General features: G+C 43.2%; 1 protein-coding gene across 1 annotated transcript; it reads right to left on the reverse strand.

Annotated features, from left to right (window-relative positions):
* Positions 1-2,595: 2,595 nt before the first annotated feature.
* LOC138672355 (transmembrane 4 L6 family member 1-like) lies at positions 2,596-54,017 on the reverse strand. Its single transcript, XM_069760297.1, has 6 exons — positions 53,952-54,017; positions 28,483-28,665; positions 23,785-23,850; positions 20,115-20,260; positions 3,936-4,128; positions 2,596-2,906 (listed from the first exon to the last, which is right to left on the reverse strand). The coding sequence occupies exons 2-6, from the start codon at positions 28,651-28,653 to the stop codon at positions 2,892-2,894; spliced, it is 591 nt and encodes a 196-aa protein (XP_069616398.1). The 5' UTR covers positions 28,654-28,665; positions 53,952-54,017; the 3' UTR covers positions 2,596-2,891.
* Positions 54,018-72,089: the final 18,072 nt, after the last annotated feature.

The following is a 72,089-nucleotide window of genomic DNA, read 5'->3' on the forward strand; positions in this document are numbered from 1 at the left end:
AGGAAGCGATGTCCCAATAAAATGATAAAGCCACTTTCGCTCCTCTAGAGTACAATCCTACCAGTAAATATAGGGAGAAATTAAGAACATTGTTAAATAAATATGTTGCAAAAGGTGTGCCACTAAAAAATAAAGCAGAAAAACTTTTACCAGAACATCCCATCACTCCAAACTGGTAGTCTACCTAAAATTCATAAGCATGCTACTAAGCCGCCTGGGCGCCCTATAATATCTGGGATTGGTTCGTTGACTGAACCCTTGTCCAAATTCCTTGATTGGTTGCTAAAACCACTGCTGCAAAAAATTCCGTCTTTTGTAAAAGACTCGGGGGATTTTTTATTGGCTTTACAAGCCCTAGACTGGCAACCTACTTTTTCTCTTGCTTCAATCGATATTGTCAGCCTATATACAAGAATTCCTCAAGATAAAGGCATTGAAGCCATTCGTACGATTCTGTTAAATACCAACAAAGATCAAGATTTCATTGACTTCATCACTGAGAGCCTAGAATTTGTGCTTTCGCACAATGCTTTTAAATTCCTCGATAAATGGTTCATTCAACACACAGGAACCGCGATGGGTACGCCCGTCGCGTGTGTATTCGCTAATTTGTTCCTTGCGGTTTTTGAGGAAAAATATATAACATTCTCTACCAACCCATTCTTGCAGCATATACGTGCGTACTTGAGATTCGCCGACGATATTTTTATTGTGTGGAACGGATCGAGGACTGACTTTGATAATTTCGTTTCCCATCTTAATACCATCAATAAGGAAAATATGCAGTTTACAGCTTGTTTTGGGGGTGATTCGCTCGATTTTCTGGACGTGAAAATTGATATAGCAGAGGGTAAAATTAACACATGTGTACACAAAAAACCCACTGCAACAAATAACTTGTTACATTTTAACAGCGCTCATCCTTTTCACACGAAAAATAGCATACCTTATAGCCAGATGGTCCGTTATAGAAAAATTAATAATAACGAAGCAGTATTTAAAGAGCAAATAACTAAACTGAAGACCAACTTTTTAAATAGAAATTATCCTCCCAAAATTCTGTCAAAGGCTGAAAGTAGAGTAAAAAAACTTACACAACAAAATCTACTAAAAAATCGTAGGAAATCTTCACATTCCCCTAAAGAGAAAGCGGATAATAATAGGAAATTCGTATTTACATTTACACATAGTCCTATGGACAAGGAAATCTATGCGGCCATTAATAAAAACTGGCATGTGCTGCAAAATGTTAGGGAATTATTTCCCTTATTAGTGCACCATCCAACTTTCGCATACAAACGTACAAAGAATCTAGGTGATTTCCTTGTTAAAAACCGCCTTGTTGTAACAGATAACAGCAATTGGTTAAGAAAATCACAGTTATAATAATTATAAATGCGGGAATTGTAAGTTTTGTCACTTGAGACTCCTAGACAATCCTATCCGTATAGGTTCCGTTTGCCACACAGTCCGTCAATTAGTCACATGTAAATCCCAGTATGTGGTTTATTTCATCACCTGTCCCTGCCATTTCTTTTATATTGGCAAGACCATACGTCCAATGTTTCATAGATTTAGAGAACATTACAACTCGGTCTCATCAGGTAAAGGATGCCCCCGTTTTATTGAGCATATGAGAGATGTACACAATGCGAATCCGAATGTTTTACGATTCGCCGGTTTAGAGATAGTAAAAAACCCAGTCAATGGAGGCGATCGTAATAAAGTTCTTTTACAATGTGAGGCTAGATGGATCATGGAAACTAATGCACAGGGACCCATCGGGTTAAATGATAAATTGGATATGACCATCTTTTTATGAAGATCTTGTTCATAATAAGAAATGTCTAATTTAACTTGTTTTATGTGCTTGTTAACGTTATTTGGTGTTTGTATCTGCATTGTTTTTATCATTCACCTGTTCACATTTAGTCGTCTAGCTCCCTATATAAGATATGACGTTCTTGATTCTTGCACCTGGACCCGTAGAAGCGCATAAGCGCGAAACGGCCGTCGTCCTTTTCTTCCCTCCCGCACCCTAAACCTCTACCAGCCGCCTCTCCACTTTATGTCTGTTCATTTTTTTGGCTGAATAAAGGACACTATTTTCCAGCAACACCAGGGTGAGTGCCACTTTCATTTTTTCTTCATGTGGATTGTTACAAATACCTTGCGGTTGAGCACCACCCATTAGTTGCTGCTTCGGTTTTGTGCCATATATGTCTTAAATAGAATCCTACGCTTAAGTGTGAATTGTCTGCCTTTAAGCCGCCTTAGTGCCTTCCTACTTTCAGCTCTTTCGCATTGCATAAAATATATGATATATGGTAAATACAATTACTAAATGTGGTTTGTCCTGGTCCAAATGTCGTTTTTGCACGATTGCACTTTCTGCTTGTTTTTTTGCACATGTTCCCCATGAACCCCATTTTTTCTGTCATGTATGCAATAAAAGACCTAATGTACATATATATTGGATCGTTTTTGTTGTATTTGTGGTTTCCACTTCCCCATTTGGTCTAATCTGGCATATTGTAGTTAAATGAGAATATTTTTATTCAATGACAGCAAACAGAGATACTGGTGAGGAAAGGAATAATAGCACAGAGGCGATTTTCATGATAAATTACGCCGTACATTTCAGCTTTATTTACATAAGACTTGACAACCCTTGGTGATAAGTCAGCGCAGACCCGCAGCACCGCAGACAACACATCATCATATCACAATGGGTGCTACTAAGTGACAGTCACTTTTACTGCATTTATAAAATTAGCTTTGTTACATCTGTACAAACACTATATTCTATCTTGAATTCTTTTTTCCTTTTTTAATTTGTGACTGGAGTTTTTCTAGTTGTGCCCTTCTCTACTTCTCCACAGTCTTCAGGTTCACGCCGTAGTTGTCTGAAACAAGAGAAAGCAACATATAAATGAGGACTATGCAGTATATACTGTGTAACACTACATATGTGTTATATATGCACGTAGTGGCAGTATGGTATATGAGACAGCGACATAAGGGCCAATAAAGATATATGGACTGTATGTGCTATGTGAGAAGTAGAGAGATATGACTATTCATGATGAATGGTGGTAGTAGTGATGATTTGACTTGTGCATGATGAATGATATATAAATGATCAAGATAAGGGAACTGAAGGTAAACTGATCATATTTGCAGATGATGCAAAGCTGGGAGGGATAGCTAACAATACAGGAAGACAGAGAAAGGATTCAAAAGGATCTAGATAAGCTTTAACAATGGGCAGCGACTAATAGAATGGTATTTAGCAGAGAAAAATGCAAGATTTTACATTTCGGCAAGTAAAAAATTGCATCTACAGAATGGGAGGAATAGAACTAAGCAACAGCACGTGTGAAAAAGACTTGGGTATACTAATAGATCACAGACTGCACATGAGTCAACAGTGTGATGCAGCAGCAAAAAAGGCAAACACACTTTTCGGCTGTATTAAGAGAAGCCTAGAGCCTAGATAGAGCCTCATATGAAGTAATTATCCCCCTCTGCTCCTCCTTGGTCAGGCCTCATCTGGAATACTGTGTCCAGTTTTGGGCACTGCATTTAAAAAAAGACATTGAAAAACTGGAGCAAGTTCTGAGAAGAGCGACCAGGATGGTGAGCGGACTGCAAAAGTACTGTATGTCCTACAAGGAAAGGTTAAAGGATCTGGGAATGTTTAGCTTGCAAAAAAGAAGGCTTTACGGAGACTTAATGGCTGTCTACAAATATCTGAAGGGATGTCACAGTGTAGCGGGATCATGACGAATGGTGGTACTTATGTTAGGGTGGCTATGATCATGTGTGTTGTACATGTGGGTGGTGATAGCTGTAGTATGTTAGATTTTAGAACTACATAGAGCGATATTACTATTATTATTTTTGCGGTATTAATGTATAAGCAGATGACGTACACTGATTTTTCTTTTTCTCATGCAAGTGCCGCAGATCACTCCGACGATGCCATTAATGACTTGAATGAGGCACAATATGGCCTCAATGAATCCGATCCCTAAGAGGATGGAGAATAAGACAATGTTCCACAGCACAACCTTCTCAGGTTCTTTACACAGGCTCCAAGAGTCATGATTGAAGAGATAATTGTCCCTGTAGGCAGAGAAATGTCATATGGTGAAATCACAAGCTGCAAACAACATGAAGGAGCCAGTCACTAGACATAGTGAACAGTGAAGCACCGCCATCTGGTGGCAATTAGTAGGTATTACGCATCTTTAGAAAATGAGTCACAAAGGCTTGAATACAGAATTCATCATGAACCTTCAGTATAATATATGTAACGTGAAGGGGAACTCCATAAATCTACTTTGTACTTTGCGCCATATTTAAGAAGTGAAAGACTTTCCAATAGCCTAAAGCTCTAATCCAGTGTTGCTATGACAACACCTTAGTGATATCTAGGAGACCAAACCAAAATGGCCACAATTACAGCGCCCAGGGCCCGTCTTCGGGTTTATGTTTTATGTGGGCCCTTGTGTGACAGAATCAGAGTGAACCCCTCTTCACTTTCGATTTTTACTGTAATTTTCTGTCAGTATAGAACTGTATTAGGGTTTTTGTTTTGGGGTAAAAGCTTTTTTATCTCTCCTTATGAAGCCTAAAGGGCATAAAAAAACAGCAATTCTGCCATTTTTATTTTTGCTTTGGAGTTTACTGTATGAGATCTATAATATAACGCTGGGAGCGTCACTCTGTCCGAAGCCTTTATAGACTGCGCAAGCGCCGGTGCAGTCTGGCCCCCACAGAGTGACGCTCCCAGGAGATCGCGGTATGCGTAAACACTGAACGCACACCGCGATCTCCAACAGAGAAGCAGGGACCGCCAAGAGGGTAAGTATCGGCTATATTCACCTGGCCCCGTTCCACCGCTGCGCGCCGCCATCTTCCCGGTCCTCGGCCTGTGACCTTCAGTTCAGAGGGCGCGATGATGCGCTTAATGCGCGCCGGCGCCGCCCTCTGACTGACCAGTCACAGCCAGAGGACCGGGAAGATGGCGGCGCGCAGCGGTAGAACGGGGCCAGGTGAATATAGTAAGTGCTGGGGGGCCTGAGCTGGCAGCGATACTGGCACCTGACCCCCACAGCGCGCCGGTGTCCCCACCTGCTCAGGCCCCCCAGCACTCGGCGCCCAGCGACCATAGGTGAGTATGGTATTTTTTTTTATATATATTGCAGCAGCATATGGGGCATATACTATGGAGCATCTTATGGGGCATACACACTGGAGCATCTTATGGGGCCATAAACCATAATGGAGCAGTGTACGGGGGCATATACTATGGAGCATCTTATGGGGGCCATAAATCATAATGGAGCAGTGTACGGGGCATATACTATGGAGCATCTTATGGGGGCCATAAACCATAATGGAGCAGTGTACGGGGGCATATACCATGGAGCATCTTATGGGGGCCATAAACCATAATGGAGCAGTGTACGGGGCATATACTATGGAGCATCTTATGGGGGCCATAAACCATAATGGAGCAGTGTATGGGGGCATATACCATGGAGCATCTTATGGGGGCCATAAACCATAATGGAGCAGTGTACGGGGCATACACTATGGAGCATCTTATGGGGGCCATAAACCATAATGGAGCAGTGTATTGTTATGAAAGGCAATTCAGAATCACAATGGACATGGAGGTCAGAGCACATACAGTGATCTGACAATAACCCAAAATAATAGAACGAGCTCTGAGACGTGGGAACTCTGCAGACCGCAATCCCTAATCCTATCAAACCACACTAAAGGTAGCCGTGGAGCGCTCCTGACCAGAACCTAGGCGCTTCGTCACAGCCTGAGAAACTAGCTAGTCCTGAAGATAGAAAAATAGCCTACCTTGCCTCAGAGAAATTCCCCAAAGGAAAAGGCAGCCCCCCACATATAATGACTGTGAGTAAGATGAAAACACAAACATAGAGATGAAACAGATTTAGCAAAGTGAGGCCCGACTAGCTGAACAGAACGAGGATAGGGAAGATAACTTTGCGGTCAGCACAAAAACCTATAAATAACCACGCAGAGGGGACAAAAAGACCCTCCGCACCGACTAACGGTACGGAGGTGGTCCCTCTGCGTCTCAGAGCTTCCAGCAGGCGAGAAAAACCAATAAAGCAAGCTGGACTGAAAAATAGCAACAAAATAACATAAGCAAAACTTAGCTTTGCAGAGCAGCAGGCCACAGGAATGATCCAGGGAAAAAACAAGTCCCACACTGGAACATTGACAGGAAGCATGGATCAAAGCATCAGGTGGAGTCAAGTAGAGAAGAAGCTAACGAGCTCACCAGATCACCTGAGGGAGGAAACTCAGAAGCTGCAGTACCACTTTCCTCCACAAACGGAAGATCCCAGAGAGAATCAGCCGAAGTACCACTTGTGACCACAGGAGTGAACTCTGCCACAGAATTCACAACAGTACCCCCCCCTTGAGGAGGGGTCACCGAACCCTCACCAGAGCCCCCAGGCCGACCAGGATGAGCCACATGAAAGGCACGAACAAGATCGGGAGCATGGACATCAGAGGCAAAAACCCAGGAATTATCTTCCTGAGCATAACCCTTCCATTTAACCAGATACTGGAGTTTCCGTCTTGAAACACGAGAATCCAAAATCTTCTCCACAATATACTCCAATTCCCCCTCCACCAAAACCGGGGCAGGAGGCTCAACAGATGGAACCATAGGTGCCACGTATCTCCGCAACAATGACCTATGGAATACGTTATGTATGGAAAAAGAATCTGGAAGGGTCAAACGAAAAGACACAGGATTAAGAACCTCAGAAATCCTATACGGACCAATAAAACGAGGTTTAAACTTAGGAGAGGAAACCTTCATAGGAATATGACGAGAAGATAACCAAACCAGATCCCCAACACGAAGTCGGGGACCCACACGGCGTCTGCGATTAGCGAAAAGTTGAGCCTTCTCCTGGGACAAGGTCAAATTGTCCACTACCTGAGTCCAAATCTGCTGCAACCTGTCCACCACAGTATCCACACCAGGACAGTCCGAAGACTCAACCTGTCCAGAAGAGAAACGAGGATGGAACCCAGAATTTCAGAAAAACGGTGAAACCAAGGTAGCCGAGCTGGCCCGATTATTAAGGGCGAACTCAGCCAAAGGCAAAAAGGACACCCAGTCATCCTGATCAGCAGAAACAAAGCACCTCAGATATGTTTCCAAGGTCTGATTGGTTCGCTCGGTCTGGCCATTAGTCTGAGGATGGAAAGCCGAGGAAAAAGACAAGTCAATGCCCATCCTACCACAAAAGGCTCGCCAAAACCTCGAAACAAACTGGGAACCTCTGTCAGAAACAATATTCTCTGGAATGCCATGCAAATGAACCACATGCTGGAAGAACAAAGGCACCAAATCAGAGGAGGAAGGCAATTTAGACAAGGGTACCAAATGGACCATCTTAGAAAAGCGATCACAGACCACCCAAATGACTGACATCTTTTGAGAAACGGGAAGGTCAGAAATAAAATCCATAGAGATATGTGTCCAAGGCCTCTTCGGGACCGGCAAGGGCAAAAGCAACCCACTGGCACGAGAACAGCAGGGCTTAGCCCGAGCACAAATCCCACAGGACTGCACAAAAGTACGCACATCCCGCGACAGAGACGGCCACCAAAAGGATCTAGCCACTAACTCTCTGGTACCAAAGATTCCAGGATGACCAGCCAACACCGAACAATGAAGTTCAGAGATAACTCTATTCGTCCACCTATCAGGGACAAACCGTTTCTCCGCTGGGCAACGATCAGGTTTATTAGCCTGAAATTTTTGCAGCACCCGCCGCAAATCAGGGGAGATGGCAGACACAATTACTCCCTCCTTGAGGATACCCGCCGGCTCAGACAAACCCGGAGAGTCGGGTACAAAACTCCTAGACAGAGCATCCGCCTTCACATTTTTAGAGCCCGGAAGGTACGAAATCACAAAGTCAAAACGGGCAAAAAATAACGACCAACGAGCTTGTCTAGGATTCAAGCGCTTGGCAGACTCGAGATAAGTCAAGTTCTTATGATCAGTCAATACCACCACGCGATGCTTAGCTCCTTCAAGCCAATGACGCCACTCCTCGAATGCCCACTTCATGGCCAGCAACTCTCGGTTGCCCACATCATAATTTCGCTCAGCAGGCGAAAACTTCCTGGAAAAGAAAGCGCATGGTTTCATCACTGAGCAACCAGAACCTCTCTGTGACAAAACAGCCCCTACTCCAATCTCAGAAGCATCAACTTCGACCTGGAATGGAAGAGAAACATCTGGTTGACACAACACAGGGGCAGAAGAAAAACGACGCTTCAACTCTTGAAAAGCTTCCACAGCAGCAGAAGACCAATTGACCACATCAGCACCCTTCTTGGTCAAATCGGTCAATGGTTTAGCAATACTAGAAAAATTGCAGATGAAGCGACGATAAAAATTAGCAAAGCCCAGGAACTTTTGCAGACTTTTCAGAGATGTCGGCTGAGTCCAATCATGGATGGCTTGGACCTTAACAGGATCCATCTCGATAGTAGAAGGGGAAAAGATGAACCCCAAAAATGAAACCTTCTGCACACCAAAGAGACACTTTGATCCCTTCACAAACAAAGAATTAGCACGCAGGACCTGAAAAACCGTTCTGACCTGCTTCACATGAGACTCCCAATCATGCGAGAAGATCAAAATGTCATCCAAGTACACAATCAGGAATTTATCCAGGTACTCTCGGAAGATGTCATGCATAAAGGACTGAAACACTGGTGAAGCATTGGCAAGTCCGAACGGCATCACGAGATACTCAAAATGACCCTCGGGCATATTAAATGCAGTTTTCCATTCATCGCCTTGCTTAATTCGCACCAGATTATACGCACTACGAAGATCTATCTTTGTGAACCAACTAGCCCCCTTAATCCGAGCAAACAGATCAGATAACAATGGCAAGGGGTACTGAAATTTAACCGTGATCTTATTAAGAAGGCGGTAATCTATACAAGGTCTCAGCGAACCATCCTTCTTGGCTACAAAAAAGAACCCTGCTCCTAATGGCGACGATGACGGGCGAATATGCCCCTTCTCCAGGGATTCCTTCACATAACTGCGCATAGCGGTGTGCTCAGGCACGGATAAATTAAACAATCGACCTTTTGGGAATTTACTACCAGGAATCAAATTGATAGCACAATCACAATCCCTATGCGGAGGTAGGGTATTGGACTTGGGCTCATCAAATACATCCCGGTAATCAGACAAGAACTCTGGGACCTCAGAAGGGGTGGATGACGAAATTGACAGAAATGGAACATCACCATGTACCCCCTGACAACCCCAGCTGGACACCGACATGGATTTCCAATCTAATACTGGATTATGGGCTTGTAGCCATGGCAACCCCAACACGACTACATCATGCAGATTATGCAACACCAGAAAGCGAATAACCTCCTGATGTGCAGGAGCCATGCACATGGTCAGCTGGGTCCAGTATTGAGGCTTATCCTTGGCCAAAGGCGTAGCATCAATTCCTCTCAATGGAATAGGACACTGCAAGGGCTCCAAGAAAAACCCACAACGCTTAGCATATTCCAAGTCCATCAAATTCAGGGCAGCGCCTGAATCCACAAATGCCATGACAGAATACGATGACAAAGAGCAGATCAAGGTAACGGACAGAAGAAATTTTGACTGTACAGTACCAATGGTGGCAGACCTAGCGAACCGCTTAGTGCGCTTAGGACAATCAGAGATAGCATGAGTGGAATCACCACAGTAGAAACACAGACCATTCAGACGTCTATGTTCTTGCCGTTCAACTCTGGTCAAGGTCCTATCACACTGCATAGGCTCAGGTTTAAGCTCAGGTAATACCGCCAAATGGTGCACAGATTTACGCACACGCAAGCGTCGACCGATCTGAATGGCCAAAGACATAGACTCATTCAAACCAGCAGGCATAGGAAATCCCACCATGACATCCTTAAAGGGACTCTGTCACCTGAAATTGGCGGGACTGGTTTTGGGTCATATGGGCGGAGTTTTTGGGTGTTTGATTCACCCTTTCCTTACCCGCTGTCTGCATGCTGGCTGCAATATTGGATTGAAGTTCATTCTCTGTCCTCCATAGTACACGCCTGCGCAAGGTAATCTTGCCTTGCACAGGCGTGTACTACGGAGGACAGAGAGTGAACTTCAATCCAATATTGCAGCCAGCATGCAGACAGCGGGTAAGGAAAGGGTGAATCAAACACCCAAAAACTCCGCCCATATGACCCAAAACCAGTCCCGCCAAATTCAGGTGACAGGTTCCCTTTAAGGGCTTCAGAGAGACCCTTTCTGAATATTGCTGCCAGCGCAGATTCATTCCATTGAGTGAGCACTGACCACTTTCTAAATTTCTGACAATATACCTCTATCTCATCCTGAGCCTGACAAAGAGCCAGCAAATTTTTTTCTGCCTGATCCACTGAATTAGGCTCATCGTACAGCAACCCAAGCGCCAGGAAAAACGCATCGATATTACTCAATGCAGGATCTCCTGACGCAAGAGAAAATGCCCAGTCCTGAGGGTCGCCGCGCAAAAAAGAAATGACGATCCTAACCTGTTGAATTGGGTCACCAGAAGAGCGAGGTTTCAAAGCCAGAAATAGTTTACAATTATTTTTGAAACTCAGAAATTTAGTTCTATCTCCAAAAAACAAATCTGGAATAGGAATTCTCGGTTCTAGCAAAGAATTCTGAACCACAAAATCTTGAATATTTTGAACTCTTGCCGTGAGCTGACCCACACATGAAGACAGACCTTTAATGTCCATTGCTACACCTGTGTCCTGAACCACCCAAATGTCTAGGGGAAAAAAAAAAGACAAATCACAGTGCAAAGAAAAAAAAATGGTCTCAGAACTTCTTTTTTCCTTCTATTGAGAATCATTAGCACTTTTGGGCTTCCTGTACTGTTATGAAAGGCAATTCAGAATCACAATGGACATGGAGGTCAGAGCACATACAGTGATCTGACAATAACCCAAAATAATAGAACGAGCTCTGAGACGTGGGAACTCTGCAGACCGCAATCCCTAATCCTATCAAACCACACTAAAGGTAGCCGTGGAGCGCTCCTGACCAGAACCTAGGCGCCTCGTCACAGCCTGAGAAACTAGCTAGTCCTGAAGATAGAAAAATAAGCCTACCTTGCCTCAGAGAAATTCCCCAAAGGAAAGGCAGCCCCCCACATATAATGACTGTGAGTAAGATGAAAACACAAACATAGAGATGAAACAGATTTAGCAAAGTGAGGCCCGACTAGCTGAACAGAACGAGGATAGGGAAGATAACTTTGCGGTCAGCACAAAAACCTATAAATAACCACGCAGAGGGGACAAAAAGACCCTCCGCACCGACTAACGGTACGGAGGTGGTCCCTCTGCGTCTCAGAGCTTCCAGCAGGCGAGAAAAACCAATAAAGCAAGCTGGACTGAAAAATAGCAACAAAATAACATAAGCAAAACTTAGCTTTGCAGAGCAGCAGGCCACAGGAATGATCCAGGGAAAAAACAAGTCCCACACTGGAACATTGACAGGAAGCATGGATCAAAGCATCAGGTGGAGTTAAGTAGAGAAGAAGCTAACGAGCTCACCAGATCACCTGAGGGAGGAAACTCAGAAGCTGCAGTACCACTTTCCTCCACAAACGGAAGATCCCAGAGAGAATCAGCCGAAGTACCACTTGTGACCACAGGAGTGAACTCTGCCACAGAATTCACAACAGTGTATGGGGGCATATACCATGGAGCATCTTAAGGGGGCCATAAACTTTTATGGAGCAGTGTACGAGGACATATACTATGGAGCATCTTATGGGGGCCATCAACCTTTATGGAGCAGTGTACGGGGCATATACTATGGAGCATTTTATGGGGGCCATAAACCTTTATGGAGCAGCGTATGGGGCATATGGATGGGAGCAGCAAATTAAAGAACGGTGGCGCAGGATGGGAGCAGCACATGACAGAACGGGGGCGCAGGATGGGAGCAGCACATGACAGAATAGGGCAGCACATAACAGAACGGGGGCGCAGGATGGGAGCAGCACATGTCAGAATGGGGGCGCAGGATGGGAGCAGCACATGACAGGATGGGGACGCAGGATGGGTGCAGCACATGTCAGAATGGAGGCGCAGGATGGGAGCAGCACATGTCAGAATGGGGGCGCAGGATGGGAGCAGCACATGACAGGATGGGGGCGCAGGATGGAGCAGCACATGACAGAATGGGGGCGCAGGATGGAGCAGCACATGACAGAATGGAGGCGCAGGATGGAGCAGCACATACCAGAATGGAGACCATATACCAATATAAATGCTCGCTACCCGGGCGTAGAACTGGTTCAATAGCTAGTATGGTAATTATTATATTTTAGTAGTGCGGACGGTTACGCATGCAGCGATATCAAATATGTGGGTTTTTTTAGATTTTATGTTCGAAAACAAAGGAGCCGAATTTAAACTTTTATACACTAAATACTTAAATATACAGGTTCTTCTCACAAAGTTAGAATACCATCAAAAAGTTTATTTCAGTTCTTCGATACAAAGTGAAACTCATATGTTATATAGAGTCATTACAAACAGAGTGATCTCTTTCAAGTGTTTATTTCTGTTAATGATGATGATTATGAGTTTCACTTTTTGTATTGAAGAACTGAAATAAATTAACTTTTTGATGGTATTCTAATTTTGTGAGAAACCCCTGTATGTATAAAATATATTTACATGTTTTATTAGTCTGTAATATTTTAAAATTGTTATCTCCTATGAAACCATAGGCTTGGCTTCAAAGATGTTAAAACAAGGCAGACACAGAAGTCTTCAGTAGGCCCCTGGCAGCCATGACAATACAATCGCTCCCCTGTCTTCAAACACTCTAAAAACCCTCAGTTCAGTGATTGCCTGCAGCTGGGATGTGCGCTGCCGAAGTGACGTTCCCGCCCCAGCCAAAATACCAAAGCCTGAGCAGTGGCACCGAGGACACAGGGCACTGAATACTGGGAGGCCGAGAACCTGCTCCGTTTCTTATTTTAAGAATTTTAGAGTGTTTGGGGTAAACTTTACTGAAAGCGAAAAACCTATTAAAGGCTGCTATCACAATTGACAGTGACATCTAGGAAGTTAAACTGCTGTGATCGTAGCAGTTAGACTCAGGTAATGGCTGTACAGCACCAGGGTCAGACTGGCCCACCTGAGAAGCGGCACTGACACCTGCTGGCATATAGGGCCAGCAGCTGCCTAGGGCCCCTGCTGCTCCAGGGGCCCCCAGCAAGTGGCGTCACACCATGCAGCTGTTATGGGGGCTACCGGTGCCAGCGGAGCAGCAGCGGGTGACAGGAGGCAAAAGCCGGCTGTTGCGGCTAAAGCCTGTCCCTGCCGCTAAAGAGAAATTAATATTCACTCTTCCCCACGCCCCCTGGGCGTGGAGAGGGGTGAATATTAATTTCACTTTAATAGCGGGCATTGTTAGCAGCGACAGCTGGCTAACGCTGCCCACTATTAGGACCCGCAGACCAGAGCCCCCGCTCCACCAGGGGTTCCCAGCCCACACGGCCGCTATGGAGCATTAAGTCAGGGGAGCCCGGCACCAGCGCCGCCTCCCAGTGCGTGCCACATTCAACTGTATCGTCATCATAGATAACGATACGGTTGAAAGCAATAATGGAGGAGAGAGTGTCAGATGACGCTCCCTCTCCCATCATTCCCCTCTGCTGCTGACATCACTTTATCGTGTGCCCGCAGCGCAGCTCCTGACACCAGAGCAGAGCCAGAATCAGCGTGGGAACGAGGAGGAGAGGTAAGTATTGTGGGTTTTTATATATACTGCTCAAAAAAATAAAGGGAACACTTAAACAATAGACTATAACTCCAAGTAAATCAAACTTCTGTGAAATCAAACTGTCCACTTAGGAAGCAACACTGATTGTCAATCAATTTCACATGCTGTTGTGCAAGTGGAATAGAAAACAAATGGAAATTATTGGCAATTATCAAGACACCCTCAATAAAGGAGTGGTTCTGCTGGTGGGGACCACAGACCACATCTCAGTACCAATGCTTTCTGGCTGATGTTTTGGTCACTTTTGAATGTTGGTTGTGCTTTCACACTTGTGGTAGCATGAGACGGACTCTACAACCTACACAAGTGGCTCAGGTAGTGCAGCTCATCCAGGATGGCACATCAATTCGAGCTGTGGCAGGGAGGTTTGCTGTGTCTGTCAGCGTAGTGTCCAGAGGCTGGAGGCGCTACCAGGAGACAGGCCAGTACACCAGGAGATGTGGAGGGGGCCGTTGGAGGGCAACAACCCAGCAGCAGAACCGCTACCTCAGCCTTTGTGCAAGGAGGAACAGGAGGAGCACTGCCAGAGCCCTGCAAATCTACCTCCAGCAGGCCACAAATGTGCATGTGTCTGCACAAATGGTTAGAAACCGACTCCATGAGGATGGTCTGAGTGCCTGATGTGCACAGATGAGGGTTGTGCTCACAACCCAACACCATGCAGGACGCTTGGCATTTGCCACAGAACACCAGGATTGGCAAATTCGCCACTGGTGCCCTGTGCTCTTCACAGATGAAAGCAGGTTCACACTGAGCACATGTGACAGATGTGACAGAGTCTGGGGACGCCATGGAGAGCGATCTGCTGCCTGCAACATCCTTAAGCATGACCAGATTGGCAGTGGGTCAATAATGGTGTGGGGTTACTTTTCTTTGGAGGGCTGCACAGCCCTCCATATGCACGCCAGAGGTAGCCTGACAGCCATTAGGTACCAAGATGAGATCCTCAGACCCCTTGTGAGACCATATGCTGGCGTGGTTGGCCCTGGGTTCCTCCTAATGCAGGACAATGCCAGACCTCATGTGTGTCACGGCGCCGCTCAGCGCCACCGCTCCTACCACCCCGCCTGCCACTCCGCCCCCCGCTCGCCGACATACTTACCCTCTCCGGTGCGCTCCTTCTGCAGGCACGCATTCTTCCTTCTCCTCCTGATTCTCCGCTGCTTACTTGTGTCCGTCGGGTGCGCATGCACACTCCATCTCCTTCTGCGCACGCGCACTTCCTCTTTGCTATGCTGGCGTGCCGCTTCTCTCTTTGACCCTGGAGGACCCTAACCCGGAAGTACTTGTGTCTCTCCTATTTAAGGTAACTCCTTCCTCTGCTCCATGCCTGATTGTCATTTGTCCTCATTTGACCCAGGTCCCTCTGTACCTTGCTCTGTCCTGTGCATTCGCCATACCTTGTCCTGTTCTGTGCGTTCGCCATACCTAGCTCTGTCCCGTGTTTCCGCCATACCCTGCCTGTCCTGTGTTTCCACCATACCCTGCCTGTCCAGTGTTTCCGTCATATCCAGTCCGTCCTGGGCGTCCACCATATCCAGCCTATTCTTAGTCTCAGTCATTGCCAGTCAGTCCTGTATCTCCATTATAGCCAGTTCTGCGTCTTTTCCGCTTGTACTTCCTGTCCCCGGGTATCAGCTTCTGTGGCAATAGTCTCCCTCGGGCCTGCCCCTAACACTCCCTGTATTGGGGGTGGTCCACTTGGCCAGCTCACCCTTGGGAGGTTCGTTGTTGTGGTTCTGCGGGTTCACTTTAGGAGTTCCAAAAGAACTGACAATGTGGCTGGAGTGTGTCAGCAGTTTCTGCAAGATAAAGGCATTAAAACTATGGACTGGCCTGCCCATTCCCCAGACCTGAATCCGACTGAACACACCTAGGACATCATGTCTCGCTCCATCCACCAATGTCACGTTGCACCACAGACTGTCCAGGAGTTGGCAGATGCTTTAGTCCAGATCTGGGAGGAGATCCCTCAGGAGACCATCCGCCACCTCATCAGGAGCATGCCCAGGCATTGTAGGGAGGTCAGACAGGCACGTGGAGGCCACACACACTACTGAGCATTATTTCCTTGTCTTTGGGCATTTCCACTGAAGTTGAATAAGCCTGTAATTTGATTTTCCACTTTGATTTTGAGCATCATTCCAACTCCAGACCTCCATGGGATATTAGTTGTGATTTGTGTTGATCATTTTTAGGTTTTACTGTTCTCAACGCATTCCACTATATAATGAATAAAGATTTACAACTGGAATATTTCATTCAGTGATATCTAGGATGTGGGATTTTAAAAACTACTAAACCTAACGCAATTGTGTAATAGAAGTAACTGAATCAGTGCGACAACCACCAGCAAAGGATCATGTGAAATGAATCACGGACAATCGGGAATGAACAAAGCAAAAAAAGGGAAAGAACCAACCAATCAAACAGTCCAAACAATCTTTTGCACACAAAAAAATATTGTTTTTTTCCTTGCACTTTGAAATACACTTAATTTACACATTTGTTTCACTTTCACGCATTTTAAATGCATTATTATTGGCAATTTTTCTATATATTTAATAATGTAATGGATGTGCTGCCTTACAATTCAGATTTTTATAACATGCATTGTCCTTTTTTGGCTTTTAATATTGTCAGTATCACTTAATAAAGTATTGATTTTTAATTTTGGTCCGTTTGATCGGATGGTTCTTTCCCCTTTTTTTTACTTTGTTCTGCTGTAGCCAATGACAGGTCGACGTGACCTTGTGTTTTGGATCGTTGTCATGTTGGAAGGTCCAAGTACGTCCCATGCGCAGCTTCCGGGCTAGTGATTGCAAATTTTCCTCCAATGTTTGCTGATAACGTGCTGCATGGATCTTTCCTTCACCTTTGACCAAGTTTCCTGTGCCTTTATAGCTCACACATCCCCAAAACATCAGTGATCCACCTCCATGCTTTACAGTAGGAATGGTGTTCCTTTCATCACAGGCCTTGTTGACCTCTATCCAAATGTAATGTTTCTGGTTGTGGCCCAAAAGTTAAATTTTGGTCTCATCACTCCAAATTACCTTGTTCCAGAGGTTTTGAGGCTTGTATCTGTGCTGTTTTGCATATTTTAGGCAAGATACTTTGTAGCATTTACGCCGTAATGGCTTTCTTCATTGTGACTCGACCATGCATCCCATTTTTCTTCAAGTGCCTGCTTATTGTGTATCTAGAAACAGCCACACCTCTAGTTTTCAGAGAGTCCAGTATTTCAGCTGATGTTATTTGTGGGTGTTTCTTTGCATCCTGAACAATTTTCCTGGCAGTTGTGGATGAAATTTTTGTTAGTCTACCTGACCGTGTTTTTTTTACAGCGCCCCTGATTTTGCATTTGTGAATCACAGTTTGAACGCTGCTGACTGGCATTATCAATTCCTTGGATATCTTTTTGTATCCCTTTCTTGTTTTATACAGTTCAACTACCTTTTCCTGTAGATCCATTGACAATTCTTTTGCTTTCCTCATGACTCACAATCCAGAAATGTCAGTGGCTGGATGAAAAATGCAAGAGTCTGTCTGGATCCCAGAAACTCACTCAGCTTTTCTGCACACACTGATTACAAGCAAACAGGTCACAGGTGAGGATGTTACCTTTAGTAGCCATTCAAACCCATTTGTGTCAACTTCTGTGCATGTTATCAGGCCAAAATCACCAGGGTATGTAAACTTTTTATCAGTGTCATTTGGATGTTTTGATTTGTCATGATTTACAAAGAGAAAACACAGTAGTTTGACAATAAATGGCTTCACCCAACCACTAACCATGAGTGGAGAAAAAGTTTTGGTGTTATCATACATATTCATTGAAAAAAGGCCAAGAAAGCAAAAATTCTGCCGGGGTATGTAAACTTTTGAGCACAACTGTATATCAGTGAGTTCTGATTGCATAATACTCTATGAGGGGGTGTTAGGCACTGGTATTCTCCCGCTTCACAGGGTAGATCCCAAGCCTTGTCTGCATTAGCGGTCTCCCATTCAGCTTTTGCCACTGCAGGTGCTGCCAAGCATAGACGTCAGTCTCAGCATCTTGCTTAGGCTCGTGCTGTTCATCTGGTTACTGCTGGCTCTTCAGCCAAGCCTATTGTAACCAGCGGTAGGCAGCGACGAGCGAACGCTCTGGAGACCCTACTGAGCATGCTCCTGATGTGGTAACGTCTCATTGGTTGTCGGTCGTCAGCTACTCTGGTGATGTGGCAGCTCTGGATTGGTCCGCAAGCAAGGTCCTGTCCGACTAGACATGAGCTGGACATATAAAAGGGTCTCAGAGGCGCACGCGGGCGCGCTAGTATCAATCTCTTTACGTGTGTATGGGACTTTGCAACAGTGTGGTCTTTATCATCATGTGCTCAGGGTCGGCGGTATACCCTGGTATTAGTGCGTTTTACCGCACAATTGGTGGCCTTGCATTTATTTCTATGTAGCTACATAGTGGGCCCCAAGAATGATTTTCTCTGGTGGGCCCAAGGTGCTCCAGTCCTACGCTGTACAGCACAGCTGGTAACCTCGCTGTTTGGAGTGAATTCTGCTCCTGAGCACGTTCGATTATTGGTGGACATTTGCCAGAAGAAATCTGGGATGAGAGATTTGGTTCCTAGAGATGAAAAGTCTAATAAAGACGTGTCCTTCCTTACTTTTCATCTTGACTCAACATAGCCCAAGATGATGAGTTTAAAAACAAACATAATACTCAGTCAGGAGATGTTTTTGCTATAGGTGTCTGTAAGTGACCACCCATTTGTTATCTAACATTTTACAATCACGGAGAGGAATTTACCAAACTAAAGGCTGTAGAATTTGGTCATAAAACACTCTTTTACAAGTTTTACCACATTTATGAGAAGCTGAATTCATCACGAAAGTCGCTATCTATAAATCTGTCCGAAACTTTATTTGCATTACCAACCACGCCACATTTTCCCCTACTTTTGGACTTAGTTCACACATTGTTTATATAATGCCAGTTATATGCGTGTATTTCTAATCCACAATTTGCAGCATTTTTGCATCTAAAATTTGCGCATATTATCCACATTTACTAAAGTGTGTTTATGCACGTTTTATTTAATTTTTTTTTCCGGAAACTTCCCAAAAGAAAGCAACAAAGCAATGCTAAGGTAGTAGTTTATGCTGCGGATTTAAATGGAATATGTCAGTATGATGAATCCCCCCCTCATCCCCAAACTACATTTATGGGCATACATGTATTTTAATGCTAAATGTATCGACAACTTTATATCTTCTATCTGTGGCTGCATTCTTGAGAAATCAGTGTTTTAAATCTTTAGAACAAGGCATTAAGTGCTCTGGGTGTGTGCTCTGGTTTGTTTCCTGAAGTTGATGCCCCTCACAGCACCAACCTCTTCAGCTTGATTCATAAGTCTCTTGTCTTTGTAATCTCAGGCATGGAAATCAGACAATGAGCTATCAATTAAACTAAAGAGATTGGTGCTATGTGGGGCAACAACCTCACTGATTTCATGGAAATGCAGCAACAGATAGAAGACATAAAGGTGCTGAAGAATTTAGCTTTCAAAGACCTGCATACCCATATATGCAGTATGGGGTTTGATCTTACTGACAGATTACCTTTAAAGGTCTCCATTAAAATGGTAAAAGCCCACAAAGGTTTGTTTCTGCAACAGAAATTTCAGGCTACAGATTTAAAAAGAAAAAAAACAAAAGCCAATTACATAATAGACTGACAAAGTGTCGAAAATGGTACAGAAAAAAGGCAAAAAATTGCATGACCCAGTTTGGTAAATTTGGCACATTTTAATACTGTCTAGAGTAAGGGCGTAATTCTTCATGATTATCCTTTTTTATTTGGAGTGAGTTTGTAAGTTTTTGTAACTTTTTGAAAGTCATAATTCACAACCTAGAATTAGCCAGAGCTACCAACTATACAATCCCTTCTTAGTATGCATGTCTGTGTCATTTTAGGAACTAGAATAGAAAAATCCTTGTTAGGATGGTAAAGTCTGATAGAGACCCCCAACGTCCCAGGCTCTGAGGCTCTGAGGCATGTGCCCCATGTGCGCTCCCTATAATTCAGAAATGTCCATGAATGACTTTAAGAAAGGCTGGATGAGAATTTCCAAGTTTTCAGAAATTGACCATGTACTGTATATATAACCTTAGTGATGCTTAGGACACTTACTCATCTGTATCATTCCGGAAGGGATATATGTATTCACCATCTCCTGTGTCACACAGAGGTCCATGAACCAAACCCATGGCTGAGATGACCACACAGTACCCTCCTCCAATGGTGCCCAGGGCGGACAGGATTACAGTCAGGAACATCTGGTGACCCACAAACATGATCATCTCATTATGGTGCACATAGACATATAGCAAAATAGGAACAAGGCCATAATGTTAAGTAATGTTCCTTATAGGGTACCTAAGTTACCTATGAAAATCTATATTCACCCTGAGACTGTAGTGCACCATCCATCAGGCAAGATAAGAACATGGGCACCATGGCCATGTCACATCTGGTTCTCCACCTTGGAGGACCACAGGAGTCCATTGCAAGTGATTTTACAGTTTCCCTTAGTATTTGCAATGTGGTTCCTTTGGCTAGCACTAGACGTAAAACTGGACAGCCCAATAAATGGCTCCTCTGATTGAGTCACTCAGTTATCGTCAGCCAGGCACCAGTAGAACCTCACTCAGTGACCACTGGTTAGTCGAGAATTGCATGTTATTACTGAGTCCCCCAACATGAGAAATGCAAATGTTGCCCTCAGGGGGTTTTCAAACTTGTTCACTAGGCAACTGAACTAAATACTGGGTCAACCAGGACTAAAATGGGCTCGGCATATAACACACAGAGTCTCAGTAAAGGATTGTTTTCACTGACCGAACTTCAGCCGTAAACGACCGCCGATCAGAGTTACCGTAGTCTTAATAGTTTGCTGAGATTGGCTTACCGAGCTTCAGATGCCCACAAAACAATCGTTTCTAGATTGTTCTGTGCTCATAGGCTGCCATTGTTCTCGACAGCACATGTCATGTTTACACAGGATGATGTGCTGTCGAGAAGGATGATTTAGGCTGCCGTCACACTAGCAGTATTTGGTCAGTTTTTTACCTCAGTATTTGTAAGCCAAAACCAGGAGTGGAACAAATAGAGGAAAAGTATCATAGAAACACGTCCGTCACCACTTCTGCATTTATCACCACCTCCTGGTTTTGGCTTACAAATACTGAGGTAAAATACTGACCAAATGCTGCTAGTGTGACGGCAGCCTTACAAGCAAGCTTAAAAATCATTTCACTCAACGAACGAGTGTTTTCCTTATTCAACTTAGTACTTGTCGACCTGTTTTCACAGGATGATAGGAGATAACGTCCTGATAACTGGGGGTCTCACCATTCGGACCCACATCGATCTTGAGAATCAGGGCTCTGAAAAGAAAATTGTGAATGTAACAGAGGTTGATCATGCGTACTGGGAGTGCCATAGGGATGTGATCAGATATCTCCAGCGCTCCCATTAAGGAGGAATGGCAGTGCACATGATCGACCAACAATCCATTCACACAGGGTTCTTCAGAGCCTTGGTTCTCAGGATTGGTGGCGGTTCCAGTGCTCGGACCATAAAGAGGAAAGAGCAGTACATGCACAAAAACGGTTGGAACACCACAAATCAATAATTTAAAAAAATATCAAATTTTATTTATACACAAAAAGTACTACACACAGTTAAAAACATCTAAAAAACTACTCCAACAAGTAGATATATCCAAACTTCCATGTTTTAAATACAATATGTCTGGCCATCAACATTTGTTTGCACCAAAATAATTATATAGTAAAGATGCTGCATATATCTGAAACAACAAAGAAATTTCTATTGCAGATTGGCGGAATCCTCATGGGGGCTCTTATTAGATCTATGACCGCCCCATATATATGGGTGTTGGGCAAAGGACGCTCGCTTGATAACACAAGAAATCTAAAATGCAGCTATTTTGCATGTTCTGGTATTTGTCAAAATGTTTTTTTTTCTGCTTTTTTTCTGCTTTTTGCAGTACATATTGGGGACCACGAACTCCGTGGTAAACTTGAGACCACATTATTGGGAACAGCTTTCCCTTTTGAGACTGATATTCTGGGGACCTGTTGCAGGTTCGAGACCACATGACTGAAAACAGCCTTTTCTTTTAAGACGGACACTCTGGTGATCCGTAGCATATTTGGGACCAGGCTACTGGCAACAGCTAATTGTTCTGAGACTATCTATCATGCATATGTTGTGGTGTGTGGGCAAAATCTTTTATGAAGCCCGCAGAAATTTTTTCATCATCCCTTCGGGTATATATGTTTTTTCTAATATAGACCAAGTGGTCCATCTATGCAGGTATATTGAAATGGGACTTACCATTTACCCTGGACCCTGCACATAAAGCACCTTTGAATTTCGAGTAAATGTTCGAAGCAATAGGGAAGAGGATCTATATCTGTAGCGTGCAGGAGTCAGAATCTGTATCAAAGGATATACGTTTACCAGTGCGCAAACATATATGAACATGGGGCATCCATTGTGAGATGCGCAGGTGCACGAAATGGGAATCATAGACATGGAAGGTAGAATGTACATAACTGTGAAAACTCAACGCACTTAGCGTAAATGTAAGAAGGGACAGGGATCTGTACCCTCAGTGCGCAGGCGCCGTAATAAAGTTTGGGAGACATAGTTCTCCAGCGCGCAAGCGCCTATGAACACAACGTATTGATAATGGAAGGCGCAAGCGCACTGAATTGAACACTATCGCGCAAGCGCAGTGATGTAAGATGACCTTTGTAGTATACTTCCGGGTTAGTGCGATCAGCACGGACACCACCGCCATGAGGTGCCTCTCTCACACCTGCCGGCAGGTAAATCTAATTTTTCAGGCTTAAATAGCCAGCATTACACGCAATAAGTACACTCACCTTGAGAAAGACACAGTGTATGTGTCGGAACGCGTGGGTCCTTTAATCTTCCATGTTCTGGCTGCACCGCTGCTTTAGGGACCAGGGGGCGACTTTAATGGACCGGTTAGGGTAAAGTATACAGCTCTGTGTTCACCGCCTTTTTGCTTAAATGCCTCTTGGGGTTTTTTTGATCTATTATGTCATTTGATGTATGTGTGAGCACTTTTTTAGGGCAAACTCACAGCTAGATTTGTAATCTATGTATATGTGTACAGCTTGACTAAACCGTATTTTGACAAATACCAGAACATGCAAAATAGCTGCATTATAGATTTCTTGTGTTATCAAGCGAGCGTCCTTTGCCCAACACCCATATGTATGGGGCGGTCATAGATCTAATAAGAGCCCCCATGAGGATTCCGCCAATCTGCAATAGAAATTTCTTTGTTGTTTCAGATATATGCAGCATCTTTACTATATAATTATTTTGGTGCAAACAAATGTTGATGGCCAGACATATTGTATTTAAACATGGAAGTTTGGATATATCTACTTGTTGGAGTAGTTTTTTAGATGTTTTTAACTGTGTGTAGTACTTTTTGTGTATAAATAAAATTTGATATTTTTTGAAATTATTGATTTGTGGTGTTCCAACCGTTTTTGTGCATGTACTGCTCTTTCCTCTTTATGGTGTATATATTACATGCTTGGTAGTGAACCCACAATATTTATAGCTAAGATTTTTTGGATGGTGCCCACTTCAAAACTTTTTCTTAGATCCAGTGCTCGGACCACCACTGATCGGACATTGAACCTATGGATAGGGGAGGGGACAACTTCCAGCCTTGAGAAAACTCCTTAATGTAATTTCCTGAATGTTAATTAGACATGTTATTTCTTACCCCGCATCTGTTGGCACAGCATCCCTCTCCACCCGCGCCAATCATCATAAATGCTGGTAAGAAAACCTTTAGAAGAAAGGAGAGACATGAGTGTAGACCAAGATCGTAGGATGTCTCCACATGTGCAGAAATGGCCATGTCTTTGTGGCCACGTAGAACCCCAAGCCTGACCAACCACATTAAATGCATACATTTTCGTGGTCAAAGAAAGACAGATGCTCTCGGTGAAAATGAGCTTAATGACGGATTCTCGCTCGACTCGTTCTGAATGCAGAAATATTCAAGGAAACAAGGAGCCTCTAAATGTGCAAAGGGTGCACTTTTATATTTAAAACCCAACTGCAAAAACAATGTTTAGCCTGCATTTAAGTAAAAAAGAAGAAAACTTATAAGCTGAATTGAATGGCTTTTTTGAGCTTTACAAGCACTGAATTTATCAAGACCGACATTTGATAAGCTAGTCTTGATCTAAAAACCTGCTAAAGTGATGACCTAAAGTGATTAACAGGCTGACGCTGCAAATTTCCATTGAGTGTTGACTTCAATTGTGCCAAATGGTAAATAACTTGTGAGGGAATTTGTTGTCAGAAAATGTCAAAAACGGTTTACTTTTTTAAAATCTTTTATGTATTGTTTTAATAATTTTGTTGTTCCTTTTATTTTTTATATCACTAACACAAAAATGTTCACATTTTCAACCTAATCACCAGATGTAATATTTGAGTCCTACTTCCTGTTCTTTACATGGAAATTAGCAGCATTAGACAAAAGCCATTGTGAATGGAGGAGGTGAGCTGTGACATCATCTAATATAATGGTGGATCCTGTGTGATCTACTGTATATAGAGGTGTTATCAGTCATTGTACAGGAGGAGGAGGTGAGCTGTGACATCACCAATTGTGAATGGTAGATCCTGTGTTATCTACTGTATATAGAGGTGTTATCAGTCATTGTACAGGAGGAGGAGGTGAGCTGTGACATCACCAATTGTGAATGGTAGATCCTGTGTTACCTACTGTATATAGAGGTGTTATCAGTCTTTGTACAGGAGGAGGAGGAGGTGAGCTGTGTCATTACCTATTGTGAATGGTGGATCCTGTGTTACCTACTGTATATAGAGGTGTTAACAGTCATTGTACAGGAGGAGGAGGTGAGCTGTGACATCACCTATTGTGAATGGTGGATCCTGTGTTATCTACTGTGTAAAGAGGAGTTATCAGTCATTGTACAGGAGGAGGAGGTGAGCTGTGACATAACCTATTGTGAATGGTGGATCCTGTGTTATCTACTGTATATAGTGGTGTTATCAGTCATTATACAGGAGGAGGAGGTGAGCTGTAACATAACCTATTGTGAATGGTGGATCCTGTGTTATCTACTGTATATAGAGGTGTTATCAGTCATTGTACAGGAGGAGGGGGTGAGCTGTGAAATCACCTACTGTGAATGGTGGGTCCTGTGTATTCTACTGTATATAGAGGTGTTATCAGTCATTGTACAGGAGGGGGAGGTGAGCTGTGATACCACCTATTGTTAATGGTGGATCCTGTGTTATCTACTGTATATAGAGGTGTTATCAGTCATTGTACAGGAGGAGGAGGTGAGCTGTGACATCACCTATTGTGAATGGTGGATCCTGTGTTATCTACTGTATATAGTGGTGTTATCAGTCATTATACAGGAGGAGGAGGTGAGCTGTGACATCACCTATTGTTAATGGTGGATCCTGTGTTATCTACTGTATATAGAGGTGTTATCAGTCATTGTACAGGAGGAGGAGGTGAGCTGTGACATCACCTATTGTGAATGGTGGATCCTGTGTTATCTACTGTATATAGTGGTGTTATCAGTCATTGTACAGGAGGAGGAAGTGAGCTGTGACATCACCTATTGTGAATGGTGGATCCTGTGTTATCTACTGTACATAGAGGTATTATCTGTCATTGTACAGGAGGAGGAGGTGAGCTGTAACATAACCTATTGTGAATGGTGGATCCTGTGTTATCTACTGTATATAGAGGTGTTATCAGTCATTGTACATGAGGAGGGGGTGAGCTGTGAAATCACTTACTGTGAATGGTGGGTCCTGTGTATTCTACTGTATATAGAGGTGTTATCAGTCATTGTACAGGAGGGGGAGGTGAGCTGTGACAGCACCTATTGTGAATGGTGGATCCTGTGTTATCTACTGTATATAAAGGTGTTATCAGTCATTGTACAGGAGGGGGAGGTGAGCTGTGACATCACCTATTGTGAATGGTGGATCCTGTGTTATCTACTGTATATAAAGGTGTTATCAGTCATTGTACAGGAGGGGGAGGTGAGCTGTGACATCACCTATTGTGAATGATGGATCCTGTGTTATCTACTGTATATAAAGGTGTTATCAGTCATTGTACAGGAGGAGGAGGTGAGCTGTGACATCACCTATTGTGAATAGTGGATCCAGTGTTATCTACTGTATATAGAGGAGTTATCAGTCATTGTACAGGAGGAAGTGATCTGTGACATCACCTATTGTGAATGGTGGATCCTGTGTTATCTACTGTATATAGAGGTGTTATCAGTCATTGTACAGGGGGAGGAGGTGAGCTGTGACATCACCTATTGTGAATGGTGGATTTTGGGTTATCTACTGTATTTAGAGGTGTTATCAGTCATTGTACAGGGGGAGGAGGTGAGCTGTGACATCACCTATTGTGAATGGTGGATCCTGTGTTATCTACTGTATATAGAGGGGTTATCAGTCATTGTACAGAAGGAGGAGGTGAGCTGTGACATCACCTATTGTGAATGTTGGATCCTGTGTAACCTACGGAATATAGAGGTGTTATCAGTCATTATACAGGAGGAAGAGGTGAGCTGTGACATCATCTATTGTGAATGGTGGATCCTGTGTAACCTACCGAATATAGAGGTGTTATCAGTCATTATACAGGAGGAGGAGGTGAGCTGTGACATCATCTATTGTGAATGGTGGATCCTGTGTAACCTACGGGATATAGAGGTGTTATCAGTCATTGTGCAGGAGGAGGAGTTGAGCTGTGACAATAAAAAGACATTGTCAATAAGATGACACTAAAACAAGTATGTAGACACTGTTATATAGACATTATATTACTCACAATCTTATGCAAGTATCATTAGATACTGAATGACCTTCTGACAGCAAAACGTAATGGTGACCACTCTCTGCTCATTCTTCTCGACCTTTCTGCAGCTTTTGACACTGTTGACCACCCTCTCCTTCTCTCTAGGCTCCAGTCACTTGGCATTAAGGACACTGCTCTCTCCTGGTTCTACTCCTATCTTTCCGACCGCTCCTTCAGTGTTCTGTTCTCTGGCTCCACTTCATCTCCTCTTCCTCTCACTGTTGGGGTACCTCAGGGCTCAGTCCTTGGCCCCCTTCTGTTCTCTCTCTACACGGCCCCAATTGGACAGACCATCAGCAGATTTGGCTTTCAGTACCATCTTTATGCCGACGACACACAACTATATACGTCATCCCCTGACCTTATCCCCGCTGTACTACAGAATGCCACTGACTGTCTGTCCGCAGTCTCCAACATCATGTCCGCTCTCTATCTGAAACTCAACCTCTCCAAAACTGAACTTCTTCTGCTCCCACCATCTACTAACCTCCCTAAATCTGACATTTCCCTCTCCGTGGTTGGCACCATAATAACACCCCGGCAGCAGGCACGCTGTCTGGGTGTTATGTTTGACTCCGATCTCTCCTTCACCTCCCATATACAATCTCTTGCCCGCTCGTGCCGCTTACACCTAAAGAACATCTCTAGAATCCGCCCTTTTCTCACCATGGAGACAGCTAAAACCCTCACGGTCGCCCTTATCCACTCCCGCCTGGACTACTGTAACGCTCTATTAATTGGCCTCCCCCTCACTCGACTTTCCCCTCTCCAGTCCATCCTTAATGCAGCAGCCAGGGTCGTCCATCTGGCTAATCGTTACTCGGACGCGTCCGCTCTTCGCCAGTCGTTACACTGGCTGCCCATTCATTACAGGATACAATTCAAAGTACTTGTTCTCACCCACAAAGCTCTCCACAGTGCGGCACCCCCTTACATCTCCTCCCTCATTTCTGTCTATCAGCCTAACAGACCACTGCGCTCTGCAAATGACTTTCGGCTAACCTCTGCACTAATCCGTACCTCCCACTCCCGACTCCAAGACTTCTCCCGTGCTGCGCCAATCCTCTCGAATGCTCTACCCCAAGATATTAGGACCATCCATAATTTGCATAGTTTTAGGCGCTCGCTCAAAACACATTTGTTCAGAGCGGCCTATCACGTTCACTAATCAAAGTTATGTTATGTTTGTGTGTGTGTAGCCCATTCACTATCCCCATCTATTCCCCAACCCCTGAAGATGGCTGGACCATCATTGTAAATACATCATTGTAAATACACACCTGTACTTTTTATCTCCCCCACCTCATTGTAGATTGTAAGCTCTCACGAGCAGGGTCGTCTTATTTTGCTTTAATTATTGTATTGTTAACGTTGTTACTTATGACTTTTGTGTTTGAAACTGTTAAACTGTAAAGCGCTGCGGAATATGTTGGCGCTATATAAATAAAGATTATTATTATTATTATTATTATTATTATTATTATAGTGCAATGATATTCTTTAATACCATATATCTCAGGTTATAAATATGATGTACTGACTCACCAATAATCCAGCCCCAACAATTCCATGGAAAAACCAGACAAAATCTGTAATCTGTTCCACTTCTAGGATTTTTCCATTTGGGAAGTACAGGAGAAGATTTGCAATTATAGCGCAAACTCCCAATGGGAATAATGCTTTGCCAATAAACTTTGCACATTTCCCTGTACACATGGTCAGGTGAGACTGCAACGACAGATAAAATGTATTATTGTAAGTGATTTATGAAGGCTATGGATGATATTAGATGATATTAGATACATTTTACGAACTCTACTTAGAAAATTACTATTATATTACTGACCCTTTGCACAAGAATTAAACTACTATAATACTGTCCAAATGTACAGGAATATATTTACAATCATCCTGCCCCCTATGTACAAGAATAAAACTACTGTAATACTTCCCCCTATTTACAAGAATAGAACTACTTTAACACTGCTCCAATATACAAGAATATAACTACTACAATACTGTCCCAAATAGAAAGGAATACAACTACTATAATATTGCCCCAATGTACAAGGATAAAACTACTATAATACTGCCCCTATGTACAAGAATATAACTACTATAATACTGCCCCTATGTACAAGAATATAACTACTATAATACTGCCCCTATGTACAAGAATAGAACTACTTTAACACTGCTCCAATATACAAGAATATAACTACTACAATACTGTCCCAAATAGAAAGGAATACAACTACTATAATATTGCCCCAATGTACAAGGATAAAACTACTATAATACTGCCCCTATGTACAAGAATATAACTACTATAATACTGCCCCTATGTACAAGAATATAACTACTATAATACTGCCCCTATGTACAAGAATATAACTACTATGATACTACCCCTATGTGCAAGAATATATCTGCTATAATACTGCTCCTATGTACAACAATATAACTACTACCAGGGATTCAAGCTTGAGGAGGCTAAAAACCAGGGATTCAAGCTTAAGGAGGCTAATTTGCATATTCCAGGTGCCTTCTGGGAAAAGCGAAGTCTCCCTAAGCTAGAAGATCGTTGGGTACAGCCGGGACCAGCTGCTTGGAAAGCATCGCCAAACCGCGCGCCTTAAGGCGCGCGAATTTTTGCCTGTAGGATATTATTGCAAGAGAGCTTGGCTGAGTAGATTACACAAGAAGGAAAACACACAGCAAGTCAGCAGGATCTAGGAGCAACATGGCAGATGTGACAACCTACATGGTGAGCTGCAGCATGTGCTACATGTTCACGGATCGACCAGAAGAAGAATCCAATTTCACCTGTCAGAAGTGTAGACTAGTGGCCCTTTTAGAAGAAAAGGTGCGGGGTCTGGAAGAAAGAATAGCAACTTTGAAACTCATCAAAGAGAATGAAGACTTTCTAGACAGAACAGAAGCATCTCTACTGGTCACAGAAGGTGCAAAAAGTGTCAGAGAACCTCCAAAAGCAGATGAGTGGAAGCATGTGACCAAAAGAAGCAAGAAGACCATGGAGAAATCACCAACCACACAACTGAAGAACCGATATCAAATCTTTGTAGAGGATGAAGATGGCACACCTAAGAATGAAGCAATACCAGCAAGCAAAAAAGAAAAGGGCACACAGCAACAAGTGACAGCAAAAAGTACAGCCAAGAAGCAACGAAGAGTGGTGGTGGTGGGAGACTCACTACTGAGAGGCACAGAAGCAGCCATCTGCAGACCGGACATAACTGCAAGAGAAGTATGCTGCCTTCCAGGTGCGATGATCAAGGATGTGACCGATAGGATACCAAAGCTCTTCAGCTCCAAGGACGTTCACCCATTTCTTCTGATACATGTTGGCACCAATGACACGGCAAGGAAAGACCTACCGACAATCTGCAAAGACTTTGAAGAGTTGGGGAAGAAAGTAAAGGAACTGGATGCACAGGTAGTTTTTTCTTCTATCCTTCCAGTAGACGGGCATGGCACTAGGAGATGGAACAGGATCCTTGATGCAAACAACTGGCTAAGACGATGGTGCAGACAACAAGGATTCGGATTCCTGGACCACAGTGTGAATTACTGGTACGATGGACTCCTCGCCAGAGATGGACTACACCTCAACAAACCTGGGAAACACACATTCGCCAGAAGACTCGCTACACTCATCAGGAGGGCGTTAAACTAGAAGAAGAGGGGACGGGAAGAAAAACATTAGACTTGAACAAAGAAGACCCAGGAAAACATACTCAGATGGGAGGTAAGAACATTTCTAAAGCAATCCACAGCGAGGAGATTGGAACAAAACAAAATCCTCTAAACTGCATGCTCGCAAACGCCAGAAGCCTGACAAACAAGATGGAAGAACTAGAAGCAGAAATATCTACAGGTAATTTTGACATAGTGGGAATAACCGAGACATGGTTAGATGAAAGCTATGACTGGGCAGTTAACTTACAGGGTTACAGTCTGTTTAGAAAGGATCGTAAAAATCGGAGAGGAGGAGGGGTTTGTCTCTATGTAAAGTCTTGTCTAAAGTCCACTTTAAGGGAGGATATTAGCGAAGGAAATGAGGATGTCGAGTCCATATGGGTCGAAATTCATGGAGGGAAAAATGGTAACAAAATTCTCATTGGGGTCTGTTACAAACCCCCAAATATAACAGAAACCATGGAAAGTCTACTTCTAAAGCAGATAGATGAAGCTGCAACCCATAATGAGGTCCTGGTTATGGGGGACTTTAACTACCCGGATATTAACTGGGAAACAGAAACCTGTGAAACCCATAAAGGCAACAGGTTTCTGCTAATAACCAAGAAAAATTATCTTTCACAATTGGTGCAGAATCCAACCAGAGGAGCAGCACTTTTAGACCTAATACTATCTAATAGACCTGACAGAATAACAAATCTGCAGGTGGTTGGGCATCTAGGAAATAGCGACCACAATATTGTACAGTTTCACCTGTCTTTCACTAGGAGCACTTGTCAGGGAGTCACAAAAACACTGAACTTTAGGAAGGCAAAGTTTGACCAGCTTAGAGATGCCCTTAATCTGGTAGACTGGGACAATATCCTCAGAAATAAGAATACAGATAATAAATGGGAAATGTTTAAGAACATCCTAAATAGGCAGTGTAAGCGGTTTATACCTTGTGGGAATAAAAGGACTAGAAATAGGAAAAACCCAATGTGGCTAAACAAAGAAGTAAGACAGGCAATTAACAGTAAAAAGAAAGCATTTGCACTACTAAAGCAAGATGGCACCATTGAAGCTCTAAAAAACTATAGGGAGAAAAATACTTTATCTAAAAAACTAATTAAAGCTGCCAAAAAGGAAACAGAGAAGCACATTGCTAAGGAGAGTAAAACTAATCCCAAACTGTTCTTCAACTATATCAATAGTAAAAGAATAAAAGCTGAAAATGTAGGCCCCTTAAAAAATAGTGAGGAAAGAATGGTTGTAGATGACGAGGAAAAAGCTAACATATTAAACACCTTCTTCTCCACGGTATTCACGGTGGAAAATGAAATGCTAGGTGAAATCCCAAGAAACAATGAAAACCCTATATTAAGGGTCACCAATCTAACCCAAGAAGAGGTGCGAAATCGGCTAAATAAGATTAAAATAGATAAATCTCCGGGTCCGGATGGCATACACCCACGAGTACTAAGGGAACTAAGTAATGTAATAGATAAACCATTATTTCTTATTTTTAGGGACTCTATAGCGACAGGATCTGTTCGGCAGGACTGGCGCATAGCAAATGTGGTGCCAATATTCAAAAAGGGCTCTAAAAGTGAACCTGGAAATTATAGGCCAGTAAGTCTAACCTCTATTGTTGGTAAAATATTTGAAGGGTTTCTGAGGGATGTTATTCTGGATGATCTCAATGAGAATAACTGTTTAACTCCATATCAGCATGGGTTTATGAGAAATCGCTCCTGTCAAACCAATCTAATCAGTTTTTATGAAGAGGTAAGCTATAGGCTGGACCACGGTGAGTCATTGGACGTGGTAAATCTCGATTTTTCCAAAGCGTTTGATACCGTGCCGCACAAGAGGTTGGTACACAAAATGAGAATGCTTGGTCTGGGGGAAAATGTGTGTAAATGGGTTAGTAACTGGCTTAGTGATAGAAAGCAGAGGGTGGTTATAAATGGTATAGTCTCTAACTGGGTTGCTGTGACCAGTGGGGTACCGCAGGGGTCAGTATTGGGACCTGTTCTCTTCAACATATTCATTAATGATCTGGTAGAAGGTTTACACAGTAAAATATCGATATTTGCAGATGATACAAAACTATGTAAAGCAGTTAATACAAGAGAAGATAGTATTCTGCTACAGATGGATCTGGATAAGTTGGAAACTTGGGCTGAAAGGTGGCAGATGAGGTTTAACAATGATAAATGTAAGGTTATACACATGGGAAGAAGGAATCAATATCACCATTACACACTGAATGGGAAACCACTGGGTAAATCTGACAGGGAGAAGGACTTGGGGATCCTAGTTAATGATAAACTTACCTGGAGCAGCCAGTGCCAGGCAGCAGCTGCCAAGGCAAACAGGATCATGGGGTGCATTAAAAGAGGTCTGGATACACATGATGAGAGCATTATACTGCCTCTGTACAAATCCCTAGTTAGACCGCACATGGAGTACTGTGTCCAGTTTTGGGCACCGGTGCTCAGGAAGGATATAATGGAACTAGAGAAAGTACAAAGGAGGGCAACAAAATTAATAAAGGGGATGGGAGAACTACAATACCCAGACAGATTAGCGAAATTAGGATTATTTAGTCTAGAAAAAAGACGACTGAGGGGCGATCTAATAACCATGTATAAGTATATAAGGGGACAATACAAATATCTCGCTGAGGATCTGTTTATACCAAGGAAGGTGACGGGCACAAGGGGGCATTCTTTGCGTCTGGAGGAGAGAAGGTTTTTCCACCAACATAGAAGAGGATTCTTTACTGTTAGGGCAGTGAGAATCTGGAATTGCTTGCCTGAGGAGGTGGTGATGGCGAACTCAGTCGAGGGGTTCAAGAGAGGCCTGGATGTCTTCCTGGAGCAGAACAATATTGTATCATACAATTATTAGGTTCTGTAGAAGGACGTAGATCTGGGTATTTATTATGATGGAATATAGGCTGAACTGGATGGACAAATGTCTTTTTTCGAATTTACTAACTATGTTACTATGTTACTATGTTACTATAATACTGCCCATGTGTACAAGAATATAACTACTATAATTCTGGCCCCTATGTTCAAGAATATAATTACTATAATACTGCTCCTATGTACAAGAATACAGTATAACTACTATAACACTAACCCATGTGAGCAACAATATAACTACTATAATACTGCCCCCTATGTTCAAGAATATAACTACTATAATATTCCCCCATGTACAAGAATATAACTACTATAATGCTGCCCTTATGTTCAAGAATATAACTACTATATTGCCCCATGTGTACATGAATACAACTACTATAATACTCCCCCTATGTACAAAGAATATAATTGCTATAATACTGCCCCATGTTCAAGAATATAACTACTATAATACTGCCAATGTGTACATGAATATAGCTACTATAGTACTGCTCCTACATACAAGAATATAACTACTGTAATACTGCCCCTATGTACAAGAATATAGCTACATAATACTGCTTCAATGTACATGAATATAACTACTATAATACTGTCCCTATTTACAAGAATATAACTAATATAATACATCACTTTATCTACAAGAATATAGCTACTATAATACTGCTCCTATGTACAAGAATATAACTACTATAATACTGCTCCTATGTACAAGAATATAACTACTGTACTGCCCCATGTGTACATGAATACAACTAGTATAATACTCCCTCTATGTACAAGAATATAACTGCTATAATACTGCCCCATGTTCAAGAATATAACTACTATAATACTGCTCCCTATGTTCTACAATATAACTACTATAATACTGCCCATGTTTACAAGAATATAACTACTATAATACTGTCCCTTTGTACAATAATATACTATAATTCTGATCCTATGTACAAGTATATAACTTTTATAATACTGTCCCCTATCTTCAAGAATATAACTACCTCATATACTCGAGTATAAGCCGACCTGAGTATAAGCCGAGACTCCTAATTTTGCCACAAAAAAACTGGGAAAACTTAATGACTCGAGTATAAGCCTAGGGTGGGAAATGCAGCAGCTACTGGTAAATTTCAAAAATTAAAAATAGATACCAATAAAAGTAAAATTAATTGAGACATCAGTAGGTTAAGTGTTTTTGAATATCCATATTGAATTAGGAGCCCCATATAATGCTCCATAAAGTTCATGATGGGCCCCATAAGATGCTCCTTATTAAAATATGCCCCATATAATGCTGCACAAAGGTTAATAATGGCCCCATAAGATGCTCCATAGAAACATTTGCCCCATACAATGCTGTAGAAAGGTTGATTATGGCCCCATAAGATGCACCATAGATTATGCACCATACAATTTGGCATAAAGGTTGATGGCCCCATAAGATGCTCCATAGATTATGCCCCATACAATGCGGTATAAAGGTTGATGGCCCCATAAGATGCTCCATAGATTATGCTCCATACAATTAGGCTTAAAGGTTGATGGCCCCATAAGATGCACCATAGATTATGCCCCATAAGATGCTCCATACATTATGCCCCATATGCTGCGATATTCACCTGTCCTCGTTCCACCGCTGCACGCCACTCTGTCTACCGGCACTGACTGTTCAGGCAGAGGGCAGCACACACTAAAAACGTCATTGCGCCCTCTGACCTGAACAGTCACAGCTGGAGGAGGCGGAAGACGGAACGGGGTCAGGTGAATATCTCACCCTCCCCCGTTATACTCACCTGCTCCGGCGCGGTCCCTGGCAGCTTCTCACTGTCAGATGGTCTTCGGGACCCGGCAGCTTCTTCCTATGTTCAGCTGTCACGTACCGCTCATTAAAGTAATGAATATGCATCCATATTCATTACTTTAATGAGCGGTACCACGTGACAGCTGAACACAGGAAGAGCTGCCGGTGCCCGGAGACCATCGGACATGCAGGGACCGCACCAGGAGCTGGTGAGTATGTGATAGCCCCTGGCCCCCCTCCCCCGCCGACCACCTGGGACAACGACTCGAGTATAAGCCGAGAGGGGGACTTTCAGCCTAAAAAAATGGTCTGAAAATCTCTGCTTATACTCGATTATATACGGTACTATAATACTGCCCCGTTGTACAACAATATAACTACTATAATACTGCCCCTATGTATAAGAATATAACTACCGTAATATTGCCTCCTTTGTTGTGCAGTGTCTGGTATTCTACCAGCCTTTATGGAGCAAAAATGCAATCAATACTTTATGACAGCGTGATTTATCCTGATTATTTTTTATTTTCTGTAATTAAATATTAATGTAGACATCTATGAATGGATTTCCTGATCTCAGTACATTGATGTCAGACCCAGAGACATCTGTTACCTGTTATGTAAATGTTTTCTCAGCTTGCAGTTTTTTTTCTACAGATTTTTGACTTGTTTATATGTCTGAGTATAATGAATTATGTTTAGCTTTTAGACATTTTAGGGAATTTCTGCATGGCCTTTCAAATAAATTGTCTTTCTTTTATAAGCGTACACTTGAAGTCCAGCAAGGAGAGAACTTGTCCCGTCAGTGCCTCATCTATCAAAAGCATACAGAACGGTGGCTTAAATGCGAAACTGTGCTCAGATCCTTGGAAAATATACCGTACCTCCATTTTTCACAAATCTGTTATATTCAATGGAGCTCTTCACATGAGCAGGTCATGTCCACAGTTTACAGACTGGTCCAATAGTATAAACTCTCATTTCAACTTAGCTAAAGAGGTTCTCAAATAAACTACTCACAGTACACCTGCTACCTGGCTATTGGAAGCAGTCATGAGAATGTGGACCCCAAAGTCCACTGTGTGAATAGAGTTGCTTAAAGGGGTTGTCCACAACTTTGACAACCCCTTCTCATTCCTCATGTTTGGCCCCGTTAACCCCTTTACCCCCACCCCCCAAGCCAGTTTTCACCTTCATGACCAGGCCAAATTTTACAATTCTGACCAGTGTCACTTTATGTGGTCCTAACTCTGGAACGCTTCAGTCCCACTGATTCTGAGACTTTTTTTCGTGACATATTGTACTTCATGAGAGCGGTAACATTTGTTTGAAATGACTTGAGTTTATTTGTGAAAAAATCAGAAATTTGTCAAAAATTTAGAAAATTTAGCAATTTTCAAAATTTAAATTTTTATGCACTTAAACCAGAGATATACAGTATGTCACACAAAATAGTTAATAAATAACACTTCCCACTTGTATAGTTTACATCAGCACAATTTCTAAACATAATTTTCTTTTGCTAGCAAGTTAGAAAGGTTAAAAGTTGACCAGCAATTTCTTATTTTTCCAGCAAAATTTACAAAACCATTTTTTATGGATCACATCACATTTCAAGTGACTTTGATGGTCTTATATGACAGAAAATACCCAAAAGTGACACCATTCTAAAAGCTGCATCCCTCAAAGTACTCAAAACCACATTCAATAAGTTTGTTAACCCCTTAAGTGTTTTATAGTAATTAATGGAATGTAGAAGAAAAAAATTAACATTTTACTTTTTTCACAAAAATTTTAAGTTAGACCCCATTTTTTTATTTTCACAAGGGTATCAGGAGAAAATGGACCTCAAAATTTGTTGTACAATTTCTTTTGAGTATACTGCTATCCCATATGTGGGGGGAAATGACTGTTTAGGCGGACAGCAGGGCTCGTAAGGTAAGGAGCGCCATTGGACTTTTGGAGCGCAAAATTGTCTTGAATCATTAACAGATGCCATGTTACCTTTTGAAAACCCCTGATGTGTCAAAACAGTGGAAACCTGAAACAAGTGACCCCAGTTTGAAAACTAGACCCCTCAAGGAATGTATCTAGATGTGTAATGACCACCTTGAACCCCTGAGTGCTTCACAGAAATTTATAAAATTGAGCCATAAAAATAAAAACATCACATTTTTTCCTACAAAAATGTTCTTTTATCCCCAAATATTTTGTTTTCACAACGGTAACAGGAGAAAATGGACCCCAAAATATGTTGTGCAATTTTTCCTGAGTGCGCCAATACCACACATGTGGGGAAAACTACTGTTTGGGTGCATGGCAGGGCTGAAGGGAAGGAGCGCCATTGGACTTTTAAAGTGCAAAATTGTCTGAAATCATTAGCGGATGCCATGTCACATTTGGGGAGCCCATGATGTGCCTAAACAGTGGAAACCCACCACAAGTGGCCCCATTTTGGAAACTAGACTCCTCAAAAAATGTATCTAGATTTGTTGTGAGAACCTTGAACCCCCGAGTGCTTCACAGAAGTTTATAACGTAGAGCCGCGAAAATAAAAACACTCTTTTCCCACAAAAATGTTCTTTTAGACCCAATTTTTTATTTTCACAAGGGTAACAGGAGTAAATAGACCCCAATATATGTTGTTAAATTTCCCCTGAGTATGTCGATGCCCCATATGTAGGGAAAAACTACTGTTTGGCAGGGCTCAGAAGGGAAGGAGCGTCATTGGACTTTCGGAGCTCAAAATGGTCTGGAATCAATGTTCCTAAACAGTGGAAAACCCCCACAAGTTACCCCATTTTGGAAACTAGACTCCTCAAGTAATTTATCTAGACAAGGTGAGCACCTTGAGCCTACAGGTGTTTCACAGAATTTGAAATGGAAAAAAAAAATATTTTTCCTACAAAATTTTGTTTTAGACCCACTTTTTTCATTTTCACAAGGGTAGCAGGAGAAAATGGACCCCAATTTCTCCTGAGTACACCAATAGCCCATATGTGCAAAGCGCAGAAGGGAAGAAGCGGCATATTGAAGTTCAGATTTTACTGGAATGGTTTGAGGGTGCCATGTCACATTGGTAGAGCCCCTGACGTGCCAAAACAGCAGAAACCCCCAGAAGTGACCTCATTTTACAAACTACACCCCAAATACATTCATCTAGAGGTGCAGTGATCATATTAATACCACGGGTGCATCACAGAATTTTATTCAATTGAGCAGTGAAGTAAGAGTAATTTACATTTTTGTTCACAATGTTGTTTTAGCCCCAAGTTTTTAATTTTTCTAAGGGCTAAAAAGGAAAAAATGGACCCCAGTTTGTAGTAAAATTTTCTCCTTATTGTGGCAATGCCCTGCATGTAATGGGGAAATACTTTTCAGGCACAGTACAAAGCTCAGAAAGGAAAGAATTCCATATTATAGAGCAGATTTTACTCTTGTGATTGGTGGGTGCCATGACCCAGTGAGAGAGCCCCTGAGGTGCCAGAACAGCAAAACCGCCAAAATAAGTGACCACATTTTACAAACTACAACTCTCAATGAATTCATCTTGGGGTGCAGTGATCATATTGACACAACGTGCTTTATGCCATTGGGCAGTGAGGAAAAAATAATTACATTTTTACCATCAAAATGTAGTTTTAGCCCCAGATTTTCCATTTTCTACTGGTGAAGTGACGATTTTGACTTCATGGGTGTTTTCTAGAAACAAGCAGTAGTGGATATTGCAGAGTGAAAATTGCAAACTGCCATTGTAGTGCCCAGTACGTTTTAGTCCCCAGTACGTTGTGGTGCCCAGCTTGTGCTTACGGAGACACCTATGTGTAAATTAGGCGTGCCCTCATCGCTCCTGGCAGTGAGTCACGGGTGTCAGCTAAGATATCAGCTGATCACTCAGCAGCTTGAGATTTTGGTTTTTGCTTTTATCCTAAGTCATGTGACAAGGCTCCCTCGAGAATCGATATTGACTATTTAGGATTGTTACCTTCCTATAGGTGGCACTAGAGTTCTAGTTCTCTTCCTCGCTGAAGAGACAATTTCCATTAGGATGTGAAAGGGCAGTGATTATTCACCAAGGGATCCTGATTCCCAGGTAAATGCTGCCTAGTGGAATTCAATTATGCCTGTTAGCAAAGATGTAGCAGAAGGAAATGTGTGCTGCCAGTGTTTGCACAGATCGTGTAACTCTTTACTTGCCATGGTCAATGGCTTCCTCTTATCACTCCATAGGCTCCCTGCAGTGCACTACAGGGAGCAGACGATTTCTATGGTACTGGAAACCTGAAGATAATTTCCAAGTCTGCCATAAATCAAAGCTTAACAGATTGTGCCTGAGACATGACCTATTAGGCATCCTATCAGTGTAAAGGTACCGTCACACTAAGCGACGCTGCAGCGATACCGACAACGATGTCGATCGCTGCAGCGTCGCTGTCTGGTCGCTGGAGAGCTGTCACACAGACAGCTCTCCAGCGACCAATGATGCCGGTAACCAGGGTAAACATCAGGTTACTAAGCGCAGGGCCGCGTTTAGTAACCCGATGTTTACCCTGGTTACCAGCGTAAACGTAAAAAAACAAACACTACATACTTACATTCCGCTGTCTGTCCCCTGGCGTTCTGCTTTCCTGCACTGTGTAAGCACAGCGGCCGGAAAGCAGAGCGGTGACGTCACCGCTGTGCTCTGCTTACCGGCTGGCCGGCGCTCACAGTGCAGAGAAGCACAGCGAGGGACAGGGGGACAGACAGTGGAAGGTAAGTATGTAGTGGTTGTTTTTTTTTACTTTTACGCTGGTAACCAGGGTAAACATCGGGTTACTAAGCGCGGCCCTGCGCTTAGTAACCCGATGTTTACCCTGGTTACCAGTGAAGACATCGCTGAATCGGCGTCACACACGCCGATTCAGCGATGTCTGCAGGGAGTCCAGCGACGAAACAAAGTTCTGGACTTTCTGCAGCGACCAGCGATGGCACAGCAGGGGCCTGATCGCTGCTGCCTGTCAAACTGAACGATATCGCCAGCCAGGACGCTGCAATGTCACGGATCGCTAGCGATATCGTTCAGTGTGACGGTACCTTAAGGCTAGGTTCACATTGCGTTAATGGGTTAACGCTAGCGGACTCCGTTACATGGCGAAATTGTCGCAATTAACGCCATGCAACAGGTCCATTAGCGCACCCATTGACGGCAATGTGCTGAGGATCTCTAGCGCATCGCTAGCGCATGCCATTTTCGGCAGGCGCTAGCGATGTGCCGTTATTTTCGGATGGACCTCGCTAGCGCAGATCGGGGATCTGCGCTAGCGGGATCGGCAAACGCGATCCCTCTAGAGACATTGCATTAGCGCAATCCGCTAGCGCTATGCGCTAAACGGATTGCCCTAACGCAAGGTGAACCTAGCCTAAGGTTAGGGTCACACCACTGTATTTTTGCTCATGCGAGATTCAGGCCCACTATGCTAATCACACTCTGGTCAGAGTTTAATCAGAGTGTGATATGATTTCTCAGATGAGGAGTAAATGAAAAAAAATATTTTCTCCATCTTCTTCATTCTGTCACTCCAAGAAAATCGGATCTCACTCAGCTGCGGTCCGATTTTTTGACATGGATTCATTGCCTTGCATTGCGAAGTGCGATCCGATTATTTTTTTCCTCAGACAGATTCAGCCCGAGGAAAAATTTGGAAATTTGCACAGCCCCATAGACCAACATTGGTCTGAGTGCGATCCAATGTTTTGTCAGATCATACTCGGGCCGAAAATACGACCGTCTGCATCAGCCCTATAGCTGACAGACTGAATAATGCTCTGTACTGCACATGTAGTATTACCAATGTGATCAAAAGATCTTCTGTGTCTTTTAGGGTCTGATAAATATTGTAAAAAAAATAAAAATGTTTTTAAATGTTGAAATAAAAAGTAAATAAAAAATACATTTTTTCAGAAAAAAATCATATATTGTATTAAAAAAATCTAAAAAAAGACACATATTTTGTATCACTGCATCTGTATCGACCAGTATAATGGAAAGATATCACTTTTTTTTATCCCGCACAGTGAACGCCACAAGAAAACAAAAATGAAAATCTACAGCAGAATTGCTATTTTTGTTTTTTGTATAAAATCTAATTAAAATAAGTGTAAAAACTTACCGTATGTATCCCCAAATGGTCCCAATAACAACTACAGCTTGTTACACAAAAAAACTGAACTCAACGCTGGACCCAGAAAAATGAAAAAAAAGGCTCTCTGAATATGATGCAGAAAAAAAATTTAAGCTGATTTTCTTGGGCAAAATAAGCAAAACATAGATATAAACATGAATCCCGCCATTGAAAACTGCAGCTTGTTCCTCAAATAAAAAAGCGCCCCTGACACAATTTTGACTACAGAAAATAAAGTGAAAAACTTATAGGTCTCACAAAATAATGACCCCCGATTTTTTTTGTTTGTTTGTTTTCTTCCGACAATGTACAAAAGCAAAAAAATCTAAATGTATTTGGTATTTTTATTATCATATCTGCTAATGAAAATAAGAGTGTCAGTATAAATATACTTAACAACAAGAAAAAAAACACACAAATTCCAGAATTACTGCTTTTTGTTCTACCTGACAAAAAGTCTAATAAAAAATAATCACAAAATAATCTGTACCCAAAAATGGGACCAATGAAAATTACGCCTTGCCAAGCAAAAACTAAACCCTCACATAGTTCTGTTTCTAGAAAAATAATAAAGTTTATGAGCCTCAGAAAACAGCTTTGCCAAAACCATTTTTTTCAAACAGAATATTTATTGTATAAAAGAAAATGAGCAAGAAGACATAAATTTGGTATCACCATAATCAAGCCGACCCATAGAATAAAGTAAATACTTTATTTGTGCATCAAATGAAATGTGTAAAATATAAGATGTAAAAAAAAACATAGAATTTTTTCTATTTTTTAAAGAATTAATAAAAGCTTAGTGTTAGCTTGTGTGTACCCAGATACAGTGCTACTGTCAAATACAATTTTTGCAAAAAATAAGCCCTTATACCGCTACGTCTACAAAAGAAATGTTATGACACCTGGAACATGAAATTGAAAAAAAACTTAGCTATTTTGAAAGTATACAGGTCCGCGGCGTCAATGCTCCATAGACTGTAGTTGTCGTTGTCAGCTCCTATTGATGTGACCGGAAGCTGAGCTGCAGAACCTGATAAATGTATGGATCTGTGGTGTTCAAACTCAATGAACTGTGAACTTCTGGCATTCCTTGGACATGATAAAAGCTGAAGTGTAGAAATGACAGGTGTCGGACCCCATGATATTGGTGACCTATGTTAAAAATAGGTCTTCACTCTCTTGGAAAACTTCTGTAATACAGTTTCCTGGCACCAAGGGAGTGATTCTGAAAATGCTCCAGGTACAGTTCGCAATTAATGTGGTCCTTTTTTTTTTTTTTTTATACATTCAGGAAGCCATAATGGCACAACGTAAATAAAATACGAAGATTAGGACTGCCCCATTATGAGATTGCCGTGAAGTGGCGGGGTAGCTCAAAGAATTGATCAATTGTTTGCTAAATGTCTCATATTTGAAATACAGTTAGAATTTATGTGCAATTGCACTTCAGTTATTGCGTTCTGACCATAAGCAGTGCTGGCTTCTTCCCTTTTTTTTTTTGCAATACAGTCGATCACTTCTCTGACTCTTTCTGATCCTCAAAAATTGTAAAATTTGCTTTGCATTGACTCTGTAGAAATCCAACCAGACATTGATCCATGTATTATCTATCCATGAGCTGAAATCCATGTCCACAAGAACGTTCAGGAGCAGCCATAAATTATTCCTAAACGATGTATTCACTTTCCTCTAAGTAACCCCAACTTTATTGAATTGTATGTTGGTTAAGCAAACTGTGAAATCCATATTGCACAATAGGTCAACAGATGGCAGGAGCAGGTGGAGCAAAAATGTGGACACTTTAGGCCTTCTCTCAGAATTAGCAAACATAGGATTGGAGTCTTTGCTAAATACATCTTCTCATTACGTGTTGTGACAGGAGTCTACCGGGCTGTGTTTGAGGTCGCTGACATGGAAACACATAGGGAGTAGATTCTACTGTAATGTATAACTCTGATTATAATCAATACAACTCCAAAGGGCAACTCTACAATTACACTGGGAATCAGTAAGCTTGGCTTTCGGCCATGTGGCACAAAAAAAACTATGACTAAGACATTAGATATCCAAGAACTTGAAGACACCTGGTCAAAATTGAATCCCAACACAGTTACCTGTCTCTGCACATTTTAGGGACAGAATAGGTGATAATTTGCAAATTGTTGGAGTCCATCCACTGGAATCCTGCCAATTCTGAGAACAGGGCGCTGAACTACCCCTTGAAAATGTGTGCTACCACTCCATTCATTCTCTATGGGTGAGAATATTGAAATATTGTGGATTTCAGCCATGAGGTATAGTTACCAAGTGTGATGAGGAGTGTGAGAAGGAATTGAACCACATGACTCTTTCAGCCCTTTTGGAAATCCATAGTGAGGCCTTTGTAGACTGCGTGAGATCCTATGACTTGAAAGTGAAGGAATGGGGCTGGATTAATGAGTCCCTATAAAGCGTGTTAGAGAAGGCATGATGACAAGCTATAGTTGGTCTACTAACATTAACCTGGATAAAGTTGCTGTGTCCCATGTGATTGGTATTCCAGTTACTGCAAGTTAACCTGAGCGCACCTTTCGAGAAGTTGAGTTCTTTGCAAACCAGAACTTAAAGTTTGAATGTGTGACCACCTAGTGGTCTGGGAGATGTCAATGTGGTTATTTCCATGCTCGTTGCTATGGATTCTGTAGACTTTGGTCAAGAGAACCTCGAAAGGTGTCGGGGAGAAGATTACTGAGTGGCTAGTTTAATCCGGCAAGTACAGTATCTCCTAGTTGAGGTAGGCTAAAGAGGGAGAGACCTCCCAGAGGATCCACAGCCACAATGAAGGACAGGAGAAAGCCAGCATTCATTCTTGGCACAATTTGGCTCCTGACCTGGACCAGTGGAGAGTTGAAGAACTGCTCACGAAAGAGTAATTAAACTGATTTTGTCATTTTTACCATGGAATTGGATTTCCTGCAGATCAGTGAAGGTTGAAGTCCTGAGATCCCCACCAACTGTGCAATAGATCCCTGAAATGTATGCTGACCTGCTCACTTCTCCGAGGTCTTTTGCACGATCAGTGAGAATCTCAGTACCTGGACCCAACCGATCTGCAGGTATATCAAGTGCTCGCTAAATATGAAAAATCATCTATCAAGTATTTGTGTCTACTTGCGAAGAATTAAAAGTTAATCTTTATTTCCCACCACTACTGATTGGCAGCAGTGGTCACATGCATATCAGAGTGAAGAATAACTATGGAGATCATCGCAGGTCCGAGGCAGCTTTGGAAAATAAATGTTTTTTTTTTCAGTGTCGGAAAAGGTCAACACTTTAATGGAAAACATAGTAAAACCTAAATCGAATTTAGGCAATTGACTATGCATTAAGCAAATAAGTATTCCAGTTGTGACACGTTAAGCAGCATATTATAAACCGATGGTAAACGTCTCTGGTTCGTCGAACTCTAAATCTTCCGATCAATCACACTGATCAGTGTAGAGGAAAGTTGTCCTGCTTTCAGAATGATGGAGGTTATTTATATGGCAGAACTAAAAAATGCTATCCTGTTATATTCTATATATAAGACAGACACTAATAACCGTCATGTACGATATTAGTAGGACCGGCAGTAACGCCCAGTTAATCCGTGCAAGTGCTCATGCCACATTGGGTTCCCACTTTTTGTCATGACTGCTGGTCCTGTACGGTGGATATACCTAATTCAGACAAGAGCTAAGGAAGCGCCATACAGCGCGGGAAAAAGCTGTGTTGCACAGTTTACCCTATTAGCAACCACTGTGAATCACGATGCCCATTGCTCATTGCCCCTTTTCCCCCACAACATGATTTCAGTGGTTTTGATGGAATTGTCAAGGTAGTCTGGGGGCCTACTAGAGGCTGGGCTTCATAGGTAATTTGATAATAATCTGTAATAATACAGTATGGCAGTGTATCGTCCTTTAGCACAACATTTGACGAAAGTTTACATCATTGTAGGGAAGGGTCTCCCCAAAATGAAGCAAATTTACATAATGGCGATCATGCAGGCAGTGGCCGCATGATCGCCACCAGGAGCTCGGTTTAAGTGGAAGCAGAGCCCCGGCTGTCACAACCAGAAAAAGTGCCTGCACCGCACCAGGCCAATCAACCCCCTTGAATGCTGTGGTCAATAGCAACTGCAGCATTTAGAAGGCTAGGAGAGGAAGGGGGCTCCCTCCATCTGATTGGTGCCCACGAGACATCATCACAAGGGCCGATTGTCCTCCGAGTCTGCCAGCTATGGCAGCCTGTTTAGCCCATGCTCAGAGCAGGGTCTACGAGGCTTCTGTGCAGCACTGACAGGTGAAATGCATCATAATGCTAGGGAATCTCAATGATATCATCAATGAAATAATAGTTAACCCCCGCTTTGAGGTTGGCTCTGGCGGTGAGCCCACCTCAAAGCTGCGACATGTCAGCTGTTTTCTACGGGTATTGGAAAATTGCGCAATTTATTTATTTATTTTTTTAGCAAAATTTGGAATTTTTTCACTACTTATATAAAAGAGAACCTAGACATGTTTGCTGTCTGTGAACTCGTAATGACCTGGAGAATCACAATCGAAGGTCAATTTTAGCATTTAGTGAACCTAGCAAAAAAGCCAAACAAAAAACAAGTGTGGGATTGCACTTTTTTGCAATTTCATCGCACTTGGAATTTTTTTTCCCGTTTTCTGTTAGGCTGATGTCACACAAGCAGTATTTGGTCAGTATTTTACCAGGAGTGGAACAATTAGAGGAAAAGTATAATAGAAACATATGCACCACTTCTGTATTTATCACCCACTCCTGGTTTTGGCTACAAATACTGATGTAAAATGCTGACCAAATACTGCTAGTGTGACAGCAGCCTTACACAACATGGTAAAACCAATGGTATCGTTCAAAAGTACAACTCGTCCCGCTCTGGAGAGAAGGGGAGTGAAAAACGAAAACAAAAAAATGAAAAAAGCTCCGGGAGATAAGGGGTTAAAGTCCAATAGAGATTAAGGGGAAAAAAGGACAAATAGTTTAAAAAAATCTCACAAAATGAATAAAACAAATTATACCAATAAATACATATATTGATTAAAAAAGTACACATATTGAGTATTGCCACGTCCGAAGTGACCCGATCTGTAAGACTGTTCCACTATTTAACCCCTTCAATGAATGCCGTGGAAAAAGAGTAGCAAAAAACAACTATGCCTTTTCATCATACCTATGAACAAAAAGTGGAATAAAATTTGATTAAAAAGTTGAATGTAAACATAAATGTATAAATGTAAGATGGCTAAAAATGCCATCTTCTCCCGCAAAAAAACAAGCCACCATACAGCTTGAATGGTAGAAAAGTTAAAAAAAAAGTTAAAGCTCTCATAATAAAGCAATGCAAAAACAATTTTTTTTCCATAAAATATTTTTTATTGTGTAAAAACCCCAAAATATAAAAAAAGATATAAATGTGGTATCGCTGTATGCATACTGATCTGAAGAATGAAGCTATGAATTTTACCATATGCATAATGGCAAAATAAAACAATTCCTGAATTGCTGGTCTTTGTTCATTCTGCCTAACAAAAATCATAACAGAAAGTGATCAAAAAATGTCATGTGCTCAAAAATGGTACCAATAAAAACGTCAACTCGTCCCATAAAAAAATCAAATTATAGCTCTCAAAACATGGCGAAGCAATTTTTGCAAAAAGAGCGTTTTCTAGTGTGTGACAGCAACCAAACACGATATAAATCTGGTATCGCTGTAATCGCACCGACTCGAAGAATAAAGTCGTCTAATCACTTATACTGCACAATTGTCCGGCAGTGTCCGTCTTTTTAGACGCGCATAAAAGTGCAATCGACCACAGTTTTGTACACTTCTGAAAAGAAGGACAACACTGAACAGAGGCCGACGGAGTCCAAAGTAACTCTGCTGTCTCATTATGGTGAATGGATCTCTCAGGGGTTTCATCTGAATTACGCTACTCAGAGATTTCTTGTGGCTCTACAATTCTAGTCCTCTTCCGCATATTTCCCAGAGGAGCATTGCGGCTTTAAGTCTCCTTTTCTCGGCATGCTTAGCATGTCACTTTCTGCAAGGAGAAACAATACTTCGGAGATTTAGATTGAAACCCTGATGTAAGTGCTCAGTGCAGAGCGAACGTTAAATGTGATCCCAAACGTTATGTAAAATGTTCCTGCTCAGTTCCGTCATCTGTCAATGGAGATATAGGGGGCTTCCACATTACTGGTACTACAAAGGCTCTGGAAAAGCGTTATGATTCTTTGCCCCTCAAAAGATATCCAGCAAATTTTGCACTCCCAAGTCCAAATGCCTCTCTCCCTTTTGAGCCCTATTATCACAACTCAGCTGTCAGGTTACCAGGGACAAGGGGCTTCTTCCCTGTCCTTAACACTAGGGGGTACCCTAGCTCACCCTATTCCCCAGGATACTTCTGAAGGTGAAGATGCCGGGGCTGCCACCCTTACCTTATCTTCTGAGTTAGGCCTCCATCTATTCTCTTCCCCCACCCAGAGAAGAGGGGCACTACTTTGCAAGCAAGTACAGAAGGGCGACAAACAAGGCTACACAAACAAGGGTAAACTGAAAACACCAGGAATACAAAATATTCACTCACATATAACAGAGGAATGCACCGGGGAGTGAAGGATGGGGAAAAAAACAAAGTTGAGGAGGGAGGGGAATTACCACACTTACAAACCAAGCAACAGTCACAGATAACACCTCCAAAACTCCTTCTAATGTGAACACCTCTCCTCTTAAGTCATGCAGCAAAGACTATCTCTGACATGGGTTTGAATCAGGACACAGATTATAAAGGGGATGGGAGTGGCTATCTGAGCTCAGCTGTGAGCACAGGGATTTCCAACATTACCAATTAACCCTTGTTCTGCTAAAAGAAGTGCTTCTTCTCAGCTCAGGAGTAGGAGCAATCAGTTGCTTTGGTCTACTACGGGGCCCCTGAGCCAGGGAGGCCTGGTGTCAGTGCCGGCACAGGGCCCCCCTCCAGACGTTAGTGCGAGCAATGATGGAGTCTGACGTGTCAGAGCAACAGGCGCAATGACGTCTTTGCAGCGCACATGCTGTTCTGAGACGTGCAGAGCTTCACACCACATTTTCAGAAGACCGGAGCATCGGGTAGACTGAGGAAAGGTCAGTAGGTCAGTATTGTATTTATTGGTTTTTATATCACTGACTGGTGGCCACAATAGAGTATGGAGGACCATGGGGGTGCATTATATTGTCTGTAGAACAATGGGGATGCATTATATTGTATGGAAGACCATGGGGGTGCATTATATTATATGGACGACCATGGGGATGCATTATGTTGTCTGTAGAACCATGGGGATGCATTATGTTGTCTGTAGAACCATGGGGATGCATTATATTGTATGGAAGACCATGGGGGTGCATTATATTGTATGGAGGACCATGGGGGTGCATTATATTGTATGGAGGACCATGGGGGATGAATTATATTGTATGGAGGACCATTTGGAGGGCAGTATATTGTATGGAGGACCATGGTGGTACATTATATTGTATGGAGGACCATAGGAGTGTCTTATATTGAATGTGGGACCATGGGGGTTGCGTTTATATTGTATAAAGGACCATTGAGGTGCATTATATTGTATGGAGGACCAGAGGGGGTGCATTATATTGTATGGAGGACCAATGGGAGTGCATTATATTGTATGGAGGAACATGAGGAGTGCATTATATTGTATGGAGGACTATTGGGGATGCATTATATTCTACTGAGGATTATGGTGAGTGCATTATATTGTATGGAGGACCATGAGAGTGCAGTATATTGTATGGAGGACCATGAGAGTGCAGTATATTGTATGGAGGACCATGGGGAGTATATTATACTATATGGAGAATTATGGGGGGGAGAATTATACTATATGGAGCCTATTATACTATATGGAAGGCTGTGTGGGGCTATTATATTATTTGGATGGCCATTATGCTATTTGACGCCCCAGGGTCCTGGTCATCACAGTGGTATTGCTTTCCTCCAGGGGAGAATGATACTACGTTTGGAGGCAAGGAAGGATAACTGCATCAAGGTACCACAAACATGCAACACTTCACACTCCAGGCCACCAGAGGGAGCTTGTGATCCTATTTACTAGGTCACTCCCCATATAGATATATAACTGGTATTCTGTAGGGAAAGTGAGTTAGTTGCTGCCTGAGCTCAGCTGAGTTAGTTCCAGACAGCCATCTGAGGAGGACAGAGGGTCCACGGAGCTGTGCATGCCCACAGAGCTGCAGCTCGCTCCCAGAAAGAGACATTGAAGGCTGAATTGTTTGCAGCGAGCGTGCAGGAGAGGAAGCACATTAGAGTATACCAGAAGGGGACCAGCCCCAAGCAGGCTGCCTCCTTCTGAGGCGCAGAAATGCCGGTAGCCGGAATACCGAGGGAGTAAGGACCTCTACACCTTATTTCAGAAAATGGCACGACAGCTAATTGCGGGTTACCTGTCCGCACCTACACCCAGGAGGCACGGTGACACCTACAGAACCGGGTTATCTAAGAGACCCTATAAACAGGCTCAAGTCACCAGTCATACGGGTTTTGTCCTATCCTATACGGGGGACAGAGAGAGAGAAAAACCACATCTGTGAAGCTATAGGCAGTAAGGGACTACACCACCGCAGCGCAAGGGAAGGCTATTGATTTCCACCTGGACAAGGGAACTCTGGACTTGCCTCCACACTGGCCGGACTCTGCCTGCCCTGTGATCTGGTGCCCTGGACTGTGGATGCTGAAGTCTTCAGTAAAGGTAAAGAGACTGCAACCTTGTGTCCTTGTTCTTCTCTGCGCCTCACACCATCCACCATCCACCATCTACACACTGGGAAGCCCTGGGGATACACTTCACCTGTGGGAAGGTATACCATCTAGCTGACATAACATCACCCCAGCGGACCCCTTTAAGCAGCGTAGGTCACCCTGACCGAATACCACAGGTGGCTTCATGAACATAAACTTTATCCCTTTAAAGACCTTTCCCTTTTACATGGACATCCCAGGGTCACGGACCGGGTCAGCCACCGTGACATCCCCCTTTGAACCGAGCAGACCCAGTACCGAGTACCCCCTTGCCTGACTGGGCGCTCCACTATAAGCAAGCAATTATTCAGCATGAAGGTTTTTATGTAATCAATCAAGCTGTGTGGGGCCATTATATTGTATGTAGGCCCATTATACTGCATGGAAGACTGTATGGGGGTCACAGTTGGGGGATTATACTGTGTTGGGGTCACTACTTTGCCTCGGAAGTTGAGGTGGGGTACAGTAGGGTCGTTATACTGTGCATGTGTAGCCTAATGTGTATGAATTCACCATGGGGTGTCATACTGTGTTTGGGGGGCACTTTTGTTGGCTTCATACTTTATGGATTCAATGAAAGAGGAATATTGGACTTCAGCAAGAGGAAAATTATTATATAAATGCTGGAAAATTGTAAGATATGCTCTTCTGTGACCCCAGCAATTATTTTTTTATTTATTTTGGGGGTGAGGGGCAATTAGAACTTCTGCTATAGGGCCTCATGATTTCTACATACGACTCTGGCCTCAGGGTTAAAATGTTCATTACACACCTAAATGAGTTCCTCAAGAGGTGTATTTTCCAAAATGGGGTCACTTGTGGGAGTTTCTATTATTTTGGCATGTCAGGGTCTTTTCAGCTATGGCATCCGCAATCTATTCCAGGTAATATTGGGCTCCTTCCCTTCCGGGTTCTGCCGTGTGCGCAAACAATAGTTTTGGTATCAGTAAAATCAGGAGAAATTGCACAACAAATTGTAGAGTCCATTTTCTTCTGTTAAAATGTGAAAAATGTTAAATTTGGGGTAAAAAGTAAGATTTAATTTTATTTTATTTTCTTCCACATTGCTTTAATTCCTGTGAAGCACCAGAAGGGTTAATAAACTTCTTGAATGTGGTTTTGAGCACTTTGAGGGGTGCCGTTTTTTAACTGTGACGTGGTCCCTAAAAAATGGTTCTGTATATTTTGTGGGAGAACTAAGAAATTTCTGATACACTTTTAACCCTTCTAACTTCCTAACAAAACAAATTAGGTTTAAAAAATGATGGTGATGTGAAGTAGACATGCGGGAATTGTTATATATGAACTATTTTGTGTGACATAACTATCTGGTTTTAGGGCATAAACTTAAAAGTTTAAAAGCAAAATTGCAAAATTGTCGCCCAAATTCTGATATTTTCACAAATAAACGCAAAAAAATATTCACCTAAATTTGCCCCTGACATAAAGCAGAATGTGTCATGAAAAAACAGTCTCAGGATCGGTGGGATCCGTTCAAGCCTTCCAAAGTTATGACCACATATAGTGACAGTGGTCAGAATTGTAAAAATTGGCCTGGTCAGGAAGGTGAAAACAGGCTCGGGGTTAAAGGAACCAGTAAAAAATATTTTAAAAAATGTAACATATTTAAGCAAATATACAGTATACATAAATATATCCCTTACTTTTCCTGCAATGCATATAAAATATACAAAATTAAAATTATTACTATGGCTGTGTGCGTATCTGTTCAAATTAATAAACTAATATGATACCTATCTCATATGATGAACGCTGAAATAAAAAAGACCCCAAAATAGTAAACTAAATCTCGCCTTGCAAAAAACAAGCCCTGATACAAATGTGACAAAAAATAAATAAGTTAGGGGGGAAAAATAGAAAGTGAAGACAAGTCCACTGAGACTCTTGTCCGGCTAAACCTCGAAGCCAGTCATACAATCAGTGACTAGAAAAATATAGAAGTTAGGTCCCAAAAATCTATTCTAGCGGCTATTTTTATCATTTTCCTATATTGGACGGACTTTACTTGTCTGTGTATACCAGACACCTGTGCGGAGTACTAGTGGGGGTTCCAGAGGTCGGGCCCACTCTGACCATACAGTGATGACATATTCTAGAGATATACACAAAAGTATTGGGACACACCATTTAATCACTGAATTCAGTGCTTTCAATCAGACCTAATTGTCACAGGTGTATAAAATCCAGTCCCTTGCCATGCCATCTGCCTTTACAAGTCACCAACTCTCTGCTGACTCAATAACTGCAGAGTGCAGACCTCCTCTGGTATTATCATCAGAACAAACACTGCGCCCCCGCCAAGAACTTCATGGCCAAGCAGCTACATGCAGCCTTACATCACCAAGCACAATGTCGAGTGTCGGATGGAGTGGTGTAAAGCCGCCAACACTGGACACTGTAGCAGTGGGAATATGTTCTGTGCAGTTACGGATCACACTGCTCTATCTGGCGTCTGATGGATGAGTCTGGGTCTCGAAATTCCAGGAGAACGTTACCCGCCTGACTGCATTGTGCCCGCTGTAGAGTTTGGTGGTGGAGGCATAACGATGGGCTTGTTTTTTAGGGGTTAGCCTCGGACTTTTAGTTCGAGGCAAAATAAAATGTTAATGCTTCAGCACAAGGCAATATATGGTGGACAATTGTTGCTTCCAGCTTTGGGGAAGGCAAATGCTCTTCTGGATGAAGGGGCAAAAATTCCCACAGACATCTCCAAAATTTTGTAAAAAACCTTCCCAGAAGAGCGAGAGACAACTCCATATTAAAGTCTATGGATCTAGAAGTGGAGGTCAGGAAGGCTCCTGTAGGTGTAATGTGGAGGTGTCCCAATACCTCTATCCATATAGTGCATGTTACTTTATAAGGCAGGAATAACTTTTTTAGGGACACGCAGCTGTAATATGGCCAGGAAAATATTGCCAGTAATTTGCACAAGAAAAGTAAGAATACGCCAGCTGCACTAGTGTAACCAGAAGATCCTGGTTCCCAATGAATATGGTTCCTCAGCCATCATGTGTAATTTAACACAACGGCATAATTAATGAGCGTAGCCAAAATACTCCATAATTAGCCATAAGTATAAACTAATATTATCCATGGCACAAGATAGCCAAAGGACACATTTTAGTTTTTCAACTTGGCCCCAGGAGGTTCAAGATACACCTTTGATGTACATGATCGGTGCTTTCTTATGTGCTGTCCTAGGACAATGGGTCCAGGTACAACTTATACCTCTACAGCCCTGACCATCTCAGGTATTGCAAAGGTGAATTTCGGGAGGATTGATCTGTTGAGTAGCTAATTTGGAGATTATAAAGGTTAATAACCTCCCCATTATACAGGAACATATAAGAGTAAAGGAAGTTGGATGTTGTGTCTATATGGTAATTTGGACTTTAGTTGCTAGTTCAGTCTTATATAAGGGAGCTACAATTCTATAATTTCTCTGTATATTCAGACCAAGTGATTTCCACCCTATGAAACCTGTATATTGCTAATTCTTATATATTTTACATACCTGGGAAATTTGAGAGGAAATAAATGGAGACAGGAGACCAAAGAGAGACGCGTTCCACCAAGAGGAGTCGTGTGATTCTGCTACCAGGCGCAAGGATCACGAAGCCAGCAGATGTAGGCAAACACTGATGATCTGCCTGGGAAGAATTTGTAAAGACCCTGAACTTTCTCGCCAGGTTGCAGGGATAACAAATAAGCCAGTATTGATTTTCTGAGCAATGAATGTAGCAGTGTTCTCCTGGTCAGTGTTCCTGATGCTCATCGATTAACTGCAATGATCTCATTTTTATTACTATTTCCCAATCTGGAGGTCGCAACGTTCAGAACATGTAAAAATATAATAAGTATAGTAAAACAATTTATCATGGGATTTACCCTATTTTTATAGATACTGATGTGTCCTTTCTTTAGGGTACCGTCTCACAGTGGCACTTTTGTCGCTACGACGGTACGATCAGTGACGTTCCAGCGATATCCATACGATATCGCTGTGTCTGACACGCAGCAGCGATCAGGGATCCTGCTGAGAATCGTACGTCGTAGCAGATCGTTTGGAACATTCTTTCGTCGCTGGATCTCCCGCTGTCATCGCTAGATCAGTGTGTGTGACACCGATCTAGCGATGCGTTCGCTTGTAACCAGGGTAAACATCGGGTTACTAAGCGCAGGGCCGCGCTTAGTAACCCGATGTTTACCCTGGTTACCAGCGTAAATGTAATTAAAAAAAAACAGTACATACTTACATTCCGGTGTCCGTCAGGTCCCTTGCCGTCTGCTTCCCGCACTCACTGACTGCCGGCCGTAAAGTGAAAGCAGAGCACAGCGGTGACGTCACCGCTGTGCTGTGCTTTCACTTTACGGCCGGCAGTCAGTGAGTGCGGGAAGCAGACGGCAAGGGACAGACACCGGAATGTAAGTATGTACTGTTTTTTTTAAATTACATTTACGCTGGTAACCAGGGTAAACATCGGGTTACTAAGCGCGGCCCTGCGCTTAGTAACCCGATGTTTACCCTGGTTACCCGGGGACCTCGGCATCGTTGGTCGCTGGAGAGCTGTCTGTGTGACAGCTCTCCAGCGACCACACTACGACTTACCAATGATCACGGCCAGGTCGTATCGCTGGTCGTGATCGTTGGTAAATCGTATAGTGTGACGGTACCCTAACTTTTGCTGTTTTGTTATATTGAGTCAATGTGGCCTTTCATCTAATGTAGAGATCTTAAGAAAAGTGAACACGTCCTAAACGAGTAAGATTGATTTAGACACAAAAGTCCTGCAAATTAAGACCCTATCCTACCATTTTAATTAGTGATGAGCGAGTATACTCGTTGCTCGGGTTTTCCCGAGCACGCTCGGGTGGTCTCCGAGTATTTGTGACTGCTCAGAGATTTAGTTTTTGTTGACTCAGCTACATGATTTACGGCTGCTAGCCAGTCTGAGTACATGTGGGGGTTGCCTGGTTGCTAGGGAATTCCCACATGTGTTCAAGCTGTCCAGCAGCCGCAAATCATGCACCTGCGGCAACGAAAACTAAATCTCCAAGCACTAACAAATACTCGGAGATCACCCGAGCATGCTCGGGAAAACCGGAGCAACGAGTACACTCACTCATCACTGAATTTGTCAAAAACTGAACTCCTCGTGTTTTCTCCCTCTGCTAACCTATCTTTGCCTGACATTGCCATCTCCGTGTGTGGTTCCACCATTACTCCCAAGCAACATGCCCGCTGCCTTGGGGTCATACTTGATTCGGAGCTTTCCTTCGCCCCCCCCCCCCCACATCCGATCATTGGCTCGCTCTTCTTATCTGCATCTCAAAAACATTTCTAGAATTCGCTCTTTTCTTAATTTCGACTCTGCTAAAGCTCTTACTGTTTCACTCATTCATTCTCGTCTGGACTATTGTAACTCTCTTCTAATCGGCCTCCCTCTTACCAAACTCTCCCCCTCCAATCTGTCCTGCATGCTGCTGCCAGGATTATATTCCTCACCAACCGTTACACCGATGCCTCTACCCTGTGCCAGTCATTACACTGGTTACCCATCCACTCAAAAATCCAGTACAAAACTATTACCCTCATCCACAAAGCGCTCCATAGCTCAACACCATCCTACATCTCCTCCCTAGTCTCAGCCTACCACCCTACCCATGCTCTCCGTTCTGCTAATGACCTGAGGTTCACATCCTCAATAATCAGAATTTTTACGTGCTGCACCAATTCTTTGGAATGCACTACTAAGGATAATATGATTAATCCCCAATCCCCACAGTTTTAAGCGTGCCCTAAAAACGCATTTGTTCAGAATGGCTTACCGCCTCAATGCATTAACCTAATTATCCCTGTGTGGCCCATTCATATAAGTTAAACCAAAATCAGGTTCCTCGCATCATGTTCTCATACACTTTATGCAGTTAATAGCCCTCTGTGTCTGTACTGTTACATAGTTAGGCTGTTAACTGGTTCATGCAGCTTTACATGAACACCCGATCCTTACACTATGGCTGGTTCGAACAACGAAAGCAATTGTTACCATCCACCTCTCGTGTCTCTCTTTTTCCCCATAGACTGTAAGCTTGCGAGCAGGGCCCTCATTCCTCTTGGTATCTGTTTTGAACTGTGATTTTTGTTTTGCTGTAATGTCTATTGTCTGTACAATTCCCCTATATAACTTGTAAAACGCTGCGGAATATGTTGGCGCTATATAAATAAAATTATTATTATTATTATTAATTTTAACCCAATGAACATCGAAACATGCTTCGCAATTCCTTCCTGATCCCAAATATCCCTGGATTAAAACTCATACCCATTAATATATTACAAATAACTTGAAATATATATTTTTAGGAACACTATGTTTTTCATCTAATTAATTATACAACTTTATCTGTAAGAGATTTTTATAGTCCCAGTGCTCTTAATGTAAAGAATCCCCAAGCATGAGGATGTGGAAACCTTCTCTCCTTTACACATAGTGGCAGTTCCTTATTACAAGCACAGTCCGGTGCATAAATAGATCATCAGACAGATCTCTGCCATTTGATTATAATTAGGTCACCCCCGTAAGCCATGTTTCTTCCAAACCCCAAGTTGGATGTAGCCTATCCTCACCAATAATTACCTTGGTCGCCCTTCTCTGCACTGGCTCTCGTTCAGCTATGCCCATCTTCTACATATGCCCAATATATGGATGCAATATCCTTGTGTCATCTGACTGGTGATTTGTATAGAAGCAAAACTTTATTCTGGTCATTTGCATATTTTCCTATTTTAACGTATCACATGATCTTATTTGCCTTGGCAGCAGCTTCCTGGCACTAATTATCACGTCAGAAACCAGATCCTTACAGAAGTCATAAAACTGAGCACAGATCATCAATGTTTTAACAATGATAGTTCGATCTGATGCCACCAATTTATTTTGGCTCATCTTCCTGGAGATGTTCTACCTTATAAACGATGCAGACTTCTCCACTCTCTTATTGCCCGATGAACTCAATTTTAAAGGAGCTGTCAACAATATCTTTATTTTGCCAGACATGTTGGGGACGTGGTTTTGTGTGCAATTTTAATATGAAAGTATTGCAGATTCTTCTCGTTTGTGAAGTCTAGTGATTCTTAGTGCATCTTCCTCACAGGCTGCTGTTCTCATTGTGGCACCCCTATGGGTATTTGCCACAAAAATAGTTACTGACAGTAAGTACAAATACTAAAATAGCAAGACTGCACTACCACCTCCGGCCAGAAGGGGGAGCTCCAGAGACTCCCCTTGATCCATTCTGGTCTGAGAGAAGAACTGGCAGTTGGGCTAAGGAGCTGAAAGTGAGAGGTCATACAGTTGAATCTCTAACAGCCCTGTGACTGTTACCAGGCCTAAATCACCGGCCTGAGGAGAAGAGGGATAGAGAAAAAGGACATTGTGAGAACCGGGTAGCATTAATCACTACCCAGAACAGGCGCAAAGACGGATACCGGATCCGTGGCTGTATTCATTACATATAATACAGCAACCGGAAAAACGTGAGGTGATATCAGCTTCACTAGGGTCGGACGCAGCAACAGACACAGAGTTCAGCGGTACTCCTGGAGGGGGTAAGCCGATAAGAGGACTCGGGTTGCCCGTCGAACCAGGACTCGGAGGGGACAGATTGGGCCGGCAGCCAGTTCACATACAGCAGCAGGGCCACACAGATATTGCGTACAATAAGAGGCGAAGACCCCGGCAGGGTCAAAGTAACTCAGAGTTCCCATACAGACTCCGGTGACAGGACTGGTTGTAAATCCTTTTTTGTTAAAGTAAACTGGTTAAACGTTTCAGTGCCTCAGTCTTTCATTTGGATAATAGCCATCTATCCAGGATTGGGATCATCACCGCTGGGAGAACCTGCTGCTGATCAAGTAAGTGCCTGTTCCCTCACGATACCCTTTACACTGTGCATTGCCTGAGGCCACAGCACCGGGTCAAGCCACCCGTGACACCCCCCTCAAGAGACAGACCCCATTGGTCCGGTGCTGGGTATCCCGGTCTCTTGGGCGTCACAATTGGCGTCACGAACAGGATCTAGCCAGCCCGTATACCGGGTATTGTGTGCCGTGATTGGAGCCCAAAACTGTGAAAACTTGGATGAAAAATCTTGAAAATTGACTTTATTAAACAAAAATCCATTCTCCATTGAAAACTATTGAAAGTGACTTTTCCCCATTGGTTATAATGGAGTAAAGATGGCCGCCATCCCCTGAGGTAATCACTTCATAGCCGTTAGGCACGAGACTGTTAATTGAGCTACGCCATCACCTGAGCCCCAGTCTAACTGAAAAACTTCAGAATCCGCCATTACAGAGCGCGGTGGGTGGGAGCAACAGGGGGCGTGTCATTGTGGGCGGCACCAAGCTGAGCGCTCTGACATCAGAGCAAGGGGAAAATCGATCCTGCTGCACAGCGGAACGAATCTACACTATCCCGACGGAAGCGGAGGACCGGAAGGGTCCGGATTAACTAAGGGGGCACAGTATGTCGCAGCACGGAGACGCCGCAGCACCCGGCGACGCTAATGCAGCTGAAAGACAGAGTGTCGATAGAGAGTCTGGTAGCGCAGCGGTGCAAGGAGTGGCGCCCATCATGCCGGTGCTGATGCCATATACCCCGGGTGGCCCATGGCTTCCAATGTATGAAGGTGAGCCTAATACCCTTGACGATTTCAGAGAAAAGATGCTGGCCCATTTTGACATGTTCCCTGTGGGTGAAGTTCAGCGTGTTAGTCTCCTGATGATGCAGTTAAGTGGCCATGCTAAGCGAGAAGTCACAGCATGGGCAGCTGATCTAAAAGGCACTGTTGAACGCATATTTGCTGGATTAAAAGCTACATTTGAAACCACTGCCAGCAGCAAAGCTAAAGTACGATTCTTTAATTGCAAACAAAAAGTTAATGAGGGCGTGAGAGACTTTGCCTTAAACCTGCAGGAAGCCCTTAAATCACTTACACTGGCTGAACCCATTTTTAACACCGGAGCGGATAAACTGCTAAGAGATCAATTTATTGAGGGACTCTACACCCCTTCTCACCGGGGGCATGTGAGCATGCTTGTTTTTAAGAACCCTGAATTGACATTTGCCCAATTAAAGGAGAGCGTTATACGTCTCCAGCTGGCAGAGGCACCTCGGGATCAGGATCCTGCGCAACTCATGGCAGAGGCTCCTCAACAACATGGAGTACCAGTGACATCAGCTATGTCCGGGGCCATTGCTAAGCCCCTGGGGCCCAGTACTAATGAGGCTCTTCAACAAAAGCTTGACTCTTTAACTGATGTTGTTGCTTCAATGGCTAAAACCATGCAGGAGATGAGAGGACCCAAGATGGAGTTGTCAAACCGTAGAGAAGGTGTTCCATGGATGAGACCCCGGAGATACCCGACATGGAGAGGACGACCCCGCGACCGCTACCAACCGGATGGACAGCCCATTTGCCGCCGTTGCCAGCAGCCGGGCCACTTTGCACGAGATTGTGATTTAAACGGGAATCCCCTGGGAATGCGGGCCGCTTCGCAGGAATGAACTTTCAAGGCCCAACACCCTGGCACGACAGATACATCGGAGGACGACCCATTATCCCTATCGTGCTGGACGGAATGCCCCTCAACGCTTTGCTGGACACAGGTTCCCAGATTTCATCTATACCGTATATCCTTTATAAGAGGTACTGGGCTGATGCACATATTGATAAAGGGCCCTCTGATGTTGAACTAGATATATGGGCCAGTAATGGTAAGTTGGTACCGAAACTAGGATTCAGGGAGATGACCATAAAGATTGGTAAAGTAGAATTGAAGAAACAGGGTATAATTGTTGTTGATATTGACCGGTGGAACTGTGAACCCACTGTATTGATAGGAATGAATGTGTTAGAGAACTGCTTTTCCGAAGTCATTTCTGTCTTACAGCAAATTGCTGAAACTGCCCAATCCTGCCAGCAGAGAGTTCTCCGGAGGGAAATAAAAGTATTGATGTTAAGGCAACAGGTAGAAGTTGCAGGTGGAGAAATCGGCAGTGTGAGGGTAAGTGATCCAACATCTATTGTAATCCCACCAAAAACAGAAATGCTGGTATGGTGTAGAGCAGCCATTGGTACTAAGGGACGAGATTATCAAGCCTTAATAGAACCAGTGTACATCGACAGCAGGCCCACTATACTCACAGCACGAGGGATAGTCGAGGTACACCGGGGACGAGTGCCGCTACGACTTTTGAACTGTGGAGAGGAAGAGGTCACTTTGCCAAGGTATGCTACAATGGCAAAGCTATATACTGTTGACAACAATGCCATCACAACCATTGAGCCCTTAGAACCAACCTGTCAGGTGGAAGGCAATGGCTCAGATGGAGAAATGGAGGATTGGTGCCAACAGCTACACGTGGGCATAAATTCAACACCTACCCATCAAAAACAAGGGGTGTATAGGCTAGTGACGGAATATGAACAAGTCTTCAGTAAACACCCATTGGACTTCGGACGGATAGAAGGGGTAGAACACACAATCCCCACCAGTGACCATCCCCCAATAAAAGAAAGATATAGACCCATACCGCCCGCTCACTATCAATGTGCAAAAGATATGCTGAGGGAGATGAAACAGGCCGGGGTAATAAGAGACAGCTGTAGCCCCTGGGCGGCCCCTCTAGTGATTGTCAAAAAAAAGGACGGAACCATGAGAATGTGCGTAGACTACCGGAAGATTAATAACATCACCCATAAAGACGCCTACCCCTTGCCTAGGATAGAAGAGTCCTTAACTGCTTTGAAATCTGCTAATTATTTTTCCACCTAAGACTTAACAAGCGGGTATTGGCAAGTCCCTGTGGCTGAGCGAGATAAGGAAAAGACGGCATTCACCACACCAATGGGTCTATGTGAATTTAATCGCATGCCGTTCGGACTCTGCAACGCATCCGGTACCTTCCAGCGGCTGATGGAATGCTGCCTCGGACACAAGAACTTCGAGACCGTCCTCCTGTACCTAGATGATGTGATCGTCTACTCAAAGACTTACGAACAACACTTAATAGACCTGGCAGAAGTGTTCGAAGCCTTATCCAGGTATGGCATGAAAGTCAAGCCATCCAAATGTCACCTTCTCAAGCCAAAGGTACAGTACCTGGGACACATCGTGAGTTCGGAGGGAGTAGCACCAGATCCCGAGAAAATAAGCGCCATAAGGGATTGGCCAAGACCTACCAGCGCAAAAGAAGTGAGACAATTCCTGGGATTGGTGGGTTACTATCGCAGATTTATAAAAGGATTTACCAAGTTGGCAGCACCCTTGCAAGACACCTTGGTAGGGCAGACGAAGAAACCTTCAAACCGAAACCCTCCTTTTCAGTGGAACGACGAAAGGGAAGACTCCTTTGAACAACTAAAGAAGGCACTAACCGGAGAAGAGGTTCTGGCATACCCAGATTACCATCAACCTTTCATCCTCTACACCGATGCCAGTAATGTGGGACTAGGAGCGGTGCTGTCACAAAAGCAAGAAGGTCGGGAGAAAGTCATCGCCTTTGCAAGTAGAAAGCTCCGGCCTACTGAAAGAAATTCAGAAAATTACAGCTCCTTCAAATTGGAACTACTGGCAGTAGTTTGGGCTGTGACTGAACGTTTCAAACACTATCTGGCCGCTGCAGAATTTATTGTCTATACTGACAACAATCCGTTGACCCACCTGGGCACAGCCAAATTAGGTGCGTTAGAACAGCGATGGATAGCCCGGTTATCTAATTACAACTTCAAGATCAAGTATCGAGCAGGTCGCAAGAATGGAAATGCCGATGCCCTATCCCGGATGCCACACTTGAGAGATGTAGAAGAAGAAATGGGGGAGCTTGAAGAAATTGAACTACCAGCCTTCCATCATCCCAAGGCAAAACATCATCAGTCAAGTACCTATCAGAAACAACAAGAGGTGAATTTAAATCCGTTAGCACACCATAGATGGGCTGACACCCAAGACAGCAATCCGGCTGTGAAGTTGGTGAAGGAACTGTTAACTGAGCAAAGTGCATATCCCGATGAGGATGCCCCAGAAGAGACGCATCAACTCTGGAAAGAGAGAGGCAAAATGTTCTTGTATCAAGGGAAGCTCTGTAGAAGGTACACCAATCCGAAAACACATGAATTGGTTTGGCAGATTATCGTGCCTAAACAAGATGTCAAGATGGTCCTCGAAGCTTACCATAATGGTGCTGGTCACTTCGGTTGGAAAAAGTTAGAAGTACTTCTAAGAGAAAGATTTTATTGGGTCGGGATGAGAAAATCAATCGAACAGTGGTGCAGAAATTGTGGCCCGTGCAACCTCAGAAGAAACGATCAAAAGAACCAAAGAGCACCACTGCAGCCCATAATCACCAAACAACCACTTGAACTTGTAGCCATGGACCACGTGAAGTTGACACCAAGCCGGTCTGGCTATGTCTATGCCTTGACCATCGTGGACCATTATTCACGTTTCTTGGTAGTAGTACCCGTAAAAGATCTGACAGCAAAAACAGCAGCCAAAGCGTTCCAAACGTACTTTTGTAGACCCCATGGATATCCGGAACAGGTTCTCACCGACCAAGGTACAGCCTTTGAATCAGAGATCTTCAGAGAATTCTGTAATATGTATGGTTGCAAAAAGATCCGGACGACGGCCTATCATCCACAAACAAACGGCTTATGCGAGAAGATGAACCATATTGTAATAGAACTACTAAAGACTTTACCTGAGGCAGAAAGGAATCAATGGCCAGAGAAATTGCCTGACTTGGTGGATCTGTATAATCATGTCCCGGTGAGTTCCACCAATTGCACCCCAGCTTACCTTATGCGTGCAAGACCCGGCCAATTACCAATCGATCTAGAAATGGGAATTCTGAAACCAGACGCAGAAGTCCAAGACTCCAATTGGGATATCATACGGCAAAAGCAGTATCGCCAAGTGCAAGAGAGTGTGGAAAGAAGCCTTCAGCAAACTAGAGAAAGACAAGAGCGAACTTTCAACCAGAATGCTCTAGCGACCCCATTAAGACCAGGTGACCAAGTGCTCAAGAGAAATCGTCGAACCAATAAACTGGACAATCAGTGGGAAGCCGTACCCTACACAGTTTTACCAACAAGAGTGGATAATCCTAAAATGTGTCTCATTAGCAAAAACGGAGGCTTAACATCTGTACTAGTGTCAAGAGACAATCTTAAATTATGTCCGGAAGCATTGAAAGAGCCAGACGTTGTCCAGCCAGATCCAGAAGTTATTCAACCCATACAGGTTCAACCAGTAAAGGAAAAAGAAGAGGAAGTGTATCACACCTGTATAGGAGACTTTCCCAAAACCCTACTAACATACCATGGTGCAGTAGTGGTTCCCATGGTGGCCTTTTACCCAACACCAAACCCAATACCAGAAGTCCCAAGACAGGAAGAGGCTGACCCCGTACTACAGGAGGTTCCAGGCCAGGAAGAACAGATTCCTGGTCAGAGTAATCCCATTCACGGTGGACTTGCCAACTCCATAGTCGTGGAATTATCTTTAGCAGAGCGGGCAGATACTACATCCGCAGTAGACAGTAGTACACCACATGAAGAGACACCGCTATTACGTAGATCACAGCGTAGTACCCAGGGTCAATTACCGGCCAGGTATGCAGATTACCAACTATAAATCTCATAATGTGAATTGTATATATGTTATGCCGTATATAGTTAAACAGAAAATGTAGTATAGTCATTGTTATCAGTCTGCAACATTTAAGCCCAGTGCCTGCAGAGACTTGTCTGTATGAACTTCTTGCATATTCTTGAACTTTTTATCAGCCCGGAGGCACTAAATCAAAGCCCCGGAAAGACTGCTTTTTGAACTTTGCTTTTTGCTCTTTTTGAACTTTCTTTAGACTTTATATTGATAACTCCGTTGGAAAAATGGAACTAAATTCCTGGACACTAAGTACAGTGCCTTTCCTAATACCTTCAAGGATAGAACTGTATTAATGGACGCTATTTGAAGTGACTTTTTACAGAACTCTATTTTTGTTTCCTTGAGTGGTTTTTGTAACTTTTCATTTTTAAGACTCTGTACATATTAATTGTTATTTCAAAATGTTATCGTCCCACAGTCCCGGAGTACTGTTCTTAACTAAGGGGGAATGTGGCACCCCTATGGGTATTTGCCACAAAAATAGTTACTGACAGTAAGTACAAATACTAAAATAGCAAGACTGCACTACCACCTCCGGCCAGAAGGGGGAGCTCCAGAGACTCCCCTTGATCCATTCTGGTCTGAGAGAAGAACTGGCAGTTGGGCTAAGGAGCTGAAAGTGAGAGGTCATACAGTTGAATCTCTAACAGCCCTGTGACTGTTACCAGGCCTAAATCACCGGCCTGAGGAAAAGAGGGATAGAGAAAAAGGACATTGTGAGAACCGGGTAGCATTAATCACTACCCAGAACAGGCGCAAAGACGGATACCGGATCCATGGCTGTATTCATTACATATAATACAGCAACCGGAAAAACGTGAGGTGATATCAGCTTCACTAGGGTCGGACGCAGCAACAGACACAGAGTTCAGCGGTACTCCTGGAGGGGGTAAGCCGATAAGAGGACTCGGGTTGCCCGTCGAACCAGGACCCGGAGGGGACAGATTGGGCCGGCAGCCAGTTCACATACAGCAGCAGGGCCACACAGATATTGCGTACAATAAGAGGCGAAGACCCCGGCAGGGTCAAAGTAACTCAGAGTTCCCATACAGACTCCGGTGACAGGACTGGTTGTAAATCCTTTTTTGTTAAAGTAAACTGGTTAAACGTTTCAGTGCCTCAGTCTTTCATTTGGATAATAGCCATCTATCCAGGATTGGGATCATCACCGCTGGGAGAACCTGCTGCTGATCAAGTAAGTGCCTGTTCCCTCACGATACCCTTTACACTGTGCATTGCCTGAGGCCACAGCACCGGGTCAAGCCACCCGTGACACCCCCCTCAAGAGACAGACCCCATTGGTCCGGTGCTGGGTATCCCGGTCTCTTGGGCGTCACATCATAATGGCCGATCTCGGAGGAGCATGTGACCAGACGTGTCCATCAGCCTCTTCCAATTGAAAAACACAGCTCACGGGAAAGCTGTATTTCAATTGGAGGAGGCTGATGGGCAGGTCTAGACGCGTGACTCGCCATAATATAAAAGGAGTACATCTTTACAATACCATGCTACCACCTCGATGCGCTTTCCCCATGAGATATCAAGTTCATCCAGAGGCCAAGAGGAACGTCTTCAGTCCTACACAGAATGATGCAGAGGGATGCCAGATCATCATGCTCATGTCGCTGTAGATCTAGACCTGGAGAAGTGCGTCTGTGCCTCCTTCCCCATATAGTTTTCTCAGACAGCAATGGAATCGCTAGAGGTGTAGGAAGCTAGGAGCAAACCTATAAGGGATGCAGTGATAACAGTCCCTGCTCTGTTCCCGCTGGCACCTCGGAATCTTACCTGCAGGCAAATATGCCATACATTTACAGATTATGGACCCCTGAACTGGACTCAAGTAATGACGCTTCTTTGACAATCTTCTAACTGACTTCATGAAAGAAACTTGCAGGTTTGCATTTATTGAATTTGCTGTCCATTATAGATGAGAGAATATTTTCGAATTTGCCAGCATTATCGAATTTTCTCAAAGATTTGATTGGCAGCAGATCATTTCACCGCAAAATGCTAGTACGGCAAACACCTGAAAACACCACTCTGGGGTCTAGGATTGTACCGAACACATTTCAAAGCTTAGTACAAACATGGCCTTAGTAATGTCAAAGTGGGCAGCATGGTGGCTCAGTGGTTAACACTGTAGGTTTGCAGCGCTGGAGTATTGGATTCAACATCTGTAAGGAGCTTGTACTGTATGTTCTTCCTTTGCTTGCGTGGATATGCTCCAATTTTTGCTCACACTCCAAAGACATACTGAAGGAAAATTTAGATTGTGAGCCTCAATGGGGAAAGTGAAAATAATGCCTGTATAGAGATATACAAACATATATCCTGTACAGCAATGTGGAATTAATGGCACTATATAAGTGAGTATAATAAAGTGGTCTCACCATATATGCGTAAATGGATGGTAGCTGTTTTTCATTGTCGTTGTCATACAAATTATCTGTAATGCTTATTCAGTGCTTTAAAGCCATCTCTCCCTGTTTTTATGACTAAGCTGTAAGCTGTGACGCCCTCTCACTATCCAAATTCAACACAAAGCGACTGCTGCATTCCCTTAATCTGCTTTTATACAGACTACTATAGTCCTTTCTTTTTGGCTGTGCTACAACATGTAATATGATATCTGCTAGGCATTATGAGGAAGCCCACATGGCCGCACCTTAGGTGTCACGACTCTGTTGTAGGGTATCCCGGGACCAGGGGATCCTTCCCTATCCCTAACGCTAGGGGTGACCTAGCTTGCCCTGTTCCCTGGATTACTTCTGATGGTAAAGATGCCAAACCCACGTACCTTGCCTTAACTTTTGAGTATCTCTACTTTCCACCAGAAATTACATTCACCTCTAAGAGAGGTTATGTATACATCCTACACATTTTTCATACATTCTGTAATTTCAGAGACCACTGTAGTGTGTCATGGCTAATCCGATCAATGCAGGAAAAACATCTGAAACTACAGAATCCGAGGACTCATTAACATCTGGAAAACCTGTGCCTTTATTGTGATGGAAAATGGCACTTTCTTTATAATTGGTTTTTCAAGTAAAAAAAATCTGCTACTTAGACTAAGCAAGGAGACTTCACTAATTCCATCTCCTCAAATCCAAGAATAGTTTATCTAGTATGAAAGAACTACTGCACTACTGGACTACTGCAATGCTCTATTAATTGGCCTCCCCCCACTCGACTTTCCCCTCTCCAGTCTATCCTTAATGCAGCAGCCAGGGTCGTCCATCTGGCTAATCGTTACTCAGACGCGTCCGCTCTTCGCCAGTCCTTACACTGGCTGCCCATTCATTACAGGATACAATTCAAAGTACTTGTTCTCACCCACAAAGCTCTCCACAGTGCGGCACCCCCTTACATCTCCTCCCTCATTTCTGTCTATCGGCCTAACAGACCACTGCGCTCTGCAAATGACTTTCGACTAACCTCTGCACTAATCCGTACCTCCCACTCCCAACTCCAAGACTTCTCCCATGCTGCGCCAATCCTCTGGAATGCTCTACCCCAAGATATTAGGACCATCCACAATTTGCATAGTTTTAGGCGCTCGCTCAAAACACATTTGTTCACAGCGGCCTACCACGTTCACTAATCAAAGTCATTTCATGTTTGTGTGTGTGTGTAGCCCATTCACTATCCCACTGGCGGACACAGTCGGAAAAGGGCCCCTGTGCAAGAACAATATATGGGCCCTTTGCAGCCCGAGAACTCCTAAAAATGCAAAATTGCACTTGCTTTGGAGTGAGAAATGGGCCCCCTCACCTCTTGGGCCCCTGTGCAGCCTGCACAGTTTGCACCAATGGTATGTCCGCCCCTGCACTATCCCTATCTATTACCCAACCCCTGAAGATGGCTGGACCATCATTGTAAATACATCATTGTAAATACACACCTGTGCTTTGTATCTCCCCCACCTCATTGTAGATTGTAAGCTCTCACGCGCAGGGTCATCTTATTTCGCTTTAATTATTGTATTGTTAACGTTGTTACTTATGCCTTTTTTGTTTGAAACTGTTAAACTGTAAAGTGCTGCGGAATATGTTGGCGCTATATAAACAAAGATTATTATTATTAAAGCACCGTTTAGTCATCAGCCATATTGTAGCTGAACATTATCTTTTCCACTCTACCTTTCTTCTGTACATTGAGCTATCAGCAGTGTCACATGTCTGCTGATTCTCTAGATTGCTCTGCCCAGTTATTTTCCATCCTTTTCTAGATTTGTTTGCAAGATCTTAAACCTTGGGTCTCATAATTTCCAGCACCATACTCCAAGTCACTCACTGGCCAACCTCATAGCATTCTGAACATGGAGATGTCTGTTGGAGGAAATAATCTAAGAGAACTTCCACCTCAGCATCTATATTACTGCACCACTAATCACCATTTATGCCTTACAGATGGTTCAGGAACAGACAGTTAACTATTTTTCCGGTCTTTCCATCCATTCAACTTTGCTGTGGAACGTTAAAATATTTTTGATCTCCTTTGAAAGGTGTAAATTTCTGCTGCTTATCAAAGAGATGTGCTATCCATAAATACCTTGATCCAAAATAGATGGTCAGTGTCTGAAAGACTGTTGAACTTCTCTCCTGTTTGTGTTCATGCCTCACAATATTCTGATATGTCAAGATATTGTTGCAGCTTTAATTACACTATCAGACTGTAGAGACACACAGGGTCAGCTCTAGTCCGCTAGCCCGAACCACATGGACCAGGGCTCATCCCACCAATCGACCTCTCTTCTTTTACTGTGGGCGTAATACTACTCAGACAACACAGGGTGAAGGTAAAACAATGTGGCAATACTTTATTGAACCACAAAAAAGGTAAATAACACATAGAAGAGACCCAGCAAAATACCCAAGATGGTGCAAAATTCTCACCCTTCTCATCCTTCCGTTGACTTGCCAGGATAACAGCAGCTGTGGCTTCAGAGATTCCAGGGTTGACTACCCCCACCTGTGACATACACAGAGAGGCGGTAACGACAAGCTTAGGAAGCTGACAGTCCATTGAGGTACAAGGTCAGGTGACTGGGGGGTCACAACCTGGCTTCTCCCAACATCTCCATGAAGCCAGGTGACCAATGAGGTCCCAATCCTGGCTTTCCCAAACTTATCCATGGGGCTCAGATGACCGGTGGGTTCAAATCCTGACTACCACAAGGGTAATCCTGATTACCATGGGTTCAGTGATGATCAATGGAGTAGATCTGTATTCCCTAAGCTGGCATCCTGTAGAATGTCAAATCTGTGTCCCTCATGATGGAACCATGATCTGGCAGCTATCCTGTAGAGTGTTCCTGGCTGTAGGTTTGTAAAGAGTCCCTGTTTTTTTGGTCTCTGGATCTCTTGAATAACCTGTTACAGAGTAATATCCCCTTCTTTAATTCACAACTGTTGTCCTTTAAACCATCATGCACAGGTCAAGGGGTGATGAGATTAACCCGCATTGTTTGATAATTTGCAGTTTATCCTTCAATGTTTGTGTGATGGTGTGATATGCTACGTGGGTATCATTTTTGTGTATATTTCTATTTTATTTATTTTCATGGTGTTCTCTTGTAGAAGGAGTTATTTGCTAATTGATGAATGGCTGTTGCTACCATCTGATATCAGCCCCCACAGTACTGTTTGCTAATATACTAATGACATGTTGACCTAGCTTGTTAAAACAATGAGCCCCTGAGACCTTCCCCTCCTGACCTGTGAATGAGGAGGGAGACTTAAAATATCAGGGAGGTGAGACACAGATCAGTCCTGTGTGGAATGATGATATGTACACGGCATCTTAGAGAGAAAGAAGAGTATATGGACAATATTATCCTCTGTCTGCTGGATTGTTGGACTTTTATCCTGTTACTGAACTCAATTCTTGTTCTGGACTTTTTTATCCTTTGTGTGGTAGATCGTATATGAACCTTTTTCGTATTTTTGCCTAAATAAAGGTCTTGAGATTGTTCACTCTTCGCTGGCTCTGTCGATTGTGTGGTACTGGAGAAGGACCCCGTGACAGTTTGCAAGTCAACAAACTGCATGGCCTGGTATAATGTGTAATTAACATATCAGAAAACATCATTGTTCGGTGACCCCATCCCCTTTTTTGCAAAGATAACAATACAATATACTGTAGTAGCTGATATAAGAGGTAAATATCAACCATACATCAATTAACAAATATCAATTCAACCTACAAGAAGGGTCAACATAAAGATAACAGTCTATGCCTCCAGGCTTACTGCAAATGGCAATGATCAGAGATTTAAGTACATACATTCACCCAAATGTGTTTCTCACGTAATGTGGTTAGCTGTGTGCAAGATCTGTGTCTAGTAATTATTTTATGTGATGCTATTTGTAATGTTGTAATGTTGTAATGTTTGAAATGCTGTTTGTAACGCTGCTGTAATACCATAATTTCCCTCGGGATCAATAAAGTGTATCGTATCATAAATAGACGTCTGCTGCTAAGTCACCATTGTACGGAACATTTCTATGAAAACAGAAAAAGTAATTATATCAAACTTTAAATTGCTTAAATGGTGGCTATGATTTCAACAAACTTTGTGAAAATCAATAAGAGAAGCAAATATAGAAAACTTTATAACATATCTTATATGACAAATATACTTCTTTCTCCATTCATAAGCCACTTCTTTTTTTACTTTCCGCTTCTTGAACTCATCATACACTTTTTATAACTGCTAAAATCCATTAGCTCAACGAGAGGTCAGATTATAGCTGCAGTGTGAAGACTAGGTAGAGGTAATAGGGATGGAGCAGAGTGAGAAGAAAAAGTCAGAAAAACACATGGTGTTGCTGCTTTCAAGTAAGTGAGTCGCCCCGCCAGGGCCATGGGGTACTCGGTACCGGGTCCTGAGTTTCACAGGGGGATGTCACGGTGGCGACCCAGTAAGTGGCCCAGGGTGCCCATGTAGAAGGGGAAAGGTCTTTAAAGGGAAGAAAGTTTATGTTCGTGACGCCACCTGTGGTATTCGGTCAGTGGGGACCGACGCTGCTTTAAGGGGTTCTCTGGGGTGATGTTATGGCAGCTAGATGGTATAACTTCCCACAGGTGAAGTATATCCCCAGGGCTCCCAGTGTGTAGATGGAAGATGGTGAATGGCGCAGTAAAGAATGAGGACACAGGTTTGCAGTCTCTTTACCTTGTTTACTGAAGTCTTCAGGCAGTCACAGTCCAGGGCACCAGATCACAGGGCAGGCAGGGTCCGGCCGGCTTGGAGGCAAGTTAGGAGTCCCCTTATCTAGGTGTAGATCAAAGCCTTCCTCTTGCGCCGTAGTGTTGTAGTCCCTTACTGCCTAAGACTTCAGATAAGGTCCTCACAGATGTTCTCTCTCTCTCTGTCCCCCGTATAGGATAGGACATAACCCATATGACTGGTGACTTGAGTCTGTTTATAGGGACTCTAGCACGCCCCGGGCTCTAAAGGTATCACCGTGTCTCCTGGGTATTAAGGCGGACAGGTGACGTGTAGTTCAGCTGTCCTGACGGTCTCTGATGTAAGTCGTAGAGTTACTTACACTCTCGGTGTTCCAGCTACCGGTCTCTGTGCCTCAGAAGGAGGCAGCCTGCTTGGTGCTGGTCTCCCCCTGGTATCCTCTCCTGTGCTTCTCTCGCCTTCACGCTCACTGCAGTATATTCAGCTTTCTGTATATCTCTTTCCAGAAACTGCTGCCCTGTGGCTACACAGCTCCGTAAACCCTCTTCTGCCTCAGACTGATCCAGTCTGCTTCCTGGCAAGAACTGTTCTCAACGATGTTCTTTCCTTCTCAGTTTCCTCTTTCTGCTAGGAGCTGCAGACCCCCACGTCTGCTCAGCTATTCTCCTATCATATTAATAAATATAACCCCAGACTCATAGTGCAAAATGTCCAAGTAC

The sequence above is a fragment of the Ranitomeya imitator genome, chromosome 3 (assembly GCF_032444005.1).
Source record: "Ranitomeya imitator isolate aRanImi1 chromosome 3, aRanImi1.pri, whole genome shotgun sequence".
NCBI classification, from domain to species: domain Eukaryota; kingdom Metazoa; phylum Chordata; class Amphibia; order Anura; family Dendrobatidae; genus Ranitomeya; species Ranitomeya imitator.

Coding starts and splice junctions, on each gene's coding strand:
- LOC138672355 (XM_069760297.1), bottom strand. CDS start 28,653: ATGTGTACAGGGAAATGTGCAAAGTTTATTGGCAAAGCATTATTCCCA. Junction 23,851..28,482: donor TTGTTGGGGCTGGATTATTG/GTGAGTCAGTAC, acceptor TTTCTTCTAAAG/GTTTTCTTACCAGCATTTAT. Junction 4,129..20,114: donor TTCCGGAATGATACAGATGA/GTAAGTGTCCTA, acceptor CTCTGCCTACAG/GGACAATTATCTCTTCAATC.